General features: G+C 41.6%; 3 protein-coding genes across 11 annotated transcripts; 2 read left to right on the top strand and 1 right to left on the bottom strand.

The window, feature by feature from the left end:
* Positions 1-7,937: 7,937 nt before the first annotated feature.
* Positions 7,938-52,869, bottom strand: LOC138738742 (uncharacterized). 4 transcript variants are annotated; one of them, XM_069889568.1, is made up of 5 exons: positions 52,322-52,869; positions 49,721-49,940; positions 12,801-12,874; positions 11,215-11,378; positions 7,938-8,275 (listed from the first exon to the last, which is right to left on the bottom strand). In XM_069889568.1, exons 3-5 carry the CDS (start codon positions 12,819-12,821, stop codon positions 8,047-8,049), a joined length of 414 nt encoding a protein of 137 aa, XP_069745669.1. In that variant the 5' UTR covers positions 12,822-12,874; positions 49,721-49,940; positions 52,322-52,869; the 3' UTR covers positions 7,938-8,046. The 4 variants fall into 4 exon arrangements, 3 of the variants coding, with proteins under 3 accessions (XP_069745669.1, XP_069745670.1, XP_069745668.1); XM_069889569.1 differs by lacking the exons at positions 49,721-49,940; positions 52,322-52,869 and adding an exon at positions 20,697-20,782; XM_069889567.1 differs by lacking the exons at positions 49,721-49,940; positions 52,322-52,869 and adding an exon at positions 13,439-13,499.
* On the top strand, positions 10,838-50,440 carry tmco3 (transmembrane and coiled-coil domains 3). 6 transcript variants are annotated; one of them, XM_069889552.1, is made up of 13 exons: positions 10,838-11,039; positions 22,116-22,630; positions 25,937-26,116; positions 28,374-28,562; positions 30,810-30,938; positions 32,763-32,855; positions 34,065-34,251; positions 36,787-36,904; positions 39,759-39,954; positions 44,454-44,604; positions 46,111-46,190; positions 47,534-47,683; positions 47,811-50,440. In XM_069889552.1, exons 2-13 carry the CDS (start codon positions 22,184-22,186, stop codon positions 47,922-47,924), a joined length of 2,034 nt encoding a protein of 677 aa, XP_069745653.1. In that variant the 5' UTR covers positions 10,838-11,039; positions 22,116-22,183; the 3' UTR covers positions 47,925-50,440. The 6 variants fall into 6 exon arrangements, with proteins under 6 accessions (XP_069745653.1, XP_069745652.1, XP_069745654.1 ...); XM_069889551.1 differs by lacking the exon at positions 10,838-11,039 and adding an exon at positions 20,892-20,976; XM_069889553.1 differs by lacking the exon at positions 10,838-11,039 and adding an exon at positions 20,905-21,010 and having other exon boundaries at positions 39,876-39,954.
* kbtbd7 (kelch repeat and BTB (POZ) domain containing 7) lies at positions 52,804-59,616 on the top strand. Its single transcript, XM_069889557.1, has 2 exons — positions 52,804-53,278; positions 55,285-59,616. The coding sequence occupies exons 1-2, from the start codon at positions 52,847-52,849 to the stop codon at positions 56,776-56,778; spliced, it is 1,926 nt and encodes a 641-aa protein (XP_069745658.1). The 5' UTR covers positions 52,804-52,846; the 3' UTR covers positions 56,779-59,616.
* The last annotated feature ends 2,889 nt before the right edge of the window (positions 59,617-62,505 follow it).

Below are 62,505 nucleotides of genomic sequence, written 5' to 3'. Positions count from 1 at the left end.
TGGTTGCCTGATCTGTAAAAGAATGTAGACAGAAAGACAATAGTCACCTGGCATTAGGACAGATGGGTGTAGGTGAGTGATCGAATTGCCAAAAAGGCGATTAAACAAAGGCATAAAGGTGAGGCAGATATATTTTGACAAATGGTCATTGAAGAGAATTAAAAGGGTCAATGGATTTTGGATGGTAAGGGATTGGTGGGCAGATTTGTAATTGTCAGGCAGAGAACACCATCTCTGGGTGGATGGGGATATATGAGGATGGTGGTTAGGTGGACAGATCAACAGTGATTGCATTCACTGCAAAAAAAAGATGGTTAGACAGGAAGAGAGAGGTCGTTGGGTATGTACACAGGTGGTCAGACCGATGGAGCAATAGATAGAGAGGGAGATGAGGGTTCAAATGTGATAGGTGACTGCACATGAGATTTCTAGATAGAACAAGAGTAAGGTACTTGGGAAGATAGGCAAGTGATGGATTTATCAATGGAAAGGCAGACGGATGTGTCTTAAGGTGTTGAATGCACAGTTAAATAAATGAACAATGATAAGGAGTTTATTGTCATACACATTGAACACTGCACATAAGCACCAAAATTCTTACTTGCAGCAGCAAAGGAAATCTCTAATAGTAATCTAATTGAATTAAATAAAAAAAGACAAATACATAAGATAGAGAGCTAATTCACACAAATCCTAGTGCAAAAAATAGTGACTTCCAATAGCACTGACAGTCCTTTGGCAATTCCAGAACAGTCCTTGATTAGTGCAACAAGAGAGATTCAAGAGTCTGATAGTTGTTGGAAAGAAACTGTTTGAACCTAGAGATGCTGGTCTTCAGGCTTCAAGATTCCTTTATTGTCATATAAAAATGTGATATTATACGAAATTTCATTCTGCCTGCTGTGAGGCAGACAAAGAGTACCCATTAGAATTTCCTAGCACTCCTTACAGAAAAAGAGAAAGAGTCCCTTCAGAGACACTGAATGTCTTGTGGATTTGCCTCCAGTGCTTCAGCAATGGCTGGTGTCAATCTGGATTGGGAACACATCCCTGTTCTGCCCAAAAGTAGCAGTGAGGAAAGGTTGTGACCAAGGTGATGGGGTCCTTTATGACGTTGGAGGCCCTCTTAGGGCAGTGCCTCACATAGATGTCTGCAATTGATGGGAGGTCAGAACCTGGTTATCTTTGCTACCTTATAAATAGATGTAAGAATCCATGGATAGCTAAGAGGGGCAGGTGGATGGTAGATGTTAGCAGTTATTTTATGTATATACAGTGAGGTGGAAGATTAGATGGGCATTGGATGTACAGATAGATTGTAAAATGCAAAAGAGGTGAACGGACAGATTGGTGTGGAGCAATTCAAAGGGCATGGACTGGCAGGGAATTGGAGGAGGACAGTGAGATAGGATGGCATGTTGGAGCATAATGAGATGATGCACAGGTAGAAAAATAGACAGGTGTATAGATGGACAGAAAAGCAGTAGTCAGATGAGGAGAAGGAGGAATGAATGATCCAGTAATGTGCTATATGGGTGACCAGAGATGAAATGGGACGGTGGCCACCATATGGACAGATGAACAGATGTAATAGAAAATGGTAGATGAATGAACAAGCAAGTAGATGAGTGGTTTGGTTCCAGATGGCGAATGGGTAACGGGGCTAATAACAGCTGGTTTGATGAATGCTTCGAGGTGGGAGATGATTGGGTAGATATGTAGAGGGCAGGTATTGTTAATCAAAGCTTTTAGAAGAATGATTATGAACTTTTATTTCTATGACAATTTTTAAGTCTGTAAAATCCCCATTTGAAGAATCAACATAAATTAACTAATAAAGGCTACATTTTAGGCTTTTTGAATATACCTGAATATCGTAAACAAGAAATATTAACATTTGCTCTCAGCATAATTGCTTATTGAGTTAAAATATACCATTCACTGAACCCTGTTTGTTTTCATTAACAATTCACTTCTGTTGTGCTTTATTCTGCACACTCTGTAGGTTGATCTAGCTAGTAAATCTTCTTAAACATTGAGTGTAATGAAAATATACAGCAGTTTATGCATGGCCTTTGTGTGTGGTGTAATGTTCAAAGTTAATTCATGTTTCTTGTGTGAAACTGAAAGCAGCCTCTTGCCCAGGCTTGGAGATGAGGGTAAACATGCAGGAATGCAACCTTGAAATGAAACAGTTATTGTCATTTTAAGTTCCACTCTCAGAGACTATTCAGTTTATGCTGAAAATTAAAGGGTAATGTCATTATTAAGCAATGTTAAGGTTTTACTGTGGGGACGAAGATTGGCTTTATCTCTGTACAGAAACATTTCAGTGGCGTCTTTGAAGACTTTTGTATTTTTGCTATTGAACATGAAAACAGTTCAAAAAAGAGTCTCTCTGAAGGTCAAGACTAAGAAGATCTTAAGGCATTTCAAAAACCTGGGACATGATGTTCATAAGTGCACTGGCTGGATTTTGAATCAGTATAAATCACGGTTCTCGGGCAGCATGGTTAGTGTAGTGGTTAGTGCAACATCAGTAGAAGAGCCAGCACCCAAGTTTGAATCCACTGCTCTCTGTAATGAGTTTCTATGTTCTTTCCGTGACTGTGCGTCTTTCCTCCAGGTGCTGTTCCGAAAGCTTACAGGGTTAGTAGCTAATTGGTCACATGGGTGTAGGACTGGCTTGTGGGCCCGAATGGCCTATTACCATGTTGCATCTTCTAAATTTAAAAAAAATTAAAGAGGCATAACTTAGGCCTGACCTCTCTGCAACATAGATAAGGCTGTCTGTTTAGGAGTCCAACTGAATTCATTAACCAACCAAGCTGTGTGGGTTTAATTCTGGTGATACTGTGTAGTCATTAAGAGAGCTGTCGGAAAAGTGTTTGAAAGCACACCTCTCACATGGAATAAACAGTTACACTTCAGGTTTATTTGCAAACAAAAATGGGAAAATTTTTACAAGGAGTAAATTGCTGAAGAAGGTCTATCATGCTTTGTTTAAACAAAAACTTTGGCTCTCTGAAGAGCCTCCATTTTCTGAAAGGACATGTTTACACTATTTTTTTAATAATCCAAAGTTTTGCTTGTTCAGCTTTGTTGTAATAGAAACCCTATCCACACTGTAACATCTCCAAGCAATGTGATGAAGAATCTCAGTTCCTTCCCTTCACTCAGCTTGTAGTGAACATGCTTACATTGTAAATGTACGTTGATGAATTACATTCTGTTGCATCTAAATGAATATGTTAATTTAGTCAGTTTTCTATGCAAAATTACTATACACAAGGATCAACCAGGACTGATACAAGGATCAAGCATCAGTGCAATGCATTCAAACCATGTAAAGAAGCCCCACCCCATAACAAGGCTGGAAACTCTCTGCAATGCTCACCCTGTAAAATAATGTTTCATTTTTCTGGCAATGATCAGAATGTGCACTAAAAGACCCTGTATATAATGGTCAGGCTCAGAGTTGGTGAGCCAGTTCTTGTGTCAATGGATTTCCGTCAGCCTGCTGAACATTTCTGTTAATAAAAGGAATGCTACTGATACCATATGTCAACGGTTTTGTTTTAGAAAGATCTATTTTTGGAGCTTTTGAGATAGTTGTTCTTATGTACTCATATGTTTTATGTAAAAAAAAGGCCAATAAATTGAGAGTCTTTGTAATAGGTGTTGAGTGCTTTATATCCATAACAGTTGGTGCTGTGAAGACTCTTGCCATTTCATCAGATGAAATTGTGGGAAGGTAAAAGTTGGGGCAGGATTCACTGCACTTAAACATACCAGGAGCATTACTGATGTGAGGTTGGGGAAATCTCAGCTAAATTCTAGTCTGGATGTCAAAATTTGTGAGGGTTGCTAGCAAGAACCAAGAGCAAATGCTTCAAAATCTGTACTCTAATTATGGCATTTCCAGTATAGAGACAATTTTATTAAGTCCAACAGCACAGAAACAGGCCCTTCAGCCCCGCCATGTCCGTGCCAACTATTATTTATCCTATTTTCCAAGATTTGGCTTTCAATGCCTGGACCATTCATCTGTTCATCCAGATACTTCTTAAGCATGATTTAAGTCTCTGCCTCTTTAGGTGGTGTTCCAGATTGCAACCACCCTCTGGGAGAATTTTCTTTTTCCCATGTCCCTGCTAACCCATAAATTTCTCACCTTCAACCTATTCCTTCTGGTTCAAGAACAATCTCTCTTCTCGCTGCTCTGCAATTGTTAGCCAATCCTTCTCTCTGTGATTATCCCAATCAGGTGGTGTGTAGATGACTACTTTCACAAAAATAGTCCCTTTCACACCAAGTGCATGTGGGTTTAACTGAGTAATTTAGTGGGTTCGTACCCAGTAATCGTGTGGTGGAAAACATCTGTTAGTGCTTGTGTCAGTCTGTCAGAGCGAGGCCAGCCATGCTGTGAAATATAACTGTGCAGTTGGCGAGGCTGTCAGAGCCGGCGGGGCTGTTAGCAGATACCTGTTCTTTAAATCATCACAAGATTACTTTTAATACCTAATACTTTGTAAATCCTTGTTATACTTTATTGTTTAGGGAATAATGACAAGCTGGTCTGTGGGTTTGTTCTAAATTTGAACAGTCTGAAGCCCATTGTGGTAGATTTTCCCATGGTCTTTTAAACATTGAATGCGAATGTTTACTATGCACGTTTTTTCCCCACTGTCTTTTACATGAGCGCATATGTGCTTTATTCCTGCTGCGATTTCACTGCCATGTGAGTACATATGTCCCTCATGACGTCATGGCTGGAGACAGGACCCTCCTTCATACCCAGATTCCCAATGAACCAGGTAAATCATAGTGCAATGGGAAAAGCTCCCTGGGTGCAGCATACCCAGTAAGTTTAACAGCTTCCTAGGAGGGTTGGCGGTGTGAAAGGGGCTTTTGATTAAGCTAAGTCAACTACAGGAATATGCCCTGTCCAGCCATGTCACAGAATTAACTCTATATGCCGTCGTATAGGACGGTCCAAACCTAAAAATGTCTTCTTAAAAATCAGGGTCATTCTATAATTCTTACCTTGACGATGAGGTCTCAACACTATCCCCACCATCTTCCTGCTGGCTCTGATGCAACCTTACACATACTCCGCTAGTTAGTTGCAAAGTCTCAGCACTCCGCAGGATCCATCCGCCCGGAGTGACTGCTGTTGGTACTTTACAGGCTTTAAATGGCCTGTTATAGGAGCTGACAGTGGTTTATTTTAAAATATCCAAATATAATTTAAACCTTTAATTGATCATTTGTTATTAAAATATTGTGATTTGCTTTTAACAGCATCCACTAGTGGTAAGTGCCAGATTTAGTGTCGTCTTATACAAAGGTTATCACTCAAAACCACCATTTTAGGTGGAAATTCCAGGTCATCCTATACAAAGTCATTCTAGTAAACACACCAAAATTCTGGAGGAACTCAGCTGGTCTTTTCAACATCTATAGGAGACAAAGATATATTGCTGACGTTTCAAGCCTAAGCCCTTCTTCAAGGAAAAAATCAAATAAGGAAATATCAGAGAGTCTCAGAATTCAAACAATGGGGAAGGAATCCAGATCAACAAAGGTATTAATTGGACGTGATAAGGAACTAGGTATAATTTATCATGTCTGTGCGAAAGGAGACAAGGAATGGAGAGATGATGAGGGAAGAAGGGGTAGGGAGGGGAGTGTCCTTTAACGAAAGCCAGAGAAGTCAATATTAATGCCCAGTCAGAAGATGAGGTGTTGTTCCAATTTATGCATGTCCATGGACAGACATGTCAACAAGGGAATGAATGAGTGGATACTGGGAGATCCATGCTATTGTGGCGGACAGAGCCGAGGTACTCAACAAAGTGTCTCCTCTCCATCGGAGAGACTGGATGTCTCTCTTTAAACAACAGCAATATATCTTTGTCTCTTATAGATGCTGAGAAGACCAGCTGAGTTCCTCCAACACTTCAGTGTGTTTACTACAATCAGTGTCTGCAGCCTATCGTGTTTCACACAGTCATCCTATACAATGGCAATATATGGTAAATAGTGTGTTCTGAGATGTAGTGAAATGCATTGTTTTGCAAACTAAACCTCAACATTGCAAAGTAGGTCATTAAATATAAAAACAAAGCCCCCTATGTTTCAGGTTCCTTCCACATCCCAAATGCTGCTGTAAATTGCCCCTTGTGTGTAGGTGAGTGGGGGTAGTCATGAGAATGTGGGGAGAATAAGAAGGCATTAAATTTAAAATTAAATCTGGGGGCAGCAGTTAGTGTAGCTTTTAGTGCAATACTGTTACAGTGCCAGTGACCATGGTTCAAATCCGCCACTGTTTCTAAGGAGTTTATACATTCTCCCTTTGTTCATGAGTTTCCTCTGGGGGCAGTGGTTTCCTACCATGTTCCAAAGACGTATGAGGTTGGTAGATAATTGGTCACATGGATGTGATTGGGTGGTGTGGGCTCACGGGCCGAAAGGGCCTGTCACGCTGCATCACCAAATTTAAAAGAAATGAATGCAGGTGTTTATGGTCAGTGCAAAGGTCTGTTTCTATGCTGTATATCTCTATGACAGCCTCACCTCACCACCCATCTTCTGTGAAAAGATGGGCCTCCTGATCCTGGAAACAAATGGTTCAAAGGTTGGAGCTTGAAGTCACCAAATCGTGGACAACTTTTGAATGTATGGATGACATACATTCAGATGTAGTGAAAAACAAGCTTCAAGGAGGACAAATTATCTAGTCTACTGAACACTGGGGCACTGGCTCACTGCCTCAATTCCAGCAACCCAGGTTCTCTGGCACTGTTGGCACGGGTTTGTACTACGTATTATGGACGGTCATATGATTCCTCCATCTGAAATCTGGTGGAAATGTGGAATTTGGAGGGGCATGTGATCTCTCCATCTGGAACCTGATCAGAGTTCACCTCATCTGCCAATCAAGTCTTGCCCACAGGTCAGCACACACCTGGCCATTGGCCGTTTTAGCCATACCCTCCCGTTGTTGGCACCACATGTGAGCTACCTTCCTCTTTCTATTCTGGGACAAACCTGAACTCCACTCCAGGTTGGGAACTGTGGGCCATGCTGGAGGATCATTGGTAAATTGTGGGCAAACAAAGGGTTGGGAGCTCTAGTATTCTGTACCTTGAGACCCTAGTTTTGTTAGATAAGAGTCGTGCCTGCCAGGGATATCAAGGGGTGGCAGGTATCATGATGTGGTAACTTGGTTGTAAAGCCTTCCTGTGAGTGGTTGTGAGTGCATTGTTTAATCTGTTGAGTGTGTGTATATGTGTGTCTTTTACCCCTGTTGCTTCTCCCCTACACGTGTAAATAAAACCACTGTTCAAACAACTGCATTCAGACTCGTTACCCTTGGGACCCCTTGAACCGGTTTCACACACAACAGGATTTTTCACCTTCTCCCTGTGACATATGGATTTCCCCTCCACCCCACTCCCCTTCACCAACGTTGCAAAGATGTGCAATAGCAACTGCGAGTTGCCCCGAGTGGGGTGTGAGTGGGTGTCTGGAAGATGGGGTGGAGCTGGGGAAGTTGTTGGCGAGGAGAGGGTTGATGGGAACTGGAGTGGATCTTTGATGGTTGGGGTGGATTCGATTGGCTGAAGGGTCTGCGGAGCCTCCTCCAATTCACATGTAAACACCACCTTATATTCTGCCTTGGCAGTCTCCATCCAGACAACATCAATATCTTCCTGGTCATATTCCTCCTCCATGATTGTATCAGGAAATTCTGTGACCAGTGTAAAGGTTGAATGATTCTGTACATCATCAGAACAAGCCTGAAACATTCTGGGTTGTTCTCCTGATGCATCAGTTAAGTTGAGCTCTGCAGAAACCCCCTTGATATTGATGAATCGACTCCAGTGTTGACTTTTAAATTGCTCCTACAATCAGTGAATCAGAATCAATGGTAAAGTTTGCCATTTTTATTCAACTCATCACATCTCTGCACACCTGCTGGAATTGAAGCCACACCCTCGGTTCAGTCAGAAGGTGCCACAGTTGCATTTGGCCGCTGGATTATCTGTAGTTGAGCTGGTTAATCTTCTGCAGACCCTCCCGGTTGTTGATGGTCTTGTGCACGGTGATGAGGAACGGGAAGCCTGACGGTAGCTCCAGGTGCCGACTCAGCTTCTGGTGTCCCCAGTGCAGGCACCATAGCTTTTCTGCCAGGTCCCTGCACCCTGACCGCTCCAGAGCCAGCAGCAGCTGCTTTGTTTTGTTCAGTTCGCTTTTAGACTTCTCGTACCTGAGTAATTTTGCAGAACATAGAACAGTACAGCAGAATATGGGCCCTTTGGCCCACAGTAGAAAAACCTACTCCACCATCAGTCTAACCCCTCCCTCTCTCACAGCCCCATAACCTCTATTTTTCTTATCACCACGTACCTATAAGAGTCTTTTAAATACTTTTATAGTATCAGCCTCTGCCACCAGTCCTGGCTTGGTGTAACAGGCACCTGCCACACTCTATGTAAAAACCTACCGCTCACTTTAAACAGGTGTTCTCTGGGATTTGCCCCAGGAAAAATGGACTGGCTGTCCACATATCTATGCCTTTCATAACCTTATACACCTCTAGTAAATTGCTTCTCATCCTCAAAAGCTTTAAAAACAATCATTAACTTCTATGAGAGCTCATGGAGCTTTTTTCTTAGCTCCATCCAGTAGGTTGCAGAAGGAATGGGCAAGTTCGGCTGAAGGGCCCGTTTCTGTATACAAATACAAGAGTGACACACAATGTGCTGGAGGATCTCAGCAAGTCAGGCAGATTCCATGGAAGGCAATAGACAGGCAACGTTTTGGGACTTGACCTTTAATCAGGAATAGCAAGAATACCTCAATTCCTTCCTCCGGCAGCTTGTTCCACACTCTCACTTACCCTTTGTGTAAAAACTGGTTACCCCTTGGGTTCTTATTAAATCTTCCCCCCCTACCTTAAACCTATTTCCTCTGGTTCTCAATTCTCTGAGCAAAAGACTATCTGTGTTCACCTGACGTACTTATTCCTCTCATGATTTTGTTCTGCTCTTTAGGCCCTTTTATAGCGTGAAAAAATGTGACCGTGAAGACAGAAATTCTATGCCCTTGCGTCGCAGAACTTACCATCATAAATGCTCCGTGAGCAGCTCCAAGGCACCGACTTCAATTCTTCAACCGAGGGTCATCAATGTACTGTCACTGCAAGCGGCTGGCTCGGAGCAGGCTGATGACATCACGATGACGTCGTCAGCCCGTGTCCCAGGAGCCACCACCAGGGCTCCCATGGTGATTGGTGCTGGGGTTAGGGCTCCCTCCTGCCAACTGCAAATGTCCTCTTCTCGTTCCTCCTCTGCCCCTTGTTCCTTCACCAAGGCCTGTCCAGACCGAGGAGCAGAGGGCAGCCGGAGGCCCAGGGGGACAAGGAGAGTTGGAGCCCGCTGAGCTGCCGGGCCCAAAGGGTGAAAGGTCCCGGGTGCTGAGCTCCAGGGCCCGGGAGGATGGAGAGCAGATGCTGAGGAGTGGACACTGAGAAGCAGAGCTGTGAAGTCTGATGGATGCCCCAACGGGGCAAGGGTGGGCAGAAGAGCTGGAAGAATGATCAATGCGTTTCCCAGAGCTGTTCCAGCTGCGTGGGGGATTATGGGTAATGAAGAGTGCCATTGCTTGGCGTGTATGTTAGACCTTGCAGGCGCCTCAGATTGAAGAGACTGCCATCCGTGCGGTACCGGATGTAAACAGCGTCTTCATTGTTGGGGTCTTTCATGGCTTGGTTCAGCATCATGCTGAAGAAGATTGAAAAGAGGGTTGGTGCGAGAACACAGCCTTGCTTCACGCCATTGTTAATGGAGAAGGCGCCTGCAAGCTCACACCAAGACACAAGAGAAACTTGTCCGTGAACTACTCTTTGCAGATGATGCCGCTTTAGTTGCCCATTCAGAGCCAGCTCTTCAGCGCTTGACGTCCTGCTTTGCGGAAACTGCCAAAATGTTTGGCCTGGAAGTCAGCCTGAAGAAAACTGAGGTCCTCCATCAGCCAGCTCCCCACCATGACTACCAGCCCCCCCACATCTCCATCGGGCACACAAAACTCAAAACGGTCAACCAGTTTACCTATCTCGGCTGCACCATTTCATCAGATGCAAGGATCGACAATGAGATAGACAACAGACTCGCCAAGGCAAATAGCGCCTTTGGAAGACTACACAAAAGAGTCTGGAAAAACAACCAACTGAAAAACCTCACAAAGATAAGCGTATACAGAGCCGTTGTCATACCCACACTCCTGTTCGGCTCCGAATCATGGGTCCTCTACCGGCACCACCTACGGCTCCTAGAACGCTTCCACCAGCGTTGTCTCCGCTCCATCCTCAACATCCATTGGAGCGCTCACACCCCTAACGTCGAGGTACTCGAGATGGCAGAGGTCGACAGCATCGAGTCCACGCTGCTGAAGATCCAGCTGCGCTGGATGGGTCACGTCTCCAGAATGGAGGACCATCGCCTTCCCAAGATCGTATTATATGGCGAGCTCTCCACTGGCCACCGTGACAGAGGTGCACCAAAGAAAAGGTACAAGGACTGCCTAAAGAAATCTCTTGGTGCCTGCCACATTGACCACCGCCAGTGGGCTGATAACGCCTCAAACCGTGCATCTTGGCGCCTCACAGTTTGGCGGGCAGCAGCCTCCTTTGAAGAAGACCGCAGAGCCCACCTCACTGACAAAAGGCAAAGGAGGAAAAACCCAACACCCAACCCCAACCAACCAATTTTCCCTTGCAACCGCTGCAATCGTGTCTGCCTGTCCCGCATCGGACTGGTCAGCCACAAACGAGCCTGCAGCTGACGTGGACTTTTTACCCCCTCCATAAATCTTCGTCCGCGAAGCCAAGCCAAAGAAATGTTAGACCTCATGGCAACAGGCGGCACTACGGCACCACTTGTCTGCCTCCATAAGCTCCGGAGAACGCTACAAGGCACCACTCTTTATAAAAGCGGTGTATGAGCAACGTTTTAGGGATGCTCCATAAAAAAGTAAGTTCAACTTTTTCTCCGTCATTGGAGCCGGCCTCGAGGCGAGGGCCCAGCATATAAGCACCTTGTGAGATCTCCCCTCATCCGCCTGCATTCCAAGGCTCTAACTGGAAAACGCTATTACTGTGAGATATACCTTAGACTATTTGACTTAGTTATGAAGCCTTTGACTCACCAGCTTTCCAACATTTTTCTTGCTTGCTCAGTCTTCTTTGTGGAGGCAGCTTGAAACTGACCCACCTCTGCCCTGGTGAACCCCAGCTCGAATGCCACTGTGGTCCATTGAAAACCCAGATCTTTGGCGAGCTCTTGGACAAACTTTAAGTTGATCACAGCATCCTGGGGTAGGACAACAGCTCTCCACAATCAGCACTTAAGACAAATGTGAAATCAAGCAATTTGGGAAGTTAGCTCGAGTGGGATTTACACAGTGATTGAAGAGGCTCTGAGGAGGATTGTTGAACAGAGAGACTGAGGTTAGAAGTACAGTTCCCTCAAAGTAGTGACACACATCGATGAAGTGAAGAAGGCATATGGCATGCATATCTCCATAGGACGGGCCACTGAGAATAAGAGTTGCAACGTCATATTACAACTGCATAGGATGTTGGTTGAGATCGCATATTTTGTATAGTTCTGGTTGCCAAACTATATATATTATGTGATTCAGCTAGAGGGGTGTGCAGAAAAAATTCACAAGAATGTTACTGGGAATGGAGGGCTTAAGTTACAATGAGAGACACATTTTCCCTTGTGAGAGGAGAAAGATTTAAAGGGAACCCAAGGGCCAAGATGGTCACACAGAGGGTAGTGGGCATGCTGTCACAATAATGAGAATATTAAAGAGGTAAAACTTTGCAGATACAAGAGGAGGGAATTTTCCTCACTTTTCCTCTTGTTATTTGTTCTTAACTCTATTTCCAATAGTTCAAGGGATGGGAAGCAAAGTTAATAGTGAAAAGTTGAGTCTCGGATTAATAGGAAGTGTACCCTAAAGGTGTGGTTCTGAACCGCAGATATTTTATTGTATTATTAACCTGGACAGAGGTATACAAGATTTGCAGATGACATGAAATGTCAGACTAAAGTAAAAACTGACACTTCAGGGAGACAAACTGATAAAATAGGCAGCTAAATACAGTCAGCTAGAGGAGCTCAGTGGATTGAGCAACATCAGTGGGAGAAAAAGGTCAATATTTTGAACTAAAGTTCAAGAATAACAAGGTTAAATATAGTACAGAAACCAGTGTAAAGAGGGCAAAGTGAAAGGGATGGGACAGGGATTGATGAACAATGGAGGGTGTGAAAGATGATGGTCAGAGGTAGAGGAATGGCAGATGCCAAAGGGACAGAGAGGGAAGAAAAAAGGGGGTTAGGTGGAGAAAGGTGAGTCATATAGGGTGGAGTGGCTAATTAGAAGACAAAGGAATCTGATAAGTAGTGATAAGTTTGCTGCTTTCCTTGCCTCTTTCTCCCTTTGTCTTGCATCTGCCAAACCCCTGCTCCTGTCCTTCATATTTTACCTCTCCCTGGTTCACCAATCCCTCTTGAGGCCCCTCTACCACCCATCCCACCCTATCCTCTTTACACTGGTTTCTGTTCATTTACCCAGTCTTGATAAAGAATTTTGGCTCAAAATGTTGAGCATTCTTTTTCTCCCAATGATGTTGCGCGACCTTCCAGCAGCGTGTTTATTTGCTCCAGATTTCAGCAACTTCAGGTTCTAAATTCCAATAATTTTGCTTAGCCAGGTTTACTTGCCTCCTGAGTTTTGTTAGCCATGTGAATCTGTAACAGGATATCACACTCCCCTGGATCCTTGTAATTCTTATTCCCTATAAATATTAATGAGAATGTGTTTATTGTCACGTACAATGTGCAGATGCACCAATATTTTTATTTGCTGCAGCCAAACAGGTACAGTACTTTTGTAAAAAAAACTCCGATAGTATACATTAAATTATTCCCATATGGAAAGAGATAATAAATATAAAAGATACATAAATATTCACAGTTACAGTTAGTGCAAGAAAATAAAGTTGTGTTTCAATAATTGCAGACAGGTCTTTTTGTGGACCTGGAGTTGTTTATGGTTAGGGTAGTATGAGGAGGTTCAAGAGCTTGATAGCTATTGGAAAAAACTGTTCTTGAACCAAAAGGAGCTGGATTTCAGACTTTTGTATCTTCTTCCCAAAGGTAGCAGTGAAAAGAGGTTATACTGTGTATGGCCAAGGTAATGAGGGTCCCTCATAATGCTGGCTGCCTTTTTGAGGCAGCGCTTCACAATATAAAATATAAGACCACACATTATAAAGTATAACACAATATTTCTGTTGAACAACCAATCGCACATTTCAAACTTAATAAAACAAGCTAAAACATGAGGATAACCAACATACCTTGTTTGCCTGAACTGATTTCTTGGCGATTATTTAGGAAATATTTGAATTTCTGGTACAAACTAACTGTTGCTATGTTGTAACTAAAACAGAACTATCCTGACCAATTTTTTTAACTACCTAGTTAAAAATTAAGTACCGTATTTGATGGCATATAAGCGTCTTCCCCCCCCCCCCATTCAGCAGGGAATATTAAGAAGTTTTTAGTGTATTTATGGATAAATGTATCTCAATTCCTCGATCCACCTGCACAAGCCACTGTAAAACACTTTAAAATAAAGCAGTTTAATTTCACACAACAGATCAGAATGTAGTTTTCACTTTTAATTCCACTTTAATACCACATTGAGCCTTTCCAAGCAGCAAATGCCGCGCTCCCTCTGCAGCCTCACAAAGACCATGCACCTTTGGTCACTGTGGCTCCTTACCTCTCTGCCGGAGCAGCAGTGTGGCCACAGCACTGCCAATGCCGTCGGACATGGCGCACACTACCCTGCATAGTGACCGGCTCATTTGTCATTAGGCCCGGGTTAGGCTGCCGCTTCTCCCCGGCAATTGTTAGTATCTGCCAAGAAACTGCGGCTGGTGAACAGGAGGCCAGTTCTCCATGTAACAGCTCACTATCCCCCGGTGTGGGCAGCAGGAGAAGCTGAGCTACAGCCGCATGCCCCAGGAAATCGAAGGTTAATGAAATCAGTGCCCTTAATCCAACCTGTCTGCTCTGACCAACGACCCGTGACCTTGAGTCTTTGCTTGCGAGAAGAACCTAATCAATTTCACCTGCACGTACAAGGCAGTATCATTTGCATGTAAGACCCAGGGGATTTTTTTTTTGAGCCAATTTTTGGGAAAAAAAGTGGGTCTTGTATGTCGTCAAATACAGTTAAGTAGAGTTCTACCTCACAAACCAATTATCCTTGAATACCTGCCTGAACTTCCTCCGCTGACAGCTTGTTCCATACACTCAGCACCCTGTGTATAAAAAAAGTTACCCTTCAGGTTCTTATTAAATCTCTCCCCCTCACCGTAAACATATTTGGCCCACAAGATCATATCAAAAATGTATTAGAGGTGGCCCACTGGCCGCCGCGCCAGTATAGCGCATGCACAGTAACCGCTGTGTCCCAGGGTGAGAGAGAGAGAGAAAAATCCTGGTCCTTGAAAAGTAGTGGTGGGTGGTTTTATAAACACGCTGTCGTGTCCCCCCGCCCACACCCCCCACCGCAGCGCGGCCTGGCCGGTATCAGGGGAAGCCAAGGCCGCTTCCCAGCGCCCGGAACCCCAGTGGCACAGCGTTCTTGGAGCTGCAGATGGAGTTGCGACGCAGGAGGGAAGATTTGGGCTCCCCGCCGGGTGATGGGGGTGCCGGCCGCTCTGCGCCTTCCCACCGGACCAGCACATGGAGAGCGAGGCTGGTCGGGCAGGTAGGGTGGAACCCCCCCCCCCCCCCTGCCAATCTCGGGAGTGGCGTGGGCTGGATCGGGATTAGCCGCGCTCACCTGCTCCTCCACCGCTGACCGGGATCCCAGCACGGTCCTGAGCGCGGAGACTGCCCTGGAAAGGTCCTGGGACACCGGCACGGAAAGAAGAGCAGGGTCCGTAGAACATTACAGATCAGAAACAGGCCCTTCGGCCCTTTGACTCTACCTCGAGAAAACCCAACACTGGAGAAACTCAGCGGGTTAAACCGTATCCTTTATCCAGCAGAGAAATACCTGACAATGTTTGGCCCTTGATCCCCCTCATCAATGTATGAGCGAAAGTCTGTGGTTCTCGTAAAAACACCAGAAGGGAGAAAATCAGCAGGTCAAAGGGGGTCCGGCAAAAACTCAGGGGGGGCCTGACCTCGTCAGGACCGTTGCTCACTCCCCCTCCCTGCCGCAGGCCGACCCGCGACTCACGGTGACGGGGCCGCTGATCCGCTGAGATGCCGCCCTGCAGCGAGAGCCGATGCCCCCGCACTGTTGTTGTCCAACCCGATTGCCCGCAAACCCCGCCCTCCCGCACACAGGCCTGAGTATTCCTTTAATCTCAGGATAAAACGATCTTCCAATAGTTTCATGTCACAGTGATAAATATATTCCTGGTTAAAAATGGTCCTGCACCTGGATACAAGCTCATTAGGCATAAAACGTGAAAAGTGTGTAAATCAAAGGATATCTGTACCAATGGAAAAAGGGCATGGCAAATAACCCTGCTAGAGTTCATGCCCACAATCAGTCACCCATTTGATTGTTTCAGGAATCATGTTATTCTCCCACATTCTCAATAGCCCTCAGATTTTACTATTCGACAGCACACTAGCAACATTTGACAAATCCTCTATAGAGAAATATTATTTATTGAATATTTTATTTCTCATTTGTTAATGCTTCTGGAAAGAGTTTATCCAAAACTATTATTAAACATTTATTTTAATAAGAAAAAGTTTAACATTACATATGTTGAAAGAAGAGAAAACATGCAGATGTTGTTGAAAATTTTCAATAAATATTTAGTTCGGCCCTTGACTTAGTCCAAGTTTTTAATTTTGGCCCTCCGTGAATTTGAGTTTGACACCCCTGCTCTAGGCAGAAGACTCTCTGCATTCACCTAATCTATTAAAAAATACTTATTTGTACTCCTTTGTGAGATCATCCCTCATCCTCTTATGCTCCAAGGAATAAAGCTCTAGCTTGATCAGCCTATGAGTCCAGCCAACACCTTTGTAAATCTTTTCTGCATCCTCTCCTGTTTTTTTAATTTTTAAAAAATTTTTCACACTATAAACCATATTGATCAAGATACATACATTTTCCTTCTTGAATATATACAGTGTCGTTTTCTACCCCCCTTCCCTCCTCCCCTCCCTCCCTCCCTACCTCCCCTCCCTCCCTCCCTACCTCCCCTCCCATTTATTTAAAGTTCAGAAAATAAGATACATTAAACCCATCAAACAATGTTGTCACTCAATAAAAATAAACAAGAAATTCCACTGAGTCAGTTCTTTTCATTCTCTTCCCCTTCTGTCATTTTAGGTGGTAGATGTCCCCGGTAGGTTTTCTCTATTATGTTTCATGTATGGCTCCCATATTTGTTCAAATATTGTAATGTTATTTCTTAAATTATATGTTATTTTTTCTAATGGAATACATTTATTCATTTCTATATACTATTGTTGTATTCTCAAGTTATCTCCTAATTTCCAGGCTGACATAATACATTTTTTTGCTACAGCTAGGGCTATCATAACAAATCTTTTTTGTGCACCATCCAAATCAAGTCCAAATTCTTTGTTTTTTATGATACTTAGGAGGAAGATCTCTGGGTTTTTTGGTATATTGCTTTTTGTGATTTTATTTAATATCTGGTTTAGATCTTCCCAAAATTTTTTCACTTTCTCACATGTCCAAATTGCATGAATTGTTGTTCCCATTTCCTTTTTATAGCGAAAACATCTGTCAGATACTGTTGGGTCCCATTTATTTAACTTTTGAGGTGTAATATATAGCCTGTGTATCCAGTTATATTGTATCATACGTAACCTCGTATTTATTGTATTTCTCATAGTTCCTGAGCATAACTTCTCCCATGTTTCCTTCTTTATCTTTATGTTTAGATTTTGTTCTCATTTTTGTTTAGTTTTACCATTTGTTTCCTCATTCTCCTTTTCTTGCAGTTTAATATACATGTTTGTTACAAATTTTTTGATTATCATTGTGTCTGTAATCACATATTCAAAATTACTTCCCTCTGGTAACCTCAGACTGCTTCCCAATTTGTCCTTCAAGTAGGATTTCAGTTGGTAGTATGCCAACATTGTATCATGAGTTATATTATATTTATCCTTCATTTGTTCAAAGGATAATAATTTATTTCCCGAAAAGTAATTTTCTATTCTTTTGATCCCTTTTTTCTCCCATTCTCTAAAGGAAAGGTTATCTATTGTAAAAGGGATGCATCCTCTCCTGCTTGATAAAAATCTTTCCTAGAGCCCAATGACCAAAACTGAACACAACAGCCCAAATACGGCCACACCAACATCTTGTACAACTTCCACTTCTGTACTTGATACACTGATGCAGGCCAATGTACTGAAAGCCTTTTTGAGCACCTTATCTTCCTGGTGATGCCACTGTTAAGGTACCATGTAGCTGTAGTCTGAGATCACTCTGCTCCACAACACTCCCCACTGTGTAGGTACTTCCCACATTAGACTTTCCAAAATGCAACACCTCACATTTCTCTGTATTAAATTCACTGATGATACAACATCAGTGGGTTGTAGAAAAAAGGGGCGATGAGTCAGCATACAGGAGGGAAATTGAAAACTTGGCTGAATGGTGCACCAACAACAACCTCATACTCAACGTCACCAAAACCAAAGAGCTGATTGTGGACTTGAGGAAAAACCAGAGGTGTACGATCTAGTGACCTCTGGGGGAAATCAGAGGTAGAGAGGATGAGTAAATTTAAATTCTGGGGAGTCACTATTTCAGACGACCTTTCCTGGATCTAACACACAAATGTGAAGAAAGCACTTCCGGGCCTCTACTTCCACAGGAGTTTGTGAAGGTCATCGAAAACTTTGGCAAACTTCTACAGATGTACAGTTGAAAGCATGCTGACCGGCTGCATCATGGCCTGGTTTAGGGGCACCAATATCTCTGAGCAGAAAGCCTGCAAAAGGTAGTGGACACAGTCCAATACAACACAGGCAAAATTCTCCCGCCATCGAGAAAATCTACAAGGAACATTGCTGTCAGAGAGCCGCAGCAATCATCAAGGATCCACACCACACAGGACAGGCTCTGTTCTTGCTGGTACCATCAGGACAGAGGTTCTATGGAGGTGCCATAAGACTTGCACCACCAGGTTCAGGAACAGTTGTCACCCCTCCATCATCAGACTCAACAACAAATTCAATCAGAAACTCATTTAAGGACTCTTACTTGTGCACATTATCTATTACTGAATATTTATTTTCTGAATTGCACAGTTTGTTTGCACTGCCTTCTTGTTTACTTTTCTCTCTTTTATAAGCACATCTTTTCTTGAGTACTGTTTTATTTGCACTACCAATCAGTAGAAATTCTGCTTGGCCTGCAGGAAAAAGAAACTCAGGGTTGTATGTGATGTCATGTATGTGGTCTGACAATAAATCTGAACTTTGAAATTCTATCAACTATTCCTCTGCCCACCTGTCCAATTAATTGCAATCCTGCTGCAATTTTTGGCCACTGTCTCCCTCTTGCCTCCAAAAGAAGATATGTTCTCTTTCACTCTTACAAACATATAATCAAAATATACCTCAACTGGTGGGGAGTAAACTTTGGCATGCATCATTCTACACACCTGTTCCGCTCCCTTGGTGTTGAGTTGGGGGGATAATTTGAGAGGTATTTCTCCCACTACTTTTCTGATCCTACAACCCATTTTCCATGAACAACAATCCTTCTATGTTTATCCCTATACAAATTCTCTGGCGCCTTATCCTAGCTCTTTCCCCGCTGACCACCCCACTTTTGGTATTTCAAAAGAACTCTCTGATTCTCCAGCAGTTGTTCATTTGGTTCCCCTTGGTAAATAAGATGACCTGGCAAGTGAGGCAAGTTTTTGTGGCTGTAAGAGCCCCAAGCTGCAGTGTCCACTTCACAAGGAGCTTCTGTCAGGTTCCCATCCATAACTTGACCAACTAGAACAATGAAATGTAGCCTTAAGATTTGCAAGAGAATATTTAGGACAGGAGGAACTGCTGCTCCCAGAGAGTAGTGAATCTGTGGAATTCCCTGCCTAAGGAAGGAGTAGAGGCTGTCTTGTTGAATGCATTCCAGACACACAGATTTTTGCATAGAAGGGGAATTAAGGGTTATGGTGAACAAGCAGGTAATTAAAGCTGAGTCCAATGCCAATTCAGCCATGATCATTGAATAGCAGACCAGACTTGAAAGGCCAGATGCCTGACTCCTGCTCCTATGTTCTTAAGTTTGAAAAGCAGCTAGAAGGGTGTGTGTGTGCTGTCAAAATAATTGTTGGACCAGTTCCTACAAAATGTATGAAATGCTGCACAGTGAAAATTTATAAAATCATGAGGGGCATGGATAAGGTGTATGGTCACAGTCTTATTTCCAGGGGTGGGGAGTCTAAAACTAGAAGTAACAGGTTTAAGGTGACGGGAAAGATTTAAAACAGGCCTGAGGGACTTTTTCCTCATAGAGTACATGGAATGAGCTGCCAGACAAAGCGGTAGAGGCAGGTATAAGTGCAAAGTTTAAAAGGCATTTAGACCAGTACATGGATAGGAAAGGTTAGAGGGACATGGGCCAAACGCAGGCAAATGGGTCTAGTTTGGGTAGGCATGTGAGAAGCTGGAAGAACTCAGCAGGCCAAAAATAGACAATGATAAAATCTTGATAAAGGTTTCCTAACTGAAACATGGTTCTCTGACCATTTTCACCTGAATGCTGCCTGACACATCGAGTTCTCCAGCTTCTCATTGTTTGCTCAAGATTCCAGTATCTACAGATTTTGTGCTTTTCCAGATAGACCTCTTAGCTGAGCAAAGGGCCTGTTTCAGTGCTGTATAACTCTGTGACCTATCAGGCAGGGCCCACGCATTCATTACAGAGTATAGCAGGATATGGATCAGGCAACGAAGTGAAGAAAGCACCTGACTGTACTGTGCCTTTTCCACAGCCAGAGCAAGGCTCAACACAAACTAGAGGAACACACCTTATATTCCACCTGCACTGCACAGTCCACAATGCTATGAACATAGAATTTTCTAATTTCAGATGATGAGTCTCCTCTCTTCTTCTTCTGTACCCCTTATATAGTTCCTGTTCCCTCTTTTACCCCCTTCCCACCCAGCCACCAACCCATTCCCATCCCTTTGGTTCAATCCCCCCATCTCTTCACTAAATTCTTCCATTCTCTCCATCCCTCCCTCTGGTTCTATCTGGTGTCTCTTGATACCACCATTCTCATCTTCTCTATTTATCTGATTCAAGCACGGTCTTCTAATCACTCACTCCACCCTGTGTGTTTCATTTCCTTCTGGCCCCATCTTTCTCCCTTTGGATCTGTCAGTCCTCCCCTGTCCCTCATGGCCAGCCTCTGTCTGGTTGGCCAATTTCGTGCAGCAGTTCTCCCACTCTGTCCTCTTGACATTTCCTTAGTCCTGATGAAGATTTTGGTTGGAAACGTCGATGCTTGGCTTCAGATTCTAGCATTCGCAGTCTCCATGTCTTATCGAAGATGGGTCTTGCACAGACTGTACCTTACTCCGCCTTCCCTATCTTTTCTACTCTCCGATGACCAGCCTCAGCACGAACCGGCGGCACCCAGGAACCTTCCATTCATAATTCCCTCTGAGCCCGCGTTGGTTGCCAGGTTGTCCAGTGACGTCACCGTCGCTCCTCCTTGTCGATTGGGCGGAAGTCGCGCTCGGCTCGGACTCGCTGGGCGGCGATTGGTTGGTCGGTGCAGCGTGACGTGTTCCGTCTGAATCCAGTCACCGAGACCCGGCCTTATCACAGTTCCTGCTGGTCTGATTCCAGGTACGAGGCTGCGTTTCCTCGGCTGCACTGAGCGGTGAGCTGTCGGCGTGGGACTGCAGACGTTGGAGTAGGGGTCGCGGGCGGTGGGGTGGGGGGGTCGGGGGACTTGCTGAGCTCTTTGAGATGGAAGGAGTAGAAGGGAGGGGAGGTGGAGGGAGGAGGAAGAAGAGGGAGGAGAGGTGGAGGGAAGATGGGGAGGAATAGGGTGGGAGGAGCGAGGCGGAGGGGGGCGAGGTGAAGGGAGGGATGAGGGGGAGGGAGGGATGAGGGGGAGGAATAGGGTGGGAGGAGCGAGGCGGAGGGGGGCGAGGTGAAGGGAGGGATGAGGGGGAGGGGAGGGAGGGATGAGGGGGAGGGGAGGGAGGGATGAGGGGAGGGAGGGAGGGATGAGGGGAGGGAGGGAGGGATGGGAGGGAGGGATGAGGGGAGGGAGGGATGAGGGGAGGGAGGGATGAGGGGGAGGGAGGGATGAGGGGGAGGGAGGGATGAGGGGGAGGGAGGGATGAGGGGGAGGGAGGGATGAGGGGGAGGGAGGGATGAGGGGGAGGGAGGGAAGAGGGGGAGGAGAGGGGAAAATCGGGCCTGACAGAAATACTAGTAAGCAACAGGATTGATGCCATTTGATCACTCGCACTTGCTCTGTAAGACCATTGGTGATTGTTTACCATAGAATCACATTTCTGTGTTAACTCCACATCCATAAATTGTGAAAGGATCCCTTCACCCTGTTGGTCCTGATGCAGAAAAGTTGACCATTCCTCTACTAACAAAGATGCTGTCTGACCTGCTGAATCCCTCTGGTGGCTTTATTTTGTTGTAGAAATTTGGACTTTGACGTGTAAAGAATTTTACTGTAAGCATCTCAGATTCCAGATTAAGATTTAAATACAAGATTCAGCAGTGGAAATTTGTTTCCAGAAATATTGGTGAAAGAAACATCTCTGTTGGACAGCTGTATGCAGTAAGCCAAAAGGCTTTCCTATATGCTGTCTATTGTCTGATTAGTAATGTCTTTCAATAGTTACAATTTTAATAGTTGATCAATTATAAAATTGTAAAGCTTTGCATTGCTTACAAATAGCCCTATGTGTTTTGAAGTGGTTTAAGTTGTTTTAATTTTTCAATCTATTTCTTTTTAGGAATGTAAATGACTAGAAATTGGGTTTTCCAGCCAGTGGCTCTGTAGCTGTGAGTATAATGACACAAAATGAAGCGAATTAAATGTGGAGTTGTCTGGATTGTGTTTGCATTGGCTTACTGTGGTTCAGTGCAGACTGCAGAACATGTGGAAATGGCCAAACATATAATCAAACTGCACAGAGGGAGAGGGGCTGCAATCACTAAAGGGATATTGTGGATCATGGATAATTGCAAGAGATTGTCTGGAATGCTTCAGCAGAAGAATATAGTACTCAACAAACTGAAGAAAGCAATCGAAGCAGTAGAGAAGAACACCAGATTGTCTGTGGAAGAAAAGATCTTCCAGATTCACACCTTCGAGACTTTCCAGAAAGAGTTGAATGAAAGTGAGAAATCAGTATTTCAGGCAGTCCATGGGCTTGAAAGGGTTCTTCAGGGGGACTATAAAGATGTGGTAAACATGAAAGAAAGCAGCAAGCAACGTCTTGAAGCCTTAAGAGAAGCTGCTATAAAGGTCAGTCTTTTTTCTTTAAATGACAATCCTCTTTTTGTGATTAACCTTTTTTTTTACAGCTGGACATCATGTGATGGGGTGGGGAGATGAAGGTTAAAGCAGTGATGTTAGCTGTGGAACTGAAACAGCCACAAAGGATCGTGTTAAAATCCATGCCTCGACGCTGGGACGTGCTCAACATCCCCTCCAACTCCAGTTCCTACTTCTGCTGTTCTTGTGTATTCCATCATAGAAATTCTTCTTGTGGAACAATAAACCAACCTTCATATCTTTGTTATGTAATATCTTGCTACATTCTACTCGGTGACTATTTAATCATTTAACGTGTCCTAACCCCTCTGTTTCTCATAAAAGAAATGGCTTGCCATTTGATTGTTGTTATTCCTCTGTGTCCTTTGCCCACCAGGATTATCATCTGCTTCACTGCTTTCCTTCTGCCCTTAAATTTTGCTGAAATCTTCTCAGATGCAGCTTCAAGTTCCTCTCATTGAATTTCCCCACTTCTTGCAATATGAAGTCTTACCGCTGGTAATAACATGCTGACTTTTTTTCGTGTGACTGAATAGGTTGCTGGTTATCATTATTGTTGACCAAACTTGACACACTACAACAAGAATATTGCAATGCTCTGCAGTTTCACATTTAGGAATCAACGAACATTCTATGTTTCTGCATATTCTTCCTTGTGATCTCTCTTCATCTTGCCATTTCTTTGTTTTTATATAGACTTTTTACCATTGAATATAATAATTCTGGAGTGAGATTGCTTTGCTTTTACTTTGTTTTATCCATCACTGTCTCTGGTTTTTGAGCAGATTTCATTTTCTATTTATGAAAACAAATCTCTGCATTCTTGAAATCTGACGTAGAAATTGCTGGAGTGTAGTTTGACCTCAGTATTAACAGAGTTCTCCCTCATATCGCACACTCCCTTGTTCCTCAATATATTTATCATATCTGTATTTACTTCCATGGATTTTGATTCACATTGTTGATTCTGATGCTTGCTTTTTCTAGATTTCCAGCACACTGTGCATCAACTGCTGTGTGTATATAGTTTGTTCGCTTGCATTCCAGTTCTCTTACTGTTTTGATGCTTTTTTTTTGCTTGATGCTGCTTGTTAACTTGCTCCCTCTCTTGATGCGCTTTCTCTTGCACCATTAGACTGTTCAGATTTCAGATTTATTGTCAGTGGACATACATGACATCACATACAACCCTGAGATTCTTTTTCCTGCAGGCAAGGCAGAATTACCATTTATTGGTAGTGCAAAATAAGAGGTATATACAGCTACTATCTCTCACCATTCTTCCAGCTGCCCTGCTTCTTGTGTGAACTCTACTCCATTCTCCCAATTCCTCGGTTTCTTTAAATTTAAATGATTTTAAAACATTTATACATGCAGCACGGTAACTGCCCTTTCTAACCCCATGCTGCTGAAAAACCCCAATTACCGGTAACCTTCAACCTCCATATATTATGAAAGGTGGGAGGAAACTGGAGCACCCAGGTGAAACCCACGTAGATGTGAAGAGAACATGCAAACTCCTTACAGACGGTGCCAGGTTTGAACTCTAGTCGCTGGTGCTGTAACAGCGTTGCACTAACTGGGCCGTCTACATTTGCAAGGTATATACTCCGGTCTGAGATGTTTTTCTGAACTATTCCTTTCTCTCTATCTTGATCGGTATAGTACTTGACCATTTCTCACTTATTTCCTGCACTTCTGTTCTCACACCTCATCCTATCTTCCATTGCCTCTTTTATTGGATTTTTTTGTTTCCACTATTTCCAACAAGATCCCACCAAACACATGCCTTTCTTCCTTTAGTATTTCAAAACCGTTTGTGACTCTCTGGTCTTCTGCATGCACCAATTGCTCTGTCTTGCAGCACATTCCAATGCGACTCCTTTCTCCTCATCCCTTCCCACCATCCTGGCAGCCAAACACGCTTTTCCAGGTGAAGCAGTGATTCACTTTCATTGTTCCTGATCAAGTGTTTTGTATTCAATGTTCACAATGTGGTCTCCTCTATGTAGTTGCATGACTAGTTGGGGAAGCACCTGCATTCAACCTCAAAATCTGAATTTATTGTCATGAACTTATCACGATATTTGTTGTTTTGCGGCTGCATCACGGTGCAAACATTCACTTTACAAAATAAATAAAAATGGTGCAAGAAAAAGTCAAAGTAGAGCAGTGTTTGTGGTTCATTGTTCATTCAGGAATCTGATAACAGAGGGGCAGAAGCTGTCCTTGTGCCGTCGAGTGCTTGCCTTCAGGCTCCTGAACCTTTTTCCCGATGGAACTCCAAGGATGAGTCCTGAAGCCTCCATGTTGATGCACTCATAAGGCTCACCAGTGGCTACACTGTGAGGAATTTGAGGAGATTCAGCATGTCACCGAAGACTCTTGAAAACCTCTACAAGTGTACCATGGAGAGGATTCTGGCTGGTTGCATCACTGGTACGGAGGTGCCAATGCTCAGGACAAGAAAGTTTGATGAGGACTGGTTCATGTTCTCCTAATTTCTTCCTGGTCCATAATCATCTCTTTGATTTTGATAACGTTGAGTGCAAGGTTGTTGTGTGATACCACTCAACGAGCGAATCTATCTCCCTCCTGTACACTTCCTCATTGCTGCCAGTTATTCTGACAACAACCATGGTGCCATCGGCAAATTTGTAGGTAGCATTTAAATTGTGCCTAGCCACACAGTCATGGGTGTTGAATTAGTAGAGCAGTGGCCTAAGCATGAATCCTTGAAGCGCACCTGTGTGGATCATCAGTGAGGAGAAATTGTTTCCAATTTGTCTTTCGATAAGGAAGTCGAGGATCCATTTGTAGAGCGGGGTGCAGAAGCCTAGAGTTTGGAGCTTGTTGACCAGCACTGAGGGGATAATGTTGGAGACTGAGCTGTAGTCTATGAAGAGCAGCCGTATGTATGAGATGCTGTTTTCTAGGTGATCCAGAGCTGAGTGGAGAGCCAGTGATATTGTGCCTGCTGTGGAGTGATTCAAACCTTTCTGTTGCCTGCTACTTTAAGTCAACATTTCATTCCCATTTCTGACCTCTAGCTGTGACTTACAGCATTCTAACTTGCTGTTAATTTATCTGCAATTATTTGAATGCAAGAATGGATTGGGTTCTAGTATTGGTTTATTCAGAATCAGATGAATAACTTTTGTTCAGAAAATAGTTAATGATGCAAAAATATGTAATCTGAAGATGTCTTGTAGAAAGCATAAATATTTCTGATATTGATCTTAAGTATGTATGTTCATTCCTCTTCTGAATCCACAGGAAGAAAAAGAATACATAGAGTTGTTGGCTGCAGAGAAACACCAAGCTGAGGCACTCAAAAATATTCAACATGCAAATAAAAGCTTATCAATCCTTGATGGAATTCTTGAGGATGTGCGAAAGGCAGCTGACCGTTTGGAGGAGGAGATTGATGATCATGTATTTGACAAAAACAAACTGGTGAGTTGCTGACTGCAGGTTTGTTTAATTCTTTATAAGATTCTCATACTTGTGAGGACTTCAACATTTCTATTCTGGAATGTATAGATAGCTGGTAACAAATTGAATTCATGTTATCAAGTAAAAAGCTTTCTCAAAGGTCTTTCAACATTCCTTCTACATCTTATCTTCTAAAGATGAAGCATCCACTTTTTATTACTTGCAGATACTCTGCTTGGATATCTCGGTCTAATGATTAGAAGCAGAGAAAGGAGTATAAATGGCAGTCTAGCTTTTGTAGCAGCTGACTATTGGAGCTATAAATCCTAGTTGCCTGCTGTTTTTCCTGTTGTCCAGTAAAACTTTCACCTTGACTACTTGTCCACTTGCGCTTAGTTTTAAATCTGCCTCTCCCATCCTTTGTAGTACTGCTTCTCTGGTACGACTCTGAATTCTGATTGACATTTTAAGCCTAATCAGCTTGTGTTAAACATATAGAACCTTGGTTAAGCCATAATTAGTTTTCTGAACAGTTGTGATCATATTGTTACGGAAATAATGCAGAAACAATGAAGGCGCGAGAAAGATTTTCCTGAATGAGGCCAGATGAGGAGATAGATCAGCTTGTTGAATGGTGCAGCGTTGACAAAACCAAAGAAATGATTGTAGACTTCAGAAGGAAGTCAGGGGAATATGACCCAGTCCTTATCAAGGGCTTAGTAGTGGAGATAGTCAGGAACCAAATTCCTGGGATTCAACATCTTCGAGGATCTGTCCTGGAGCCGCCACGTTGATGCAAACACAAAGAAGGCTCGCCAACGGCTATACTTTGTGAGGTGTCTAAGGAGATTCGGTATGTCACCGAAAACTCTTATAAACTTCGACAGGTGTTGCATCACTGCCTGGTATGGAGGTGCCAACTCTCAGGACAAGAATGAACTTCAGAAGATTGTTAACTTGGCCTGCGACATCACAGGCACCAAACTTCACTCCATCAAGGACATCTACATGAGGCGGTGTCTTAAAAAAGCAGTCTCTATCTTCAAAGACCCCCACCACCCAGGCAATGCCCTCTTCACTCTGCTACCATCAGGGAAAAGGTACAGGACCCTAAAGACAAGCACTCAATGGCACAAGCACAGCTTTATCCCCACTGCCATCAGATTTCTGAATAATCAATGAACCAAAGACAATGCCCTACTATTTAATTTTTTAAAAATTTATAGAATGTTGTAAGATGGTTATAACATGAATGTTTGCATTTTGATGCTGCCGCAAAACACCAAATTTCATGGCTTGCTCATAACAATAAATACTGATTCTGAACTGAGTTGCTTTCATAGACTTGGTTACATCCCATGCATACATCATAAAAATTCAGGGACACCTCAGTACTTAGATTACACATTGTATTTCTACTAAGTGACAGAAGGGAACCATCAAATGCAAGGTCCAGAATCTTGGGGAAGGTTGAAGTCTTTAATTATGTGAACAAAATCAGGCATAGAATCCAATTTCATTGAGTACTGGTAAATGTTGTTTTGAAAATTAATATGCATGATTTTGGTTTTGAAGAGAAAAGGCAGATTATGCTAAAAATAAGAGGCAAATTTTCATATTAATAGATACAAGTAAACAAACCCAGAATAAATAAGGGCACTGCCAATTATAGATGTTGACATTGCAGAAAAAAAAAGAAGTGAAAGGAAATGCAAATAGTTTAAGTTTTGTATTAACATTTGGCTCTTTCCAGGAGTGAGTCTTAAACTGTTTGTTAACAACTCCTGTCTTTTATTCAGAATATGAGACATTTGAACTCCACTCCAGACAGTCTAGGTGACTGTAGTCTGCAAGTACAGAGCAAGTATTATTATCTGAAGTTGTCATAAAAGTTTATTTCAGATACCATACTTCAATATTGCTTCAGACCCAAGAAAAGTGCTTCAGAAATTTAAAATGATGTACTGCTATGATGAGTGGTGTAAATTAAAACTTCAGTTGGGCCCAAGAAAAAAATGATTAACTCCCAAAATGTTCTTCTCTGGGTATAAGCTTCACAATTATCATCTGCATATGACATAACTGTTTTACACGGAACAGGGTTGAGTTGTATTTTTTTTGTTGCAGAAACATCCAGGTGTGTTTAAATCAACAGGGATTCCTTCTGTTACTTTATCTGGGTTGATTCTGGCACTGCTGACTAGTTAACTCAGTTGGCCATATGGTGAGGTAATTGGTGTCCCATAAATTCTGGCACTTCATTATCTTGCTTTTTCAGATTCATGGAAACTTTGAAGCTGTCATCAGAGTTGAAGAGGATGAGGAAGACCACAAACAAAACACTTCTATGCACCAAGTGCAGGATAGTTTGGGTCTTAGCATGCTCATCGACTCGCAGAACAACCAGTATATACTGACTAAACCAAGGGACTCAACAATCTCAAGAGCTGATATTCATTTTATAAAGGTGACTGTGTTTTTAGTCAGTAACAGTAACCAAGTACTTTATGCACCATGAAGTAAAAATAAACTACTGGTCAGGCAGCATCTATGGCGAGAAAAACAGAATTAATGTTTCAAATCAATGGCCTTTCATCAGAACAAGGGAAAATTGTGATGTTGATAATTGGTTTGTTATACATTGTACAATGTAGATATGTAATGAAATCCTTGATGCAGCTGAACAAGTACTTGTTTAAAAAAAAACTGTATAAGTAAACAAATTAAAAGAGACAATAAATGCATAAGATGGTGAATGAACATTCACTGTAGTCCTAGTGCAAAAAAGTGACGCAATAGGGCCGAGATTTCTTTTGTGTTTTCGGAGCAGTCCGTGATCCATGTCCCAAGGGGAGGTTCAAAAGTCTGGCTGTTGGATAGAAACTGGTTTTGAAACTAGAGGTACTGGTTGCTCATTTAGTCTTTAATGGTCACCTCAGTGCTTGTGGTTACCCTATGGCTCAATATATTTTTTTTTAATATTCTGGGATTTTCCATAATTTTGTCTGCCAGTGATACTTTGTGCTCCTGTGCGCTCCTAATTTTTTAAAAGTCCTCCTGTACACTATACTTTCTGTATACCTCTCAGATCACAACCATTTTTAGTTATCCATACAAGAGAAGGCTATGGAAATTCAAATTTAAATGTCTCATGTATCCCAAAAAAAATTGAGATATGGAATAAAATTTTGATCTCATGGAATTTAAGGAAACAAAAAAGATTTTTTTTTTCCAACTCTAATTTCTTGACATTGCAGATGACGTGGATTTGTGTAACATAAAATCACAATATGGACTGTTTTCTTGGGTCGCTCCCGACAATGTTTGTCCATGCCGTATGCTTCTGTGTTGTTTTTTGTTTTGCATCTTACCCTCGTCCACAATTGATATCCAAGACTCCTTAAACCTGCTGTCCTTGTCTTTCATACTCACTACTAGATGTGTTGGAATGACTGACTTTTCAGATTTGGACTAATCTGCAAGCAGCTGCTCCCATTCTACTTTTGTAGGATCTTGTTTTGTATATAAGTAATGGTGGTTCTGGTCCAGACTGAGGAGAATGGAGACATGGCACTCCTACGGGGTCCTAAAGCCATACCAATAGCTCCATGCAAGTTATAAATGGCCTATAGAAGTGGGTAGTGCTTTTATTTTTAACATCACCAAACCATTGAGGTCTGTGCCCATGTTCTAGAGTCCTGACCATGAGGGTTGCAGGCTCTGTGCAATCAGTGGACTGGCATAGTGCACCAGACCAAGAGAACACCCTCTCCTCCTTCCCTAGCCGAGATGGGGAAGTCTGGGGTAGTACCTTGCAGGGAAGATGACCACAGCAGAGGATCAGAGGCTGAAGGGCACTCACAAGGCTGTGGATTGCTGGCTACTGGTTTGTGAGGACCAGGATTTGTGAGGGTGCCAATGGCAACATGAAACGTCAAGTTTGATTCGCAATGATGAAGCAAAGAGGATGTGCAGTGGGGAATAACATGGCAGATTGAGTACAGTGTGAGGTTACCCACTTTGATGGACAAAATAGAGGTACTGAATAATTTTAAATGGTGAAAGATTAGGAAATGTTGATATTCAAGGGGACCTGGGTGTCCTTGCGCAGAAGTTACTAAAGGCCAATCTGCAGCAGATAGTCAGGAGGCAAGTGATATGTTGGCCTTTGGTGCAAGAAGATTTGAATTAGAGTAAAGATATCTTCCCGCAATTATATTCGGTCCTGGTGAGACCATTCCTGGAGTTTTAAAGGACACGTGAACATTTTCAGCAAGCATTCATTGTTGGAAAGATTTTTGTTTAACTGGAAGCATGAAAGTCTGCAGACACTGTGGTTGAATAAAAACACAATGCTGGAGAAACTCAGCAGGTCAAACAATGTACTTTATATAGCAAAAATAAAGATATATAACTAACGTTTTTGGCTTATGCCCCTTATTTTTGTTCTGGCGCCTGTCTACATTTTGTCATACCTTGATGAAGGGCTCAAGCCCAAAATGTTGGTTAAGTATCTTTATCTTTACTATATAAAGTACATTGTTTGACCTGCTGAGTTTCTTCAGCATTTGTGTTCTTACTTTTTGTTTAACTAGCAGGATTAGCCTGGCATATACAAATCACTGTGAAAACCAAATGGTGAATTTGTATATTTCTATCAAATATATAATTTTATTTAATGAATTCCTAAGTATTAAACATGATGTATTTGCAGGATATAATCTCGATTGTTGTATTATCGCTACCTTGTGGCTGGATTTGCACCATGATGGGCCTTCCTACGATGTTTGGTTATATAATTTGTGGAGTGCTGTTGGGTCCTTCAGGGCTAAACTATATCAAGGTACAATTACTAATATAGTACAATGATGAGTTCTCCTCCTTTGCATTCTCTTAGGACAAGGAAATTTTGTATCTCTGAAATAAACCTTGCACTATAAGAGAGAGTTGCATTATATTCATTAATATGTACATTGATTTATGGGTGGAGGAAAGAGGATTGTGCCAATTTTCTTTGTGTCCTAGGAGTAGTACCAGTGCAAGAGTTGCCTTGTGCTAGTAACATGAAGGAAAACATCCCATATGCCTCTATAGGTGACTTGTTGACTTGTCCATCTACTTTGTAGGATCTGAGGAAATACACTTACATCTCTCTCTCTGTCTCTGTCTCTGTCTCTCTCTCTCTCTCTCTCTCTCTCTCTCTCTCTGTCTTTTTTTTATAAAAACTGTATACATTTTAGGACTTCTGTGGCCTCTATGCATTTGCACTGACTATTCCAGTTAATATTAGGGCTTTTGATACGCTCTCCACAATATAACAGTCCCTTTTTTGTTCAAACTTCATTTTAAGATCCTTCTAACAACTGTAATTGTTCCTTTACCCCTCCCTATTTAATCACTTTTTACCATTTTTGAAAATCCTCTGACTAGAAATGTTAACCTACCACAATCTGCCCTACCAAGTCACAATAGGTGTACAGGGTAATATGCTTTAATGAGCCTATTGATGCCTTCAGTTTCACCTATTGCAAGGCAACCCTGCCTATCCCCTTCCCCTTGCCTCCGTACAAGTATGGTCTCAACTCGCTCAGTCATGATAGTGTCTCACGATGAAATGTTTACTACCCTTCTGCCTCCTTCTGCCTCACTGATGCTGCTTGACTTGCTGAGTTCCTTCAATAGTTTCCTTCCAACATCATCAGCCTCTTCTTAAGTTCATCTGTCCCATAGACAACATAAATTTAGAAATATGGCATGAAGCACAGGAGATTCATATTGATTCCATGTTAAAAATCTGTTTTCCAAACGTTGGCTGCATTCCAACTGGTTTTCTAATTTTCTGCCTTTCATCTCCATCTTTTGCTTTACTTCTGAATATTTGCTCCAGTTCCCTGCCCTCAGTCAAGGCTAGATTGAGGAACAACTTGTCAACCTACAACTCCCATCTTCCCCAGAACCAGAGGCCAAGAGGCAGCACAGTATTGCTGTGAGTAGAGTTGTCACCTTGCAGCTCCAGTGTCATTCATTATGAAATTGTGACACAAATGGCTCCAGGCATAATTACGTACATTAATAATATAATATAAGAGATTATTATATCATTTGTACTGAATAGTATCCAGTACAAAAGGAATATAGGGAAATGGATGGATAAATGGAGTTATGTGAACATTTCGGCTTTAAGAGCCTAAAAATAAACTTAAATGAAGCTAAAAGATTTTGGGAGGATTGGATGCCATGAAGGTAGGGAAGATGTTTCTGTGATTAAAAGACTAAAACATGGGGCCATAAAAATTCAGTAGGGAATTTGGGAGAAGCTTATCACAGAATAGAGAGAATTGAGATGGATGACAAAGATCTGTATACAATGTGAAACTGTAGGGAAATTCACCATGAAAGTTTGTTTTGGGTTTAGAAAAGGGTTCTAATGATATTGGTCAGCAGGATTATTTCTGGATTGAGATCACTAAATAGAAGATGCGGCAATGGGATTCTTTCTGGGTCACAGTGCAGTTCAATTTGTATATAGCAAGATGCATTCAAAGGGAAGCTGAATAAACCACCACGAGGGATATGGAAGTGGGATGAAGAAGGGTGCGAGGATATTCTTGTAAGTAATTAATTCAACTTCTCATGATGTTCCTGGTTTTTTACTTTTTTTTGACAGTCTATTGTGCAAGTGGAGACTCTTGGTGAATTTGGAGTGTTCTTCACTTTGTTTGTCGTTGGGCTCGAGTTTTCACCTGACAGGCTGAGAAAGGTATTGACTGTTTTTATTCAATTATCTTCTGTTTGAATGAAGCAATCTTTGTATTTATTCTTGAATGCTTAATTTGAATTATTTATTGCCAAGTTATCGAGATACAGTGAGAAGGTGTGTTTTGCGTGCTATCTGGACAAGTTGATCCACATTCAATTATAGCAAGTAGTGCAATATTAGAACTAAAGTACAAGGTGTAGTGTTTCACCAAGTCAAAATAAAACAGGATGAGGTATTGTTGTAAGTCGGAGTGCAGGCTGTAGTGTAAGTCAGAGCAAAGAGTAGGGTGATACAAAGACAAATTGCAGGGTATGGAGAAAAGTACAGTTAACAGTGCATGGCATTGGCTTTTACAAATGAGAGGTTCATTTTGGAGTCTGATAATATGAGGAAAGGAACAGTTCTTAAACCTGGAATAGAACAGTGCCAGTAATTCTGGTGGTGCTAGAGTAGAGATATAAGAGGGTAGAACAATTGTAATGTATATGTATTTGCCAGGAACATCTTGCAATATGTCGCCTTACTCTGCTACCAATTTCCCAATAATTCAAAAAATAATGGATGCTTTAATTGTCATAAAGTCCAGATGATGTAAATCTTGTTGTGGTGACCAATCTAGCTGAGTTCAGGGTGTCGTTGCAGTTTGCTGATGTCTGTAGGTAGCTGTCTCTGGTGCACTGCTTATTGCAAGAGGCTTGATATGAATTTCCTGCTGAATTAAATCCAACTAGGCATCAGTTTGATCCAAAAAAAGTTTGTCTATGTGGATGACTGAAGGGTATATTCTGCTGGTGTCAAATTGCCATTTTCATGTTTCCTCGAAACTGCTAACAATGGCACTTACATCTAAAGCCCGGCGTTACTCAGTACAGGAAATCCACAAAGAGAAATACAAAAGCTGCAGATGCTGGAATCTTGAGCAAACAGATTTGGTGGAGGAACTTACCAGATGACTCCTAACCATAATCTTTAGGATCTTGATGATATTTCAGCAACTTTCACATCCTTGTACACTTTTTGGACTTGATTGTCCCTTCTACTTTGAAAAAGTCGCCTTGTAATTCAGAGGATGTGCACGTTGTACATTTGGGTTTAACATTTCTCTTTTATCATATCCTCAACTTCAATCGCCAATTAAATTACCAATTGATAAGCCATTACTGTAGCTGAAACATTTTTAGGCATTGTTTTATGTTTTTCTGATCTTAGGTCTGGAAGATTTCTTTGCAAGGTACCAGTTATATGGCATTCCTGATGATTGCATTTGGATTACTCTGGGGACATCTGTTGAATATTAGGCCAACGCAAAGTATATTTATTTCCACATGTTTGTCTCTATCAAGCACCCCTTTAGTGTCCAAGTTCCTTGCTCTTGGTGCCAAAGGAGAGAAAGACGGTAAATTTTTAGTTTATTTTCACGTATCCCAAAATATGTTTGTTTTTTCCGCTATCCAATCATTGCAAAAACATCACCGGTGCCATTTTCACTCTCCAGTGCCATTTTGGATTTTAAAAACTCACAGAAAACCACCTGGTAAAAACAAAGTGATAAAATTAATTGTTTAACCTAACTGGCAAATAAAGATTAATTCACTGCAGCTTCCTGCCACTCCAGGAACTGCTTGATAATCGGTGGGTGAATACCATAGCGTTATGGTAGAGTAACATCTGGAAGCTCTGAGAATTTATTGCTGAAAGGGGTCCTGGAATTGGAAACGAGTATGTGTAAGTTTTGAATTTATTTTGGCCGTGCTTGGGGACATAGAAGGTAATGAAAGGGGAGGATGAAAATATCGAGTTTATTTTGAAGCCATTCAGAAGGATGTGGAAGAAGATCCTCAGGGCTATATATTGGTACATTGCATAACATTCCCCCACATTCTGAGTACTCCAATTCCTACACTCACAGGTGTGTACTTCTACTTCCTTCCCTGTTGTCTGCTGATATGCCAGGGACATGGCATGAAAATGTGCCTCTTGCTAACAGTATGCAGCATTTGATAACCCATGGCTTGCTGTGATAATGGTATTGGGTGGACTTGGTGGGGGGGGTGGTGAGGTGAAGGGTGCAGATGCTTAGCACTTAGATGTGGAACTAGGGTTTGCACCCTGGCCAACATAGTGATTGTGGGGTATTGCTGAAGACTGGGGGTCTGGAAGCACCTTCTCCATTACCGACTGCTCCTGACCTTATGGTCTCTCTCATGATCATCTATTGAAGCTGGTGGAACCTACTGTTCTCTCCATTTGCCTTCACAGCTCTTCCCAGCCTAGTTACAAACTTGTCCTGTACTCACCTGGTCAATCAGAGTGAACCCTGTGCCTCAACATCTTTAGCATCACCTAGCCGCACTATTCATCCACCAACCCTCACAGCAGCCCCTCCACACAAAGCTGTGCGGTGAATCATTGCTGCAGGAACATTTAGTGGTAGCCTTGGGTTTACGCCAGGTTCCCAGCACAATAGCACTGCCAGTATTACCATTCAATGCTACCTTTTAGCACCAATTCCATTAGAACTCTCCTTCCTGGAAATCCATCCTGTATAATACATGAACTGCCAGTATAGAGAAATTGACCAAGATCGACTGATTCGGGGTTTATAAAAGGATTGTAGTGTTATTGGTCAGCAGCACTGTTTTTGGATTGGAATTATTAAAGAGAGGATGAGGCATTGGGATTCTTTTTTGGATTTATGTAGTTCTATGGGAAAGGTTAACATTGCATTAATTTTGGATTGGGTTAGCAGCAAAGTGTTAACTGTTGCAAATGCAGTTGGAGGTGGAATGGAGTTGGCTACATTCTGTGCTAATTTATAATTGGGACATAAAATATAATTTAGTCATCTTATAATTAACGATGTGGCACAGAGTCTGTTGATTATCAGTCACTTGCGCTAATGCTACATTCATTCCATTGTTTATTCTCCTTACCTTCTCAACATCTCCCCCCGGATTCTACTACTCACTCACCTACACACTAGGGACAATTTACACTAACCATTAACTTACACTAACATGTTTGAGATGTGGGAACAAACTGGAGTACCCAAAGTAATCCCATGTGGTCACAGGAGAACACGCAAACTCTACACAGACAACTCCAGAAGTCAGGATTGAACCCAGGTCTCTGGCACTGTGAGGTAGCAGCTCAACCAGCTGCATCACTATGCCACCCATGCCTTTTTGCAGCAATTACATGTGCATACAAATGTCAGACAGCAAGTCCCAGATTCCTGTTTATCTGGAGCTAGACAAATACAATAATATTCCTGATTGTCGCAAAAGCAGGAAGAGAAGTCTGTTCATGTCATTCCTCACTGCACTTTGGGCCTGGGCATCCTCCAACAGCATATTTCTTCTGACTTTAGGATCTTAAGTGTATCCTCCAGAATTGTGGCTAGCTCTGATGTACCCTACATGTCCTGATGGTAAGAGTTCTGGTGAGGGCTGCAGCAGCGTGGAGGCTGTTGGTGGATTCACCACTGTTGGGGAAATACAAATCTTTTGCATCGCTGGTTAATGAAAGAGGATTTTAGCTTGGCCTATCCTTCTGGAACTAAGCAGACAGCTAAAATTGTCAGAAGACTTGGCATCCTATATCTTTTTTTCCTATTGTTTTCATTTTTAATCTGATGAATTGATTGGATGGCTAGGGCACTTGTTAAGCAGAATGGCTCTGTGTTTGGGAATGAATAATTATTTTAACTGGCGGAAATATTTTATTTTGCACCAGCTTCAGAGAAGTAAAATCTTCAATGCACTTGTTTCTCAATCAGAGTGTCCAGTCTTTCTGTTATTTTTGCATAACATTTTGTACTGTGCTGGTGATCTCTCCAAGTGAGATAAAATTTTAAAAGAGTAATGAAGCAGGTTAGTTTTGTTCAAGAGCCATGCATGCCTTTTGATATGATTTTCCTTTTGCTGAATAGGGGATGCGGATTATAGCAGTGTGCTGCTTGGAATGCTGGTGATGCAGGATGTTCAGCTGAGTTTATTCATTGCTGTGATGCCCATGCTAATTCAAGCAGGCAGTAGCACTGCTAACAGGTGAATACATATCAGGTACCTATGTGAATAATGTTGATTCCAATGAGGTCACTTCTGTTTCCTGCTCTTGTAAAGTAAATGTTTTGCAACTGTTCCTCCTGGGAACTCGTTAACTATCAGCAGAGCCAACGAGCAATTTCATGAAGGCAAATTACTACGGACTCGGATTGGCACTCTTCCCTAAATCCATGAATTTAAAGCAATTTGGTCTCTGCATGCGATACTATGAGCTAATACCTCCACTTAGAAATGGTTAAATAAATTAAATATTAGGTGTTCCGATTGTCTTAATCATACTTGGGGTAGGGTGCAAAGATTCCCCACAGTGTCTGCATGTGGTTCTGAAAGAAACACTTTATTCTGGGGCTTAGGATATTAGCTGTTAGTCCCAGAAACCCATGGCAATCATCTTCCATTTATCCAGCTATAAGTTGTGATGTTTGGAAGGTGCTGGGAAATTTCCATCCTCACAACTGTAAACATTGTGGTTAAAGAAGGAAGTGAGTATCAAAAAGGAGAGTGTAAACATTGAGAGATGAGCAGGAGAAGTGATCAAAGTTAAGATTGCTTGATCATGGCAAAGTTATATGACAGGAACTCCAAGGAGATTAAATGTCAAAAGTCAATATTCTGTGGGGGTGTTGAGGGTCCCATTAAAGAATTAAATATCTGCTTGGGAACAAGTACATATGCGAGATCTTCGACACTTGTATATGCCAAATAATTTGTGATGTACTGGTTAAATATAGAAAAATATGGAGAGAAAACAGACACACGGACACTTTTTTTAAATATATATTGCACCAACCTAAAACTTTAATTTAGGTACACGTTGTGCTTAGAAATGTCAATTGCACTTCTGTTTGAACAAAACAAATTGTTCTTTTGCTTTTCAAATAATCATGCCCTTCTTTGCTAGAATTTTTTTATATTCTAGAAACCTCTGCATTCAATGCACAATATACTTTTGGATAATTTTGTATAAAGACAATAAATTGGAATAAAAATATTCTATGCTCCAGAGAGGATCATACTGCCACAATAATCTACCATGGAAGTGTTTGTAAATTAGACATAGTGAAATTGCATGGTCTTAAATCTCCAAGTTCCATGTACTGCTAGTGCTTCCATTTCACATTTCCCATTGGTCAGTGGACTCTCCCATCAGTCAGGGCACTTTTCACCCCACAAAGAGGAGGTAACACCAACTCCTCTCCCATTGGAGAATAGATTTCTGCAGTTCTGCCTCCTTTTTAGACGAAGACTTTTTGCACGAGTTACAAAGGTGGGAAAGGGGCTCTAATGTACTCAAGGTTGAGTAGGTTGCGTCTACAGGGCACCCTTTTTTTCCTCCCCATAGCAGTGGGAAATTGTTCATCTAAAGCAGTGGTTTTCAAATTGCCCCTCCTAAACTCACATTTAACCTTGCTCTAAGTGCTCTGTGGGATTGCTTAAGGTGGTGAGTGGAAAGAAAAAGGTTTGAAAACTACTGTTTAAATCGTATCTATTGAACTCATTATGGGCACAATTTCATAACTCCAAAGAAAATGGGCCAATGACAATTTTTCTCAAGCAAAATATTACCGTAACAAATGAGTTTAGAGCAGTGATTCTTAATCTTCCCACTCACATACCACCTTACTAATCACAGAGCACTTATGGCATAGGGATTATTTAAGGTGGAATGTGAGTTTGGGGTTGTGGGGGAGGGGGAGTTTGAAAACCACTGAACTAAAGAATAACAATTTTTACATGCAATAAAATTGGGTGTTTGTAAGTATTTTATATTTGGGTACAGGTGCTTTCCAGGATAAGAATGATGACTTGCAGAATTTTGACTTTACACAAATTCCCCATACCATTTTAAAGCATTTTTCAAGCAAGTAATAATTATAAAATGTTTCATGGTATTCATCAATGATTTGGTAGCATGACTGATCTATTATTTGTGGGGAATATAAGGGTAATTTCTGAATGAAATTAGAGAATTATGGCAAGAGTATGAGGAGCGATTATTGAAAACGGTTATTTCTAACTTCCCGAGAAATCAGATTATGGACAGTTCCAAGAACTCCCTGCAGAGAAATTATTTTAGCAAGCCAGTTTGCTTTCAGTTATTGAGTTTTCATTTCAACTGTCAGTTTGACATCAAATAACATAAATTGAATAAAAGTGTGGGTAATTAGAAAAATGCCAGTGGATTTGTTGAACCCCGGACCATTTTTATAAATTAGTTGCTGAAATATTACTCTCACAATGGATGAAACTTTCCAATACATCATCATTTATGATATAAATGCACATGGACGTATCTGTAGGTGTATCTTCCCAATAGTGTTCACTGAAAAGGATCATATTAAATCAGTACTTTAAGGACACAAAATCCAGATTGTGAAACTGGATTAATGGATTGCTCATGGAGATGGAATTGAACTGAAATGGGCTGAATAAGAGAAGTTGTCTCTGAGATATAGTTGTATATTTAGAAACAATCTACAGTGAAAACTGAATTGTGTTTCAGAATGTTGGAGAACATGCATAAATCTAAACGTTAACTGCTGTGGAAAAATGGCAGAAAATTGTCTTTAGTAGCAGCCAAAGAGAGCTAAGATATGGATACTAATAATATGGATGGTTATGACCCACGACCAATGGCCACCGAACTGATTTGATCCTGTAGAGTAGTAGCAATATCGCAAACATTGTGTGGAAAGTGAACAGCAGAGCAAGGATAAATACAATACTTTAACAAGCTACTGACCATAAACCCCAAACTAAAAATTGTAAATAGTTATTATGCATATTTCAAATTATTTTGGAATGTTTTCACAGGTTTGTCTTTCTTTCTTCACAGTGTAATTTTAGAAATACTGCGGATTTTCGCTCTTATTGGTCAAATTCTATTTTCCTTGGCTGTGATTCTTCTGATGTCTCTTGTGATAAAGACTTACCTCATTGGATCATTTTACAGAAAACTACAGACTGAGGGTAGAGGAAATAGAGAGATACTTGTCCTAGGAATATCTACATTTATCTTTCTTATGTTAATGGTAATTATGTTTATTTTGATTAAAGTTGTAGCACTTTTAGTTCACACATTGAGGACAGTAGAAATGAATGAAAGCTTCGATCCAGATATTTGGAGCTTTCAATGTTTTGGAGAATTACTTAAAAATGTATATTCAACAGATTTCGACAAGGGGCTTGTGTTTAAATAGACCAATGTTTTGATCAAAGTGATAAATCCTGCCTCATTGAGCAAATAAAACTGTCTCCAATTAAAATAGTTTTTAAACATTTGATGAGAATGAATTGGAGAACCAGGAGCATCTTAACATCAAACACAAGTGGATTAGAATCTCAAATAAAAAGAAGCAACTCGAGATGTCTGAATTAGAATAAATGGTGAAACTCTTGATCTAAACAATAGGTGGTGAGTAGAAGGCAAAGGGCTAATAGACTTAGCTAAGCATGACATGATCATATAGGGCCCAAAAATTCAAGGCCCCACCTCAGAGAGCCACAAAATGAACTTACCAAGAGAAGGTTCAGTCAGCATCTGTTAGAAGGAGTATTTTGAAGAACTCCTCACCACAACTCAATTCTTGCCACACCCTTGAATTTATGCCCAAGCGCACTCTGGTCCACCCGCCACTGACCAACAAGTCAAAAATCCATTAAACAAGTCCTTGGGAGCAGACATTTTCCCTGCAGAAGTTCTTAAATGTGAACAGGCTTTTCATTCACAGTTCTTTTTTTTTACAACACAGTAGCAGCTGACTCTGGCCATTAATTGAAACCTGTGTGATTTAATTAACCTCCAACCCCTATGTTTTTGAGGGTGGGAGAAAACTGTAGATCCTGGGGAAAACCCATGTAGGTTACAGGGAGAACATACAAACTCCTTGCAGACAGTGGCACCTCTTCCATGGCTGAGAAGTACCAGGGATTTTGAGTAATCATGACTTTTATTTAGAAAGGTTTGATTGCGTAACTGCAGAGGGATCTTGCTGCTATTTATTGCAGGAAAAGTTATTGTAAGCATCCTTTCAACTCTACTTCGTCAGGCCTAAGAGTTGTTCTCTGAATCACATTGTGGTTTCTGACTATCGGAAACACAATGGATATGATTTTCATCGTGCATCAAGTAGAAAGACGAGGACCAGCATTGACCAATCCATGTGGCCTTCCTGACCTTGGGAAAATATTTTGACAGTCAATTGAGAGGGACGGTGAACTCTTGTTTGCAACTTTGGCTGTTCTCTTGAAATTTGTCTCCATCTGGTATCTGCTTCAGATGATCTGCAACACACCCAGTCTCCGGCAGAATTACATCATCCAGATAATATTTTTTCAATATACCTGTATTTTCTTATTCTCAGTTCTCAGTTCCTCAAAGCTTTCTGCCAGAGAGGTGCTAATGTACAAGATAAGTGTGAACCACACACCCATTCTCATTATCCCCATATCCCCACCAACCATCCACACTAAATGTAATTTACAGTGGCAAATTAACCTACCAGCCTATGTCTTTAGATTGTGGGAGGAACTAGAATGCCTGGAAGAAACCCCCACAAACAGTGAGAATGTTCAAACTCTGCACAAGCAGCACCCAAGGTCAGTACTGAACCCTGGTGGTCACTGTGCCTGTGCAGCGTCAACTTTAAATAGTTGCACCTCTACGCTGCTAAACTGGGGAAAATAAGAATGGGATTGAGCAGAGTGGACGTGGATTTATGAAATGTAATTTATGTTTAACAAACCTCTGAGTACTTTTGAGGTTGTAACCATCTGAATGGATGAAGCTGAACCAATGAATATAATCGATCAAAGGGACCAGAAGTAAGATGACACATGTGGTCTCTCACATGGGACTGTGGGTGATGTTCTGGCATTTATTGATTATCAGACCAAACACTGGAAGTAAAATTGTTGGGTTATCAGACCAAACACTGGAAGTAAAATTGTTGGGTTATTTTCAGATTCCGAGAACACTCCAGGGATTGGGGCTGATGCCCTAGATGTTCAATCCAGACTCTTAATTTAGAAGAGGAATCGAGCGTAATGTGTCCAAGTTGTGGATAATGCAAGCTAAGCAGAGGGCAGGGGATGTAGACAGACTAAGTGAAAGTGCAAGGATGTGGCAATGGTATATCCTATGGAAAAATGTAAGGTAGGGAAATGGAAAGGGTGAATGCTTTTTCAAAAGTGTTGGTATTCACAGAGCACCTTTGTGTCCTTGTGCACTGTTAATGTGTAGGGAAACCAAGTAAGACAGTAAAAATAAAATGGTCTTTAATGTAAGAGGATTTGAATGCAAAAGTAAGAGAGTTCTGCAATTGTGTAGATCCCTAGTGAAACTGCATCTGGATAATGTATAGAAGTCCAACCTTCCCAGCTTAAAAAAAAAATTAGCTTGCAGTAGAGTGCATTGCACACTCATCTGATTAATTTCTTGGATCAGGGGATAGACATCCTGTTGATCAGACTAGGGATATTGAGTTTAGAAGAATGATTCTGATCTGGATTCTTGTTCTGAGGCTTCTTTTCACCAGCAGTTGAGATACTTCAGAGGGTCTCAGCAGATCCTGTCTGGCTAAAGTGTTAGACAGCCTGCAGAAATAGGAGAAGAGGATCAGCTCCCAGTAGCACATCAATGGGCCAGATTTGTTGGTGGGCAAGAGTCTGAGGGGCAGGGGTTTTGAGTGAACTTGTTGATTCAACCAATTTCAGACCACTAAAGATGGTAAGCACTAGTCCTGACTGCTCTTCTGAGGGCCAGGCAATATCTGTTGATGTCAATGCTTAAAAGAAGCAGAAAATCTATGGTTGCATAGAAATGGAATGATTGGTGGGGTCACGAGAGGGCCAGGGAGTTGTGAAGGGAATGGCCACTTTGAAACACTAAAAGGAGATGGGAGGTGAGGTGATGATGGTCTGGTGGCATTCTGAAGGGACTGTTTCCTTCACAACCCACTGATCCACTCTCCTGTCGTCTGCCTTGTCCATTTCCTCTTCTGTCCCACTATTCAGGGATCCAGTCTGTCCTTCCAATGGAAGTAAAAAAATCACTGAAAATTAATTCAATTTGGATTTGGAACTGTGTGATCTCCTTGACAGTGGAGAATCCAAATGTAGATGTGACCACCACTCTGTAGATCACCTGTATTCAGTCTGCAAGGCTGACCTTCAGCTTCATTGTCTGCCACTTTATTTATTCCACCCTAATTTTTTTGTTACAATGAGGCTCTTGTCAAGAAAAACAGAGTGATTTAAAGAGGGTTTTGTGAATGACTGGGATGCAGGACTATATTGGAAAAGTGCAGGCTTCAAACCATCTGCATAGGAAAATGCAGAACCAGCCGAGTGTCAGAAAAACTGGAATAATTAACACAAAAAATTGGTCCTGAGCGATGGAAACGATATTTGTACAAAGTCATCTATTGCATTCAGAACTTGGATTGAATCAGGGTATATGGGGTAAGGCAGAGAATAGTGTTGAGGTAAGAGATCAGCCTTGATTTTCAATGCTAGAGCAGACTCAAGTGTTGAATTGCCCAATCCTGCTCCAATTTCTAATGATCTCATTGAAACATACAAAATTCTTTCTGGACTTCACTGGACAGGTACATGGATGATGTTTCCATTGGCTGGATTGTCTGGAAAGAGGGCCAAATCCACATCAGGACTGAAATTAGACTTTTATTTTGCCTACAGAGGGGTGAACTTTTGGAACACTCTACCCACAAAGTAGAGTGTTCCAAAAATTGTCAAGTGTATTCTCAATTGGTGGGGGGGTTTGCAGTTTGGGGTTGGTGCAGGAAAGTGGTAAAAGATCAACCACTGTCTTGTTGAACAGAGGTGCAGTTATGAGGGACTGAATGGCCTGTCTTGCTTCTCGTGTTATATACACAATTAAATTCTTGAAAGGAACATTTATATAACTCTGGTTTATGAATAAATTGGACAGTTTGAATTTAATTTTAAGGAGCTGATCTATTGAAGATACATTCATAAATCTTATTTGTTGCACATTTATTACTTGCATGGGAAATCTTGAGGTCAATATATTGGGCTCATATTGACCCTTAACTAAGAACACAAATGCAGCAAAAAAAGCTATCAATTACTAGAAAGCAACTGGGTTAATGTCCTTCAAGTGTAACAAGGCTGAGAGGCATGTCATCGCTCAGCATTGACGTGGTAATCAGTTACATGTCACAAGTTAATATCAACATTTTGCGGCATTTGATTGCACTTTTATTCAAAGTCAGTCACTGGAAGAAAACTTTCTTCGTAATCCTAACTACCTTAAATAGCAAATCAGGAGAAGGAATTAATAAAAACCGTGGGCTTTTTGTTTCTTTGGTTTTGTGTTTTAATAAGATTGTCTGTGTATGAATATTAAAGAGAGAATATTACTATTTTACACTGTAGTTGTACACCAAGATAGTGCTACTATTTTCAATAATTATTATTGAATTGTTGTTGACTGCAGAACATTGAACTGCGTTTCACTTTTTAACTTTGTTTTCAAACTCTTCTGCAGGTGACTGAATCTCTGGATGTCTCCATGGAATTGGGTTGCTTTTTGGCTGGGGCATTAATTTCATCACAAGGTTACAATGCAACAGAGGAAGTGATGTTGTGTATGGAACCTATACGAGATTTTCTGGCCATCATTTTCTTTGCATCTGTTGGTAATTAGCACTACTTTAGCCGGTTTGGGAATGATGTGCTTATAACTTGCACTTAAATGTTATTTATTAATGATCAGGAATTTAGTCAGATAATGAGGTATGCAATTGTGGCTAATACATACACTTGAGAACACAAGTTTTAAGTTTAAAGTTTGTCTTCTGTGAGCAGATTAACGAGTTATCTCTAAAGTTCCTACAGATGTATGAAGACGCATGTACAGAGTACCAAGCAAGGGTAGCATGACAAGCACGGCTGCAGAAGAAACTGTTTTTAAGCCTATTAGTGCATGTTTTCACCCTCTTAAGACTTCTTCCAGATGGGAGGAGGGAGAAGAGAGTGTGTCCAAGGTGTGATGAGTCCTTCAGTAGGTTGGCTGCCTTTCCAAGGAAGCGAGAGATGTAGTTTGAGTCCATTGGAGGGGAAGGAAGTTTACATTAGGCTCTGAGCTGCATTCGCTACCTTTTGCAACTTAAGCAGCTCCCTTCTATGCTGTGATACATTCAGCAAGTACGCTTTCAGTGATGCATCTGTAGAAGTGGTTAAGGCATTGTTGCCATTTCTTGACTGTTAAGTCAATGCGCTTGTCCCAGGTCAGGTAATTGGAGATATTTACCAGAGTTCTGCATTACAGCCATTCATATTACTCTTTGAATCATTCTTTTTCTTGACAAGGGCCTCATAACACCGTTTGGGGGTGGGGGTGGGGGGGTGGAAGAGAGGCGCACAATAAATAGGTCAGAGTGGAAGTGGGGTGGAGAACTAAAGTGGCAGGAAAAAAACCTCGAGGTCAGCCCTACAGACTGAATGCAAGTAGTCTGCAGAGTTGTGTCACATCTGTGTTTGATTTCTCCACTGTTGAGATCACACAGTAAGTACCAATGCAGATTGAATGAATTGTGAGTGAATTTTTACTTCCATTGGAAGGACTGATTGGATCCCTGGATGGTGAGAAGGAAATGGACAAGGTTACCACAGAAGAGTGGGTTGTGAAGGAATCAGTCCCTTCAGAATTCCATGAGACCCATCGTCACCTCCCCGCTTCTTATAATGTTCCAAAGTGGCCATGCCCTTCGCAACTCCCTGGTCCTCACATGTGCCCATCAATCATTCCATGGAACCATAGGTAATACCTCGTTGTAGTTTTCTGGACTTTCAAATTTATCAGGTTCTGGTAACTTGCTTCTTTTGTTAGTATCAAAACTGGCCAGTTCTGGCATAGGTCGTGCAACTTCCCCATGGATGGTCTATGAAGGGTCTCCAGCCTGAAACATTAACTCTTTTTCTTTGCAGCAATTTCTCATTTTGTTTGATTCCAGCATTTACTGTTCATTTGATTTTCCTTTCGAGTTTGTTTTATTGCTGTTAATAAAGCCATATTAGTGATATCATGTAACGAATTAAGTAAATGCCATGTCTACATGGTAGCTAATAAGTACCAGCTGTGTTTTGAAGTTAGGTTCTGAGCTGCATGTAATTACACATGATTATTATTCCTCTCTTCGCAGGTCTTCATGTGTTTCCGACATTTGTGCTTTATGAACTGACTGTCCTAATGTGCCTTACACTGGCTGTGGTGATATCCAAGGTAACCTGGTTAATGCCAGTCTTGAGGAAGACTGACAAAACTTTCTCAGATTGATCAGAGTATTTCTGTTTTTTAAAATTTGAGTTTTTAGGATTTTTAGACCTTCAATGCTTTTCCTTTTATAGAATTAAGAAAAATTCTCTGGCATTGTTATGGTACATTTGTTGCCTTGAGGATTCCAGGGATGGCTATGTGAATACACCATGACGTGAAATTCATTATGCAGACCGTATTCCACCTCCTATCATTTTCAGACTTGTGCATTGTTACCTCCAAGTTTCTCAGTTCTTGCCTCATTAAGATTGTACTTGGAACTAATGTATTAATTGTACTTAAATTTAATTCAGATTGTTACCAGTTGCTGCTACCTTTGATCAACCACCTGATGACTATCTTTAGCTTATTAAGTGAGAGTCTTTTGAGCGTATCCAGGAAACTCAAATAGAATTTAAGAGTGTATTTTTACAGCAAACCTGGGTGTGAATCTTAAAGGATACTAAATATGCTACCATTATGGTTTTTAAAAAGTCCTTCTCCTTCTGTGAAGTCAGTCATACACACAAAACAGGCCTTTTGATTTAACTCCTCTATGCCAACGAAGTTGATGTTCTGGGTTTGTTCCATTTCCCTGTTTCTTTTTTCCTTGGCTTGGCTTCGCGGACGAAGATTTATGGAGGGGGTAAAAAGTCCACGTCAGCTGCAGGCTCGTTTGTGGCTGACAAGTCCGATGCGGGACAGGCAGACACGATTGCAGCGGTTGCAGGGGAAAATTGGTGGGTTGGGGTTGGGTGTTGGGTTTTTCCTCCTTTGCCTTTTGTCAGTGAGGTGGGCTCTGTGGTCTTCTTCAAAGGAGGTTGCTGCCCGCCAAACTGTGAGGCGCCAAGATGCACGGTTTGAGGCGTTATCAGCCCACTGGCGGTGGTCAATGTGGCAGGCACCAAGAGATTTCTTTAGGCAGTCCTTGTACCTTTTCTTTGGTGCACCTCTGTCACGGTGGCCAGTGGAGAGCTCGCCATATAACACGATCTTGGGAAGGCGATGGTCCTCCATTCTGGAGACGTGACCCATCCAGCGCAGCTGGATCTTCAGCAGCGTGGACTCGATGTATTTGGTATTTCCCTGTATTTGGTTCCTATTTTTCTAAGCTCATCTATCGGTCCAAGTGCTGATCAATGCTGAGGTGCCAGTGGGTTTTTTTTCTCTTAAAGAATTTCCTGATCATGTAAGAATACAGATCATGGAAATACCCTGTGCAGCACAATGTAATGACCCAAATTCATTGAGAATGGTGTCTGAGCAGTAATATGGACAGACTTCTAATGTTTTTTTTCCCTCTCTCCTAGTTCATCTTGGCTGTACTGGTCCTCTCTCTAATTCTACCAAGAAATAGCAGATACATCAGATGGATTGTTTCTGCTGGCTTAGCACAAGTCAGTGAGTTTTCTTTTGTTCTGAGTAGTCGGGCCCGCAAATCAGGGATAGTCTCTCGAGAGGTAAATTGCTTTGGAATTGTTCAGCATCAGTTTAAATGTTGCAGCGATGTATTCTGCGTCGTGGCAATGCTGTATTATACACAACAAGATCCAAAATGAAGCTAATTAACATATTCTTTCTCTACAGGTGTACCTTCTCATTCTCAGTGTCACTACCTTAAGCCTTTTACTTGCCCCTGCATTGTGGAAAGGAGCTATTTTGAAATGTGCACCTAAACCAGATAGGCGATCAACCACATGATGCAAGATAGAGACTTCCAATCATATAATTTGTTAAACATTAGTAAATAATGTTCTCTCCTGTCCTCTGGGTTTCTTCAAGGGATTTTCTTGCCGAAAGCCATACCATTAGAAGTACGGAAGACCGTTTTCCCTGGCTTGACTCATTGTCTTTCCTATGCCTTTCAGCAACAACTGGATTCAGAAGGGCCGGGGTCACTTTGAATCCATTGCTAGAACACATTGTATGTGCTGCTTCATATTTCTGATCTTCAAATGAGGAAATGGGTGTCAGAGCAAAATTATGCTCAAAAGTGTTGAACGTTATAATGTATTTGACGATTAGCAATCAAGAGAAAGAATAAGATGTTTCTTTTAATAGGTATGCTTTGATTTTTGGATACTGGTTATGTTCTTTTTGGGAGGTGCTTAGAGCTGTGTTCACCAGATTGGTTGTATGTAGCACTCTACTGAATTTGAATTTATGGTTGTTAACTGTGTCATAACTAATCTCAACCAAATTATCTGCCTTGATTGTGTATCAAAAGATGCGGTGCTTCTTTATAATTTACTGCTTCCATCTCTGCTATCTGTGGTGTGCACCTAATTTTAGTGTCAGCTGAATTATAACTGGCTCCCATTGGCCTTGTCAGTCATTTATAAATATTGTGACAAGCTGAGGCCCTGGTAGAGATGTCTGGGAATGCCACTATCAAGTTGCTAAATAATGTACAGATCCTTAAACCTGTCCCTCCCCTCCACTTTCCGAGTCCTGGATTCTAACTTGTTTGTGACCGTCTTTTTCAGGCAGTGTATCACATGTCATAATTTGACAAGGAAGTGCTTGCTTGATTTATTCCTTGGCATCTTAATGATTTCACTGCTGCCTTCTGTACCTTGCTTCGATGTCTCTGTCTGCATTGTGCTACTTCATATCACCTCTTTGTACAAAACTTAATCTTAGACATGGCAATGGCCTATGGGAGTTGGGGAAGAGAGGAGCATAGTTACAGAGTTGAAATAGTTTTTTCCCTATCACTCCACCACACAGGAGTGACATCAGCACAGCAGTATCCATGTTAGTAAGTGTTTGCTATTCTAAATACTTTTGAAGTTCAATGGTATAGTCACCCCTGAGTCCATTGTCATTGAATTCCTGGTGATCACTAGCCCCTTTCACACTTGCATCCTAGTAAATTGGCCGTTCAGTGTTCTGGGATAGGAATGGGGGTTTGGCCTTTCATGCTAGACCACTCCTAACACACTTGCAAGGGTTTATCCCCGGCATTTGGTCTGTTCTACCTTTAATAGGAAGTGCCCATTTCACACTTGCCTGATCTCAATGCCAGCGTCTGCAGACGCCGGGGATTGTACTAGGGAACGAGGCTGGCAATCCCTGGTGTGAAATGACGTCATCTGACCCCGATGTTGAGCAGATTTTGCTTTCACACTTGCCACTTTAAAGGCTGATTGGCGTTTGATTCCTGGGATCACTGGCAAATGTGAAAGGGGCTTCTCTTGACTAGAAATTTAACTAGACCCAGCCAGGATCTAAAGAACAGGTCAGGGTTTGCATACCTTGAGGCAATTAACTTGCTTCCTAGCAAGTTAAAGCCTTTCCACAATCTACAATCTACACGTCACAAGTCAGGAGTGTGATTGAATACTCACTACTTGCCTAGATTAGGGGAGCACCAAAAGTAAGCGGCAGGATTGACAAGACACACCATCCACCACCCGAAACATTAATTTCTTTCACTGTCAATGCATAGTGGCTGCAGCAAGTACACTTGAAAGAATGGCACTGCAGTTACTCACCCAGCCTACTCCCAATACATTCACCACCAAGAGGGGCAAGGATAGCAGGTGAGTTATCCTGAATTGGAAATATAATCCGTGACCCTTCTTCATTAGCACAAGGTCTTCAGCAATATCAGAGGAGTGCCTTCACCCAAAGGATTGCAGAGGTTTGAGAAGACACCTTAAAGGCAACAAGAGATGAGCAATAAATGCTGGCCTTTCTCCTGAAGTCCAGATCCTGAAAAACAAATTTTAGATTCTGATGAAATCCAAAAGATAATCCTAAATTGGCTACTCTTTGTAAGTTGATATTCTATGGATTTTTTTTTAAAAGTTTGGCTTCTGAATGATCAAGATCCCAACTCTGGCATTTCTCAATTATAGACACCAGTCCCTAAATATTGCACTGACTTTGAAGAACTTTGCCAGGAGTTTCCTCCATTCTTCTGAGGAAAGAAGCCCTGGATGCACTACATATGATATATTGATTGAGGTTATGGCAGCTGATCGATAGGACATGTTGGAAATTATCATTGGTAATGATTTGCATTTTCATTTTGAATAATTTTGAATTAAAATAACCTTCTGTGTTTATCTGTTTAGAGCTTTGTGGAACTTTGATAGACATATAAAACCATCTGAGCCAAAACAAATTACATCACAATTGGCTGTCACTGTGATTTATACTGTTCCTGTTAAGAATTTTCAAAATAAAACAAATAATTTGAAAATTAACAATTTTAAATCATTGTTTATCTCTAATGTAACTCTGTTGATTAATCAAGCTGCTTTGGGACTACTTATGACCATAAACCTCTTTCAAATTCTAAGAGGTGGAATACCTTTTGCCAGTATCTGTGCAAATTAGATTTAAATATTTTGCCCAGAAACCCTTAAATACTGTACCTAGCACTTTATCATTGTAATTTTAAACTGAATGTTTAGGTTTAATTTTTTTCAATTTTAAAATTTAGACATACACCACTGTTACAAACTATTTCGGCCCACGAGTCCGTGCCGACCAGTTCACACCCAGTGCATTTTGAACGGTGGGAGGAAACCGGAGCCCCTGAGGAAAACCCACACAGACATGGGGAGGACCTACAAACTCCTTACGGACAACTTGGGATTTGAACCCCAGTCCCAATTGTTGGCCCTGTAAAGACATTGTGTTAACTGGTATGCCAACCGTGCCACCCTTTATGCTTCAGTTCAGAGCTTTAAAGGTTGTCTGAGGAGTAATTATTTTACTGGAGGGTGATTGGAATCTGAAACACACTGATGGTGTAGGCAGTCACTCTTATATTTAAACGTATAGATGAGCACTTGAGTTGAAGGCCTTGTCTCTCTACTCTGTCCTGAACCACCGAGAGAATGACACCACATACACAAGGCTGCTGTCCATAGTTTTCAGCTCGCCGTTTAATATGATCATTCCCCAGAGGATGGTGGAGAAGTTGTCCTTGCTGGGACTCAACACCCCTCTCTATAACTGGATTCTGGATCCAAATGTAAAGTTCACCATCTGTTTGGGTCAGTAGCAGAATGTCAAACACTGTCACACTGAGCACCGGTGCCCCTCGGGGCTGTGTAATGTGGCAATTTTAAACCCCCGAATCACTGGCAAGTGTGAAAGGGTCTTCTATTGACTATAATCCCAAGTCAATTTTTATAACGAGTTTACTGTTCCACAGGACCTTTCTGACGCATCTACTGAGCATCTTAAAGAAGCCATGGGCAATGGAATGGGTAATGATGGAAATAAATATTGTAGCCTTGGCATCACCTTCATTTTAACACAGTTAACTCTACCCAACAAAGTTATGGGCAGAGTTCTCCATCTACCGAGGTTCTCCTCAATTTTCCAGAGCAAAGGGAGATAATCGAGTTTGTATAAGTTGTATTATCCCCAGGTATTTAATGTCTTCTTGTGACCATTCGAATTGACTTCCCTGTCCGCATCCAGAGCTACGCCCTTTCCTAGATCCACCTTGACTGTGCCAGATGTACTATATTAAGCAATCTAACCATATTGTTTGATGATTGCCACTTTTCTACAAATTTGATTTGGATTCATTAATTTCAGCAAATACACCACCAATCTATTAGCCAATGCCTTTGCTACAATTTTGTAATCTGTATTTAATAATGAGATGGGCCTATAAGAGGAGGGATTCATTGTGTTCCTACCTTTATTTGAACCTCTTCCGCCCTCACCTGCCAGGACAAAACTTTATAGACCCTCTCCCCAGCTCGTAATACTGTTGTCTAGATCTTAAGAACAATTTTTTGGTCTTGTATGTTTGCAGTGTATTATATTTGAGCTTTTTATTAATTAAGTGCCTGTATTTTTCTTCTGAATCTGTTCTTTGATAGTCTTTTTCCAATTGGGCCATTCCAAATTTTTGATCTCCTTCTTGTGTCCCTTTTTGATACCTTTGGTATATCCAAATAATCTGGCCCCTTAAATAAGCCTTCAGTGCATCCCATATTAGGAAATTATCATCAGCAGAGGGACAGTTCGTCTCACCGAACAATTCTATCTGACTTTTTATAAACCCACAAAAATTCCAGTTTTCTCAACAGCATCAAGTTCAGGTGCCATTTATGTGCCCTTACCTGCTTATCTGGCATTATGGTGGCCAGAGTCAAGGGGGACTGGTCCAAGAGCAATCGTGTCCTGTACTTGGTCTCCACTATCCTACTCTCCAACTGGGCAGATGCCAAAAAAGATCATTTCTGTGTGTTGGGATCCTGTTGTCTCAAGTAAAAGGAATAATCCCTTTGTCTCAGCTTCAGCCTTTTCCAGGCATTATTAAAATCAGCTCTTTCATCAAGGCCAGCGTGGACTTCAGCACCCTGGTTCTTGTAACTTTTGCCTAAAGGCAATAGGTTTAATAGGTTTTAAATCTGAGTTAATTGGAGGGTGTTCTGGAATTCAACTGAATCTGTCTCCTGGAGGCGACTTCACACAAAGAGTGCGCGCCTCCTCGGCCCACCCATGACGTCTCCTGATTGACGTTCAAAGTGATCAATGAAAGAGAGGCGAGGGAGCCTCGACTCGAACCTGATTGGCCGAGGAAAGTGAGGGAGAGAGGAAAGCGAAGGCCCGCCCCCTCAGTGGGAGCTGCCGGGCGAGACAAGATGGAGGCTCTGCAGTGCTTGTCGGGTCCCGAGCAGCTGGAGGACGCGGCCTACGCCGGCGCCTTGCTCCGGGAGCTAAAGTCCTTTTATGATGCGCGGCTGCTGGTGGACGTGACGCTGGAAGTGGACGGTGGGAGCCGATTCCTGTGCAACCGGAACGTGCTGGCGGCGGCCAGCCCCTACTTCAGGAGCATGTTCACGGGCGGCTTGTTCGAGAGCAAGCAGCAGAGCGTGACCATCCACGACGTGGACTCCGACTCCATGGCGCTCATCATCGACTACTGCTACACCGGCCGCGTCACCGTGTGCGAGGCCAGCGTGCAGAGGCTGTACGTGGCCGCCAACATGCTGCAGCTCGAGTACGTCCGCCAGGCCTGCGCCGCCTTCATGGCGAGGCGCCTCGACCTCTACAACTGCGCCGGCATCTTAAAGGTGAGCCGATCCCCACCCCGCCCGCATCTCCTTCCCGCCCGCCATGGTGGGGCCGAGGGATAAACTCGCCAGGAGGGAGCCCGGGGAATCTTCATATCCACGGAAGGAGTTGTGGGGAATCCTTTACCCCCCCCCCCTCGCCCCGCCACATAGAGAGGGAACAGTGGGACGACCCCCACCCCCCCAGAGAGGAAACGGGGAATTTCTCCCACTCCCCCGAGGTGGGGGGGAGGGAGGGGCTTCTTTCCCCTTTCCCAGTCTTGGCAATGATTATTGGATAATTTATTTCTATTTGTTGCATTAATTCAACCATTCCTCTTCAATGGTGTGGGCTTCCAAGTTTGAAAATAGACTTCTTTTTTTACAATGTTTTAATGCCCTGTCTCTAATTGAAGTTCTATTGTGTTCGTATATACTGTTCCTAACAGACTGATAATCGTATTGCTGCAAGCTCGTGAGGTCGTCAGAAGGCTCTCTCTACGTCGGAGAGACTGGGCGCAGATTGCGAGATCGCTTCACTGAGCACCTTCGCTCCATCTGCATCAGTGACCGAGACCTTCCAGTAGCCAACCATTTCAATTCTGTCCCACTCCCATACTCACAGGTCTCTTCATGGCCTTGTGTCCTATCCCACCAAGACCACTGCAAATTGAAGAACGACACCTGATTTTCCATCTGGGCACCCTCCAGCCAGATGGCATTATCGTGGACTTTACCAGTTTCTGCTAACCTCCTCCCTCCCCTTTTCAGTTCTCCCTCTCTTCACCTAGCCATCCCTCCTCTCCTTGATTGCTGCTGTCCCCTCCCTTCCTTCTCCACCTATCATCTCCAACCTTTGCAACTCTTTCCCCCCCACCACTCTTGTTCGGATGTCTGCTGACATCCATTCCTTGATGAAGGGCTCAAGCCTGAAAAATCAGTTATGTATTTATATCTTTGCTATATGGACATTGTTTGACCAGCTGAATTTTTCCAGCATTGTTTTAACTTTTTTTAATGTTCTTTCATTCATGGCAATCTGCCTGCTCCCTCTGCAAGGAATCTCACATTTATCACATATCACCATATACAGCACAGAACAGGCCAGTTTTGCTTGCTGATTTTTGTGTCCAGTTCACCTGGTCCAATCAATAGTCCGTGCTTCCCAATTTATACCCAATTAGCCTATTCTTCTGGTACATTTCGAATGGTGGGAGGAAACTGGAGCCCCCAGGGAAAACTCACGTAGAACGGACGAACTCCTCACAGATAGAACTCTGAATCAGATTGCTGGTACTGACAAGGCATTGTGCTAACCACTACCCCAACCATTCCCCAAGTATCCTCCACAGAAACATGCTGAAATTGTGTTCTCACTCCTCAGCACAAGATTCTGTGCAGTTTGATTGGAAACTAACACATTAAGAAAATTCTCAGAAAGTTCATTTAGATTGTAACATTTTGGGGTGCAAAACATGAGTAATTTGAAATGTGACGTTGGAAGTATAGACTTTTTGGGAGGAAAGGTTGACTTTAGATTACGTTTCTTAAAACTCGGACAGTGATCTGGAATTTTCTTGACTTTGTCAGGGTTTATTTATTGATTAATTATGATCTAAGAACTGCTACTTTACACAATTGCCTTTACAAACTTGGTGGTCCATGAATCTTTTTCTAGTCAGTTATTTTTGCATTCCTCAGAGAATTTGTTTAGAACTATGCTCTGGCTTTTTCATCCATAAAGATGTCATATTTTTAATTTGTCCCTTTGAGATGAGTCCAGCACTGAGGAAGTGCATATTGAGTATTGTGTGCTCCCATCTGACAGATTATTTATCGAAAACAAGGGATATCTTTCAACAAACCCTGCCAAAGTACATGAATAGACAGGTGGATCTAAGAATTATGTATGTATTTCAAAAAGTGTGTGATTAGCAGAGGCATCTTGAGGATGTGATCAATGTATTTGTGAAGACTGACATGTCAAAAAGTTTACATCAAATTTGTAACTGATTTCCTTGTCTTAGTTTGCAGATGCTTTTGACAACGTGGAACTGAAAGAAAAAGCACTCGCTTTCATCGCTCGGAACTTGCAGCATTTGTACAGAACGGAGGAGTTGTGCGAGCTTTCACTGGAACAGATTAAAGAGATCCTTAAGATGGATACACTGGATGTTGACAGTGAGAGGAAGGTGTGTATAGTGGCAATTCAGTGGATTGAATCAAATATCAGTGAGCATGCTGCACATGCACTTGACGTATTGAAATGTATAAGGTGGCATCATTTCAGTGAGAAGGACAGACTGTACATCGATCCACTTAAATCTCCGATGTTTGTCAAAAACAAAACGCTTGTTTCCATTTTAGACGACCTTTCTGCTCCCAAATGTGCTGATGTCCCTTCCAGTCTTCACAGCTCTTCAAAAAGGATTGGATTTAGTGCTAAGGAAATGATTATATTTTTTGGTCATCGAAAGGAGCCTTTCCTCTGTTATGATCCATATTCTGGTGACATTTATGCTATGTCTTCACCTTTGACTAGTCCAGCCCTTACAAAGTCCATCAGTTCACTTGCTGTCTGTGTTTCACCGGACAATGACATCTTTTTGGCCGCACAGCCATGTAAACAACTCTGGGTATACAACGCAGTTCAGAATAGCTGGCAACAACTCGCAGAGCGACTGCTGGCAAGAGAAGGGATGGATGTGGCCTATTTGAATGGATACATTTACATCCTGGGTGGTCGAGACCCCTCTACAGGCCTGAAGGTTAAAGAGGTTGAGTGCTACAGTATTCAGAGAAACCAATGGACTTTTGTGGCACCCTTGCCTCATGCTTTGCACTCGTTTGAGCTGATTACAGTTGGAGATTGCTTGTATGCAGTTAATAATAAGAGGATGTTATGCTATGTACCAGAGAGGAATCAGTGGCTGAATTGTGCTTCCTTAAAGCGGAGTGAGTTCCAGGAAGCTTGTGTTTTTAATGATGAAATTTATTGTATTTGTGACATCCCGGTTATAAAGGTTTATAACCCTTCAAAGGGTGAATGGCGAAAGATCAGTGATATTCCCATCGATGCCAACATCCACAATTTCCAAATAGTTTGTCATGGCAACAAACTGCTTCTTATAACCACCATAGTCCCACAGTGGAGGAAGAACAGAGTGACTGTCCATCAATACGATGCAAACAGTGATCAGTGGGTCAACATTGGTACAATGTTGGGTTTGCTACACTATGACAGTGACTTTGTATGCCTTTCAGCACGGCTCTACCCTTCGTGCTTGGAGCCCGGGCAGAGCTTTATTAGCGAGGAGGATGATATCCGGAGTGAATCAAGTGCAGACTGGGATTTTGAAGGCTCAAGTGACATTGACTCTGATTCGGGAAGCTCAAGTTCATTTTCAGATGATGATTGGCAGCCACCAGGAGGGCTGAGAGTGGAAAGAATACAGCAAAATGGCCACTCAGTCCCTCCAGATAACAGAGTTCCTCATATGAATGGCCAGATTGGGAACTAACCAGCTCTATTTTAAATGTTCATTAATAGGGGGAATGGGGTCGAGTCAGAAATAGTGAAAAGTTACTAGTATTTTTTTTGGATTGCAGATATGGTAGTTTTTGGCAGATACAGTTATATTTTTTGGCAGAATGTGTTGGTGTCTTTGGAAGAACTGGAAAAATAAAAATTACATTGAAACTGATTTTTCTTATCAGGAGGTACACCATGAATTAGTTTTCCATTGTGGTCTGCAGGTTCACCACACCATTTTGAAAATTATAGTGATGTGGGGCAATTTAAACTATGTTCGCAATTGTCCTTGGTTAAAGTGGAGGTTTGAGGTAACGTGTCCTAAATCTTTGCTTTTACATTGTACATCCATATGCAATGCTTACACAAAGCTTTTATGATAAATTCAATGGCGAATCCATGAAGAATTAGTAATGCGATAGTGGTCTTGCAATTGGAGTGGCGTGTGGATTTCTTTTAAGCGTTGAATTATTTCATCTCTGGAGAAGAAGGGAAACAGCTGTGATTTATTCAAGATGAATTCTCTTTCAAGAATGAGAATTCCAGAGTTTTGTACTTCATAGGTCGACCATTTGGGTAATTTGCTAACTTTAATGAAATTGAGTAACTCAGCAAGTTCATGGTGTTTTTTCAGATTGGAAGTAAACATAAAATTAGTAATTTTCTGTACCTCCTTTCTAGAATGGATAGTTTAGTGTAAAAAAAAAATCTTTATTGAAAAAATATTTAAACCTAGACTAACGGTCACCATTGAGAAGTTTTTCACGTATATTTCTATAAATTTGTAATCTGTTGTATTTTTCTGAAAATCTATAAGATGACTGGTGCAACGAAGGCAAATTTGAACCTACGTGACCTACATTTAAAAAAAAGTATATATCTGCCTGCATGTAGTGCGGAGCACAGGAAGAGGCTGTTTGATCCTTTTGTGTTTACTGACTTCTGGCTAAGGGCAAATTTCTGTCTCTTGCCAACCACACTAGCCAGCTCTTGTCATTTGCAGAACAGGTGCAGTGGAATAATCCCTAGAGAATCTCTTGACAAGAGTTATGGCAGGAAGGTAAGATGCATCCTAACCATGCCACAGAACAGTGGATTCTCCATTTGATGTTTATAATAGCCGAAAAGCCTGTGTAAATGTCTTTGTGAAACTTGTTCACTCTGGCCACTTTAAGTATTCCAATGTTGTGCTGAAGCTGGTAGAAGCAGATGAGAATTTAAAAAATTGACATAGCATCCAGTTGAATAGAAAATGTGATAATGAGTAGCTATTGTCTCATATCTGCTTCATAATATCTTTCTGGCTCTGCCTGTTTCTTTTGTCACTTTATAGCTGTATTGAAAGAGGCTTTGGTGGAATGCATGATTGAAACTTTCAGCGACTAAATGAGATAATTTTTTTATGTGAAAATATTTTCTTGATTTATAAACAGTGATATACAGTAAAATCCCTGTATCTGGAATTCAAGCAATCAGTAGCCTCAAGCAACCAGCAAAACAAATTGCGCAAAATGAGTACCAGTAGATAAAACATACAAAAGTTTAAAATTAGTGGTCAGTTTGCCAATCTACACAACAATCAAGCAACTGGCAATTTCACTTATCTGGCATCTACCAATCCTCATATGTGCTAGATACTGGGTTTTAACTGGAGTAAACTGAATTAAGCAGTTTAAATGCAACACTAAATAGACATGACTTGTTGAATTCATTATACAATATTTCTTCCTTAAGTTCAATCATTTTAAAACTTTTTTAATCCCGGGCAAATGGAATGAGGGATTTCAAATGGACATTTTAAAGGAAATGACTAACAACTTGGAAATTCACCCTCCTCTGCCATAGAAGTAACTTGTATATATGCCTTCAGCTTTAAAATATATATTATTGGCTGCTTGCATAAGGGAATGTTTGATTAGAGGAAGGGTGAGGGTGTGTCAGTGATCAGGGAAGTTTAAAAGGAAGCTCAAGTTTATTCTCATAGAAGAAACCTTCTCACTGTATTAGGTATTTCATGATTGGTTTAGAAAATTTCCTTGCCCTCCCCACCCCTCTCAATTTGGCCTTCAGTGCAGAGGTTTATCATTGGATATTGGAGTACAGTGCTTCAGGTTTAACATTGTGTAGGAAGGAAGTAAATACTTTGATATTGAAATAATGTACAGATTGATAGGCCTAGTATAATATGAATTCAATATTATCAATTTTTTTTTTGCTTTTCCTAAAAAAGCTCAGAGGACATGATGGTTTTTTCATGAGCACCAGGCAATGGGATCAAACTTGTAGATGGAGTGGACGTGGAGGGAATGTTTCCTATGGTGGAGAGTCTGCAACCCAAGGGCACAACCTCCGAGTACAAAAATTTCCCTTTAGAACAGAGATGAGGAGGAATTTCTTTACTGAGAAGTGACAAATCATTTGGAATTCATTGCCATGGACAACAGTGGAGACCAAGACATGGTATATTTAAGGTTGAGGTAAATAAATTGATTAGGAAGGGAATCCAGGGTATATGGGAGAGGCAGGAAAATGCAGTTGTAAATTAGCCAGGATGGACTGAATGGCCAATTCTGACTTGTAACATGGTTTTGCACAAAAGCTACACAATGTTACCATGGGTGGGATCCACTTTACCATGGGTGGGATCCACTTTTATGAGGAGTCAGATATTTATGATGGAGAAATCTTAACATTAAAATGGGTTGGAGGGAGGGTGGTGATTAGAACTGTTGAATTATCCATCATTTTAAATGTGCATTGCAGCTTAGTGTTTGAAAACCATTCTGTAATTCTAATGTAATTAAATGAGATACTTTTATGAAAATAATTTTCCATCTCCATCATCTAAAGTTCACCTTCCACGTAAGAGAGAGGGGCAGACTGTTGACAACTGGTTTCATTGCCACTGAAGTTAATAGGGCAGTGTTGCATCAAACCTCAACTGGGATTCCCTTTTGAAGAAAAGCTAAATTGTGTTGAAGTTATCAATATGTAACTGACATTCGAATAGTGTCAAACTTTAAGAAAGTGTCTAATGCTGGTGTTGTTAATTGGGAGCCTTTGAATGAGCCGTTTCTAGCACCAACCTGTCAAGAATTTCTAATTATTTGCTTTTGGTGGTGTTCCCCCAATCCATAATCATTTATTGTTTGTCAATACCAGAGGAATTGCCCAATTAGTGTTTAATTGGTGCACCCTTCAGCAACTTAGATTTTCAGCGTCTTCACATGGTGAAGTATTACAAGACCCCTACCCTTCATTTAAAAATCCAGTATGCAATGGAGGAAGAAAGTTGAAAGAAATACATTTATTTACTTGTGTATTGTGTTTAGAACCAGTAAGTGCAACACCAGGATGCATTTAAACAAACTTTATTGCAAATATATACTTATTTTAGATCTTTGTTTTGTACATTGATACCTTAGACTGACATCTCGTATAGTTGCTTAATGACTTTAAAGATCCATGTACTTTTTAAAAGCAGGATTCAGGCTAGGAAAGATGAAAATTAGAAGTGATCCATTGGCTTTGAGGCAAAACTCCCAGGATGATCTTTTGGGAATAGAAGGAAATGGATTATTTCTAATTTGTGGGCATTTATTGCAGCTACAGTCAACGAAAAAGGGCCACTGTGTTTAAGAGAATAGCACATTTGTATCAAATCTTTTTCAACTTTGCTCAGATCACTCATTATTTTAATAATTCAAGGGATATAGGCTTTTCAGATTGAGCCAGCATTTAATCGGCAATCCCTAATTGCCCTTGAGAAGGTGGTAGTGAGCGGCCTTCTTTAACTATTGTAAACCTTGATAATTGGAAGTTGACAAGTGCCTTAAAAAGTACCTGCCAGATCACTTTGCAAGCAAGGCAGTTCTGTTAGACCTGTTGCTTCAACTTGCTATTTATTGTCCCACAAAACACTTGCCACTGGTTCCAAGCAGCTTGTCCATCAGGAATGTTCAACCTTGCCACACTTCATCTTCTGAGGATGATTTGACTACTTCTTCCTTGATTTAAAGATCCAACAGCCTGCTTCCCCTGGCTTATTCTGGAACTCCTTCATTTTCTTTACCAAAGGTGCAGTGATGAGATTTTGCAGAGACCCAAGCTACACAAATTTTTAGGATACATGGAACTGTACCCTGAACTTATTTTTTGCCATTACTGTGTCTTAGTGTTACTACTGGCACTCGACAAATTACATTGCCTTTGTTGGCAGTTTCCACCCACCACATATCCTTATCTGACTGTTACCTTTCTTAACATATCCCCACTTTTAAAAATAACAACCAATATCTTATTTAAAAAGGTTTACATTGTGTAGGAAGGAAGTAAATACTTTAGTAGATTAAACCAAATGGCTTTTCCTCAGGACTATTTGAATGGCCTTCACAAAACCATACTAAATGACTTAAATTGTGCCCTGTGGTTTTGTAATTTACTGCCAGTTTCAGGCTGCTTGCTATGTGGATATTTTTGTGTTCTCTCAAACAATGGAACTACTACAACTAGGGAAGAACAATGCTAGATGATCACTTTTATTTATGCTTAATCCCTTAAAATTTCCCCCTTTTATCCAACCTCTGTTTCAGCCAAATTTACCACCCAGAATCTTGAGAAACGTCAGGGTGGGACAAAGTTTCTCAAATAAAACTAGTCTTCTCTCTGATTTTTACTTCATTGTCTATCTTTGTCCTTTTCCTTTTTAAAAATAAATTGGATTGTTATTGCTTTAAATGTGGCCCTATTGAGTGCATTCTACCACCCAGCTTCATTTCCTGAACTGTCCCTTTTGTTGGTATTGTCAAATGGTGGTTGAAATATTTTTAATATATTTTCAAAATTTAGCAGCTCTGAGCCATCCTTCTGTCATCCTGTTGGCTATTATGGGGGAGAGAAGTTCAATCCTTGTCCCAGGAACTGTGAAATTTAAATATTACACATGGAATGGAATGCTCTTAATGAAGCTCCTTTCACATTGCCGATTCAGTGTGGGTTAATTGGCTAATTTAGCAAGTCCATTCCCAGTAATCGTGCGGTGTGGTAGGGGGAGTTAAATTCAATCTGGCTCTGACACTTGGTGGGGGCAAGTGTCCGAGCCTGGCTGAGTTAACTCACTAACCGCCTTCTGGCAGTGTGAAAGCATTACCTGCTCTGAGGTTGTCACTGATGGAGACAGGACTACTTTAAAATGCTGGATTGCCAATTAACCAGGTAAATCATGGTGCAATGGGAAAGAGTCCCAAGTGCAGCATGCCCTGTAAGTTTTCCTGCTTCCTAGGAGGGTTGGCGGTGTGAAAGGAGCTATTGAAATTACAATTGTAAATACTTGCCTTGTTCTCTAAAGTCTCTAGAAAAGGAACTGAAATGTTGGTTATATGTCTCCTTATGGATGCTACACTTTTGTGTATTAATCTGCTCTCCTTACCAGGTTTAGGGATCTTTAAGCATTACTAGACACTAAAATGTTAAGTCAACGTCTGTGTGGGACTGGCAGTAAATCGAGGCCTTGCCTATGTTCACATCTAGTAAATAAATAAAATAGATGCTACTTATGACACTTGGGGAATTCTGGAGGTTCTAGCATTTAGACAGTTGGAAAACTGCTTTACTCAAATACCATGTTTCTAAGCCTAAATCCAATCTATTAAGTAATGGGCAGATATGAACATAGAACAGTACAGGCCCTCAGTCACAAGCTTATCTATATAAACTT

This window comes from Narcine bancroftii, chromosome 7 (genome assembly GCF_036971445.1).
Source record: "Narcine bancroftii isolate sNarBan1 chromosome 7, sNarBan1.hap1, whole genome shotgun sequence".
In the NCBI taxonomy this organism is placed as follows: Eukaryota; Metazoa; Chordata; class Chondrichthyes; order Torpediniformes; family Narcinidae; genus Narcine; species Narcine bancroftii.
Note: the sequence above shows the minus strand (reverse complement) of the source record. Positions and strands in the feature narration are given on the sequence as shown.

Excerpts from the sequence above, each read along its gene's own strand:
- LOC138738742 (XM_069889568.1), bottom strand. The coding sequence starts at position 12,821 with ATGGCTAACAAAACTCAGGAG. Across the intron at positions 11,379-12,800 it reads TGGCTAACAAAACTCAGGAG|GATGCTGTGATCAACTTAAA; the intron begins GCAAGTAAACCT and ends GTCCTACCCCAG. Across the intron at positions 8,276-11,214 it reads AGAAAAATGTTGGAAAGCTG|GTACGAGAAGTCTAAAAGCG; the intron begins GTGAGTCAAAGG and ends AAAATTACTCAG.
- tmco3 (XM_069889552.1), top strand. The coding sequence starts at position 22,184 with ATGAAGCGAATTAAATGTGGAGTTGTCTGGATTGTGTTTGCATTGGCT. Across the intron at positions 32,856-34,064 it reads CACCTGACAGGCTGAGAAAG|GTCTGGAAGATTTCTTTGCA; the intron begins GTATTGACTGTT and ends TTCTGATCTTAG. Across the intron at positions 47,684-47,810 it reads CAGGGATAGTCTCTCGAGAG|GTGTACCTTCTCATTCTCAG; the intron begins GTAAATTGCTTT and ends CTTTCTCTACAG.
- kbtbd7 (XM_069889557.1), top strand. The coding sequence starts at position 52,847 with ATGGAGGCTCTGCAGTGCTTGTCGGGTCCCGAGCAGCTGGAGGACGCG. Across the intron at positions 53,279-55,284 it reads ACTGCGCCGGCATCTTAAAG|TTTGCAGATGCTTTTGACAA; the intron begins GTGAGCCGATCC and ends TCCTTGTCTTAG.